General features: G+C 48.0%; 1 protein-coding gene across 1 annotated transcript; it reads left to right on the top strand.

The window, feature by feature from the left end:
• Window positions 1-18,863: 18,863 nt before the first annotated feature.
• LOC141094248 (uncharacterized) lies at window positions 18,864-53,542 on the top strand. Its single transcript, XM_073580066.1, has 7 exons — window positions 18,864-19,010; window positions 39,064-39,193; window positions 39,323-39,502; window positions 39,586-39,709; window positions 39,793-39,890; window positions 40,089-40,179; window positions 50,408-53,542. Exons 2-7 carry the CDS (start codon window positions 39,125-39,127, stop codon window positions 51,856-51,858), a joined length of 2,013 nt encoding a protein of 670 aa, XP_073436167.1. The 5' UTR covers window positions 18,864-19,010; window positions 39,064-39,124; the 3' UTR covers window positions 51,859-53,542.
• The last annotated feature ends 18,547 nt before the right edge of the window (window positions 53,543-72,089 follow it).

Genomic DNA, 72,089 nt, shown 5'->3' with positions numbered 1-72,089 from the left:
CCATTTTGGAAACTAGACCCCCCAAGGAACTTATCTAGATGTGTGGTGAGAACTTTGAACCCCCAAGGGTTTCACAGAAGTTTATAACATACAGCCGTACAATTAAAAAATCATATTTTTTCCACAAAAATGATCTTTTCACCCTCAATTCTTATTTTTCCAAGGGTAACAGGACCCTAAAAGATATTGTGCAATTTGTCCTGAGTGTGCTGATACCCCACATGTGGGGGTAAACCACTATTTGGGCGCATGGCAGAGCTCGGAAGGGAAGCAGCGCCATTTGACGTTTTGGCTGGAATTGAGATCGGACAGCATGTCGCGTTTGGAAAGCCCCTGATGTACCAAAACAGTATAAACCCCCCACAAATGACACCATTTTGGAAACTAGACCCCCCAAGGAACTTATCTAGATGTGTGGTGAGAACTTTGAACCCCCCAGTGCTTCACAGAAGTTTATAACGCCCGGGCGTGAAAATAAAAAAATCATATTTTTTCCGCAAACATGATCAATTAGTCTCCAATTTTCTTATTTTCCCAAAGGTACAAGGAGAAATTGTACCCCAAAAGTTGTTGTCCAATTTGTCCTGAGTACGCTGATACGTCATATGTGGGAGAAAACTACTGTATGGGCACACGTTGGGGCTCGGAAGGGAAGTAGTGACGTTTTGGAATGCAGACTTTGATGGATTGGTCTGCGGGTGTCATGTGCGTTTGAAGAGCCCCTGATGTACCTAAACTATTGAAACTCCCCACAAGTGACCCCATTTTGGAAACTAGACCCCCACAGAACTTATCTAGATATGTGGTGAGCACTTTGAACCCCCAAGTGCTTCACAGAAGTTTATAACGCCTGGGTGTGAAAATAAAAAAATCATTGTTTTCCACAAAAATGATAATTTTGCCCCCAATTTTTTATTTTCTTAAGGGTAACAGGAGAAATTGGACCCCAAAAGTTGTTTTGCAATTTGTCCTGAGTATGCTGATACCCTATATGTGGGGGTAAAACACTGTTTGGACGCATGGCAGAGCTTGGAAGGGAAGGAGCACTATTTGACTTTTTCAACGCAGAATTGGCTGGAATTGAGATCAGACGCCATGTTGCATTTACTCAGGACACGCGCACTGGCTCAGTGAGCAAGTTCAGTGCGGTGTTTCTGACATTATAACTGGCCTGCTATTTTTTTTTCTTTCCTCACTTCTGCAGCATGGACCCAATGTGTGCTTTATCTGAGCAGGTGAAATGCTTGACTCAGTCACTGCAGAAACTTAGTTTGGAACACCAAGCTCTGGCCCAGTCCCAACGGCGGGTTGAGGACTCAGTTCAGGTGGTACTTTCCGCAGGCTTCCAGCAGGTGGGGAATAGAGATGTCATTTTAGTCCCACCTGAATCCCCGGTTAAATTGCCAGATACGTTTTCTGGTAACAAAGATGAATTCAGAGCATTTAAGGAGGGCTGTAAGCTCTTTTTCTCTTTGCGACCCCGCTCCTCTGGGGATGAGAAACAGAGGGTGGGGGTGGTTATGTCCCTGCTTAGGGGGTCCCCACAAGCCTGGGCATTTTCTCTTTCCTCTTCTGCCCCTGAGAGAATGTCTGTGGATGTGTTTTTTGAAGCCTTAAGACTTATTTATGATGAGCCTGATAGAGTGCGTTTGGCTGGGGACAAGGTGATGAGTGTCTGTCAGGGGGAGCACTCGGCCGAATGGTTCTGTACTGAATTCAGACGTTGGGCTGCCGAGATTTCCTGGAGTGATGCTGCCCTTTGGGGGCTGTTCCGTAGAGGCCTGTGTGAACTTCTGAAGGATGCTTTGGCACTCCATCCTCCGCCTGATTCCCTGGAGGATGCCATGACCCAAGCGGTTCGCATGGATCGCAGACTGCGGGCTAGAGGCGTTATGCAATGGGAAACACCATTATTCTTCAGTGGAGATGAGACCCAAACTCTTCCTGTGGCTATGGAGGTGAGCGCTGTCACCTGTGAGGAAAAGGAAAGAAGATGCCGCAGGGAGAAGCAGTTGTGCTTCTATTGTGGAGAATCTGGACACTGGAAGAAGGACTGCCCCTCCTGTCCGTCATCCTCCAAGATGGCGGGAAACGACTAGGTCTGGGTAGTAGTCGAGGAGGCTACCCAGACCTTCAGGTACAATTTTCCTCTTGTGCAAAAATTGTGCTGCAGGTAGAACTGGAACTTGGTAATGGTCCGGTTCAGACTACTGCTTTTGTTGACTGTGGTTCTGCTGTGAACCTGATTGATACCAAAGTTATGACTCTTAATAAGATAAGGACATTCAGGCTTCAGGATCCTGTTAAACTTGTGACAATTGACTTGTCTCCTCTTACCCAGGACGGTATCTGTTGCAGGTCTGAACTTTTTTCTCTAAAAGTGGGTTCCACTCATGTGGAAAAACTAAGTTGTCTTGTGCTAGATAACGTGCCTGCAGGACTGGTACTGGGGATGCCTTGGCTTCAATGCCATAATCCTACCATTGATTGGGTTACAGAGGAGATCACTCAGTGGGGATGTAAGGATAAATGTGGTAACCTGGGACATCTTCTTAACGCTGTTAAATCCGTATCTGTGTCGTCTGTCGGTCTGGAAGGTATTCCGGAGTACCTGAAGGATTTCGAAGACGTTTTTTCCGAAAATGAGGTTGAGGCGCTGCCACCATATAGAACCTACGATTGTGCCATTGACTTAGTACCCGGAGCCAAGTTACCTAAGGCTCGATTGTTCAATTTGTCTGGGCCTGAGCGCCAAGCCATGAAGGAGTATATAGCTGAGAGTCTTCGCAAAGGGCATATCAGGCCTTCTGTGTCACCTGTGGCAGCAGGATTCTTCTTTGTGAAGATGAAAGATGGTGGTTTGCGACCGTGCCTCGACTTTCGGGAACTGAACAAGATAACGGTTAGGAACACTTACCCGCTTCCCCTCATCCCAGACTTATGTAACCAGTTAGTTGGGGCCCAATGGTTCTCCAAGTTAGATCTGCGGGGGGCCTACAATCTGATAAGGGTTCGGGAAGGGAACGAGTGGAAAACTGCATTCCTCACATCAGAAGGACTCTTTGAGAACCTGGCAATGCCGTTTGGGTTAACTAATGCACCCGCTATTTTCCAGAATTTCATCAATGTTGTGTTTTCTGACCTGATAGGCCGTTTTGTTATTATTTATTTGGATGACATTTTGGTGTATTCCCCGGACAGCCAGTCTCACTTGCAACATCTACAGACAGTTCTCCAGAGACTCAGGGAGAACCGATTGTTCGCTAAATTGGAAAAATGTTCGTTTTTTGTACAGGAACTGTCTTTTTTGGGGTTGATTGTGTCCTGTGAGGGGTTTCGTATGGATCCTAAGAAGGTGCTGGCGATCGCTGACTGGGTTCAGCCTCAAGATCTCAAGGGGCTCCAGCGCTTCTTAGGATTTGCGAACTATTATCGAAGATTCGTTAAAGGTTTCTCACAAGTGGTTAAACCACTTACGGATCTTACCCAGAAGGGCGCTGATGTAAAAAATTGGTCTGTACTTGCTAAGGAGTCCTTCTCAGCGATTAAGAAATGTTTCATGTCTGCCCCGGTGTTGGTACAACCAGACCCATCCAAACCATTCATTGTGGAGGTGGATGCTTCTGAAGTGGGGGTGGGGGCTGTGCTGTCCCAGGGTCCGGCCACCCTTACCAATCTCAAACCCTGTGCCTTCTTCTCCAAGAAGTTCTCTTTAGCCGAGAAAAACTATGATGTAGGCAATAGAGAACTTCTTGCGGTCAAGCTGGCGTTTGAGGAATGGAGGCACTTTTTGGAAGGGGTGGCTCACCCTATCACGGTTGTCACGAATCACAAAAATTTGGCATACCTTGAATCTGCTAAGAGGCTTACTCCTAGACAAGCCCGTTGGTAACTTTTTTTTCACGATTTCAGTTCTCCATTACTTTTCTACCGGGGTCCAAAAATGTTAAAGCGGATGCCCTGTCCAGAAGTTTTGACCCAGTGTCTCCCCCTGAGCCGCCATCCTCCATTCTTCCCCCAGGGGTGGTAGTGGCGGGGGTCTCAACTGAGTTGGAACAAGAATTTCTAAGGGCTCAGGCCCTAGCTCGGGCAACCAGGCCAGGGGATAAACTGTTTGTTCCAGATTCATTGCAGCCTAGACTTCTGCATGAGTTTCATGAGTCTAGGCTGAGTGCTCATCCAAGTATCACGGCCACTAGAGAGGCAGTAGCCAGGGGTTTTTGGTGATCTTCATTAAGGTCCGATGTCAAGGAATTTGTTTCTGCTTGTGGCGTGTGTGCCCGTTCCAAAAGCTCGCATAACCGGCCGGCTGGGGAACTCATACCTTTATCGGTTCCTGATAGGCCATGGACTCATCTTTCCATGGATTTTATTACCGGCTTTCCACCTTCCAGGGGCAATACCGTGATCTGGGTGGTGGTGGATAGGTTTTCTAAACAGGCCCATTTCATTCCCTTGGCAGCATTACCCTCAGCAGAAACATTATCGAGGTTGTTTGTGCAGCATGTGGTCCGATTGCATGGGGTACCCCTGAATGTTGTGCCTGACAGAGGTGTGCAGTTTGTGGCCAAATTTTGGAGGGCGTTCTGTATGAAATTGGGCATCTCAACCTCCTTCTCGTCTGCATATCACCCGGAGAGTAATGGTCAGACAGGACACACCAATCAATCCCTGGAACAAATTCTGAGGTGTCTGACCTCTGCCAGACAGGAGGATTGGTGTGATGCATTACCATTGGCGGAATTCGCTTTTAACAACCGGGTGAGTCAGTCCACCAACATGTCCCCATTCCTGACTAACTATGGGTTTAATCCGCATTTTGGGGAGTTTTCACGGGTGGATTCCGGTTGTCCAGGGGTAGAGGGGTCCGTTCAACGGTTAAAAAACCTCTGGGCTGAAGTCCAGCGTAATATCTCTCGGGCCCAGGGGAGGTACAAATATTTTGCTGACAAAAAGAGAGCCTCGGGAGACATGTTTCAGGTGGGAGAGAAGGTTTGGCTTTCCACACGTAACATCAACTTAAAGGTACCATCAGCTAAGTTGGGACCAAAGTTCATTGGTCCGTACGAGATTATGGAGATAGTCAACCCAGAGGCATATAGGTTGCGTCTCCCCGCCTCCTTAGAAATATCCAATGTGTTCCATAAATCTCTGTTGAAATCCGTAGGGTCTGTCAAAGAGGACTCTGAGCCTGTTGTTCCTCCAGTGCTGGTGAAGGGTCAATTGGAGTATGAGGTCAGATATATTGTGGACTCTCGGCGGGTGCGCCGCTCTTTGTAGTACCTGGTCCACTGGAAGGGATATGGACCAGAGGAGCTCTCATGGGTCCCTGCTCGCTCTGTACATGCAGATCGCCTCATTCAGGCTTTCCATGCCAAGTACCCGGGGAAGCCTGGGGGTCCAGAGGCCCCCCGTTGAGAAGGGGGTACTGTCATGATCCCAGTGCAGGTTTTTGAGCTGCACGTCAGGGGTTAATGTCTGGAGCTCAATGCAGGTTTTGACCTGCACACCTGAGGTTAATGATTGTGGCCTCTTTGTGGTTCTGGGAGAGCTTCTTAAACCCCTGGGAAGCTCCAATCCCTGCCAGTTATACTTTTGCCTTTGGCCGAGTGTGCTGACCTCTGTGTGCCTGTTCCTGTTCGTTGTTATAGCTTGTTTATATGGTTCTGACCCGGTTCTGTTTCCCATTGTGAGTTTGCCTGTTGATTCTGTACTGTGGATTCTCTCTGTGGATGACTCATTGCCTGTGATCTGACTACTCTCTGCTCGCCCCTCTTGTACCTTGCAGCTATCTCTGTGTATGACTCATTGGCTACGTCCTGACTATCCTCACTGTCTATGCCCCTTGGTAACTTTGTCTCGCAGTTACCCTGCTAGGAGTTCTCTTGCAGCTTCTAGCTCTCTGGTGTTTAGGCCATGCCCCTAGCAGTCACGTGCTTCAGGTCCTGCGGCTCTGAAGTACGCATCTACTTGGCTGCTGCCCGCTCCACAGGTATCTTTGAGCACAGTTCGCTTTACTCAGTACACGCGCACTGGCTCAGTGAGCAAGTTCAGTGCGGTGTTTCTGACAGATATACTATATCTACAGCATTTCCCTGATCCACCCAATCCGTGATTCCGTCATAGAAAGAAATTAAGTTAGTCTGACATGACTTATTAGTTACAAACCCATGCTGACTCTGTTTAATCACTTCATTCTTATCCAGGTACTGACATACATGTTGTTTAATAATTTGTTCAAAGATCTTTCCTGGTATAGAAGTCAGACTCACCAGCCTATAGTTGCCTAGGTCCACCTTCTTCCCCTTTTTGAAGATAGGAACAACATTTGCTCTTCTCCAGTCTTCTGGGACTTCTCCTGTTCTCCAAGAATTTTCAAAGATTATGGAGAGGGTTTCAAAAATTTCTTCTGCTATCTCCTTCAGTACTCTGGGGTGTAATTCATCTGGATCTGGAGACTTGAATTCATTTAGGTTAGCTAAGTGTTTCCTCACTATCTTTCTGTTTATAGATATCCTGGATTTTTCTATTCCCTTAATAGGACAGTGAAGAACAGTTGATGTTACATTTCCTTTCTGAGAGAAAACAGATGCAAAATAGGAATTTAAAAGTTCAGCCTTCTCAACATCCTGTCTTACCATTTCGTCATTTTCATCCTGTAAATATCCTATAGCATCTTTGAGTTTTCTTTTACTTTTGACATATCCCCAAAATCCTTTATTATTGCTTTTGACATCTCTTGCAAGCCTCAATTCATTGTCAGCTTTAGTAATCTGATTTGTGCCCTGCAGGTTCTGCAGACAGCATTATATTCTTCTTTAGATATGCCTTCCTCTTTCCATTTTATAAACATTTCTTTCTTCCTTTTTAGCATGTGCTTAAGTTCTGTGTTCATCCATCCTGGTTTCCTTAAATGCTTCCTATTCTTCCTTCTTTTCGGAATTGTTTTAATATTCTAATAGTGTCCTCATTATCTTCCTGGGTAAATGGCGATGTTAGTGTCTCTACATTCTCTTGGGTTAATTTAGGTAGGTTAATATTTGATAGGAAATTTTCTATGTCCACGTTTTTAGGTTGAGGAAGTGAAGTTTGGAGTTTCAAGTTGTGTAGTTCGAGGTAAAATTCCACGAATGTGTTCACTATATCCTGTGGGTGGGTTAGAGGGGTTCCTTTGGGTGATAAAATTTTATTAATTGTTATTCTGCCTTGCTTGTTTGATTTGGCTCATCATAAAACGTGTTGGCTTATTAAGCGATGAGTACTGTTTGAATTTTAGGTTTTTGATGACCGAATCGTAAGAGGAGAAAAGGATTGTTTTGAGTACCTGTCTTAGTTTTAGTAATTCTATTTGGATTTTTTCAGATGGGTGAGTGCAGGAGAGCAGTTCGTTTTCTTTATCTCTGATTTTAGTTTGGATGGCTTTAATTTTTGATCTATTTTCTTTTTTTTTGCTGGATGAAGTTTGAATGATAACTCCCCTGATGACCCCTTTGTGGGCGCACCACAGGGTAAGTGGGTCAATGTTTTTGTTATCATTTTCTTTGAAATAGTTTTCCAATGCGGACTTTATTTTGTCTCGTGGATGGGGTTACGTAATATATTTGGATTACATTTCCATAGTGGGGCATTGTTTGTGGGAGGGCCTAGAAGAATGTTGGCACTAAGCGGTGAATGGTCTGATATAGTCCTTTTTTTAATTGATAGTTTTTGAAATTTCGATAGGGTGAATACATCAGTTAATATCAGATCTATCCTAGAGGCCATTTGGTGGGGGTCGGAGTAGTGGGTATATTCAAATGATGTGGAGTTAATACAACGGAATACATCGAACAGTTCGTTCTGGTGAAGACACCGATTCAAAGTGTTTGATCACGACCTGTTAGGTGAGGTTGAATCCATGATATTATCTGGGAAAATGTTGAAGTCCCCCAACCATATCAAATCTCCTTTTCTGGTTGTAGCTACTTTCTTTTTTAATTTGTTTAGAAATCTAATCTGTTATGAATGGATCACCGAGGAGGATAGCAGGCCAGGCTAAGCCACAGAAAACCAGAGAGGTTGGTAACTAAGCGGATGCAGACCCCTGATCCTGTCTACACAACTAGCAGTAGCCGTGGAGCGTACCTACGATGATCCTAGACGCCTCGGCACAGCCGGAGAGCTAACTAAGCCTAAAGTAAGAAAGGGGAAATCTAAACTGCCCCGGAGCAGACCCCAATGGAATAGATAGCCCCCAAACAAGAGACAAGATGAAAACACAAACGCAGGCAGAAAAATAGACTGAGCATATGATGGGGCCCACACTGACTAGACAGGACAGGTAAGGAAAGACACAGTCTGCAATCACGCAAAAAATCCTGCAAAAAAGTCCAACACGTCTGATGCACAAAAACACAGAAGTCACACGACTTCGCCCCCACTAATCAGCACTCTGGTATATTCTGAAAGCAAAGTAAAAAATACCAATATAAAAGGGGACAAAACAAACTGGCACAAGCAGTAACATATGGGCGATGATTCAGCACAGCCCCAGCCAGAGCTAGCTGACCCACACAAAGCAGACAGAGATAAACAAAACCAGATCAAATGCAAACAGAATAGCAAATGAACCACTTGCTGAACATGCAGGGAAAGAGCAGGAGACATCAGACCTCAGGAGGCACAAGAAGAAAATACTGAAAAAGATAAATTTCAGCTCACCTCTTGTAAGTTCGTAAGAACTATTGAAAAGCTCAGAGCGCGGACACGTCTCTGCCAGGACGTATAATGACTCCAAGAGAAGAAAGAAAGGTCCAGCTCCAGAAATTTCAAATCCAGAATTTTTATTGTATCATGTTTAAAATACATTCATGGCTGCTAGTGATTGTGACATCGGCGGCCGTGCCCGCCGATGCCCCTTCAGCGGCGGTGCCCGCCGCAGCTCCTCCTCACCTGCGTCCTCCTGTCCACTCGCACTTCCGCTCTGCTCCCCGCGCTGCTGCGGGTAACCGCGCCGGTCTTAGGCCGCGCACGCGCGTTCTCCCTCTCTCTTCTGCTAGTAGGGGGCGTCGCTGAGGGGAGGGTCTGTAGGGCGTACTTCCGGCCTCTGGTTATATCAGGCGTCCGCTCTATTCTGAGGGCGCCTGGTGATTGTGTGACCTCTTGCACCCATCGGCCCTTACCTTCTAGTGTACCCTGCCTATCCTTTGCTGTTCTCCCTGTGTGCTCTTTGGCCTGCTCCACTTCCGTCAGTCTGTCTCTGTCCCGTGGTCCCCCTCTGAACCCCTTCCTGTGGAATCCTGGCCAGTATTTTCCGTTATCCTTGCTCTGCCTGTCTATCCATCGAGTCGTCCCTCCTGGCACCGGCTGTCGCGGTTCTGCCCCCTGCGGCCCTGCCCCTAACGATCCCTGTACAGGGGTCGGTCTTCACCAGGTACGCTCGGCCCAGGGGCTCCGGATCCACGACCCAGAGGGTCCACTCTTGGACGTATTAGCCTAGAGTTGTCACAGTATCACCAGGCCATGGATCCCGCCGGTGCCGCAGCCGCCACACAAAAGGAATTACTTTTCCTTCGTGAAAACCAGACCCGGATAATGTCCTTTATGAAGTCTATGGACACCCGGCTATCCGCCCTGCAGACCTCTGACCCCGGGCACGCTCCCCTCCTAGTCAGTCTCCAGCAGGAGCTCGCGCAGCAGCGCGACGCTCAATCCCACATCTTAGGTTACATGGCATCCGTGGATGATCGATTGCTTGCTCTGCAATCCTCTGCTGCCGCAGCAACTTCCCCCTCTGACGTGGTCTCCACCCCGGCTCCCCGTCTGGGTAAACCCCCCAGGTACAGCGGAGACCCTAAGTTATGCCGGGGTTTTCTAAATCAATGCAGGCTACATTTTGAGCTTGCCCCCTTCAGTATCCTACTGACCGCGCCAAGGTGGCGTTCATTGTGTCCCATCTCGAGGGTGAGGCCCTGTCCTGGGTGAACCCCCTGTGGGAGAGGGATGACCCCGTAGTGTTAAATATTCTGACCTTCTTGGAAACCTTTCGCAAGGTATTCGATGAACCGGGTCGCTTAGCATCCTCCACGGAGGCCCTTTTTAACCTCCGCCAGGGTTCCCTCACAGTGGGGCAATACGCCATCCGCTTCCGGACCCTCTCTTCAGAGTTGGGGTGGAACAATGAGGCTCTTGTGGGAGCCTTTTGGAGAGGCCTCTCCAGTAAGATCAAGGATGAGCTTGCCGGGCGAGACACCCCCACCACTCTGGAGGACCTTATTTCTCTGGCCACTCGTATTGATCTACGCTTTCAGGAGCGCGCTCGAGAGGCGGTCGGAGAGAGAAGGTCCTTTAGGCTGTACCAGGCTCCTGTCCCTCGTTTCTCTGCATCTCCTGTTAGTACCGCTCCTGAGCCAATGCAGATTGATCGTGTCAGACTGTCCGAGCAACGGCGCAGGGAGAGGATGACCAAGGGACTCTGCCTGTACTGCGGAGGTGCCAACCATTTTGTGCGTTCTTGCCCGGAGAAGCCAGAGAGGTCGGGAAATGCCTCCACCTAGGTCAGGTAAGAGAGGACCCCCTAGGTGATCAAAATTCCTCTCTCCCCCTTACCCTTTCAGCTTTGATAATTACAGGTCGGGAGCGTGGATCTGTGGAGGCGTATGTGGACTCGGGTGCTGCTGGTAACTTTATCCGCCAGGAGGAGGTTGATAAACTCCGGATCCCAGTGATTGTATTAAGGAACCCTCGTGCTATTTCCTCCGTTGATGGTAAACCTTTACCTGGACTCATCACCACAGTTACCGTCGAAGTGGACCTTCAAATCGGAGCACTCCACCTCGAGAGGATAGCCTTTTATGTCCTGCCACAACTAGCCCATGCTGTTCTTCTAGGTCTTCCCTGGCTCAGACGGCACGAGCCGGTGATTGACTGGCGCTCTGGGGAAGTTCTCCGTTGGGGGCACTCCTGCCAGGAGCACTGCCTACGGGCTCTCACTCGTCCCCGTCCATGCTCGAAGCCTGCCGACCTTCCGGGCCTACCCGCACCCTATCACATGCTTGCCGATGTGTTCAGCAAAAAGGAAGCGGACTCCTTACCACCTCATCGCTCCTTTGACTGCCCTATTGACCTGGTCCCCGGAGCCAACCCTCCCAGAGGGAGAACTTATCCTCTATCCCCAGCAGAGACCACGGCTATGACGGAATACATACAGGAGAATCTGGCCAAGGGGTTCATCCGGAAATCCTCGTCTCCTGCGGGCGCAGGTTTTTTCTTCGTCCGGAAGAAAGATGGGTCCCTGCGACCCTGTATTGATTACCGGGGCCTGAACAACATCACTGTTAAAAACCGGTACCCGCTCCCGCTGATTCCTGAACTCTTCGACCGGCTGAGGGGGGCCAGAATCTTCACGAAGTTGGATCTGCGGGGAGCTTACAACTTAATCCGAATCCGAGCGGGGGACGAGTGGAAGACGGCCTTCAATACTCGGGACGGCCATTATGAATACTTGGTCATGCCGTTCGGTCTCTGCAATGCTCCGGCGGTGTTTCAGGAATTCGTAAATGAGGTGTTCCGGGACCTACTCTATTCCTGCGTGGTGGTTTACTTGGATGATATCCTCGTTTTCTCGGCCGATCTCTCCTCCCATCGGAGAAGTGTACGCATGGTCCTGCAGCGCCTTCGAGAAAATCGTCTTTACGCCAAGATTGAGAAGTGCCTCTTCGAGCAAACAGCGTTACCTTTCTTGGGATATATCATCACGGATTCCGGCCTTAAGATGGATCCGGAGAAGCTGTCCGCGGTACTCCAGTGGCCTCGTCCAGTTGGCATAAAGGCCATCCAGCGTTTCCTCGGCTTCGCTAACTATTACCGACAGTTTGTACCCCACTTTTCTACAGTCACCAAGCCCATCACGGTCCTAACCCGTAAGGGGACGAAGTCTAACGTCTGGTCTTCCGAAGCCGAGGACGCCTTTCTGGCCCTGAAACGCTCGTTTGCCTCTGCTCCGATCCTACACCGCCCAGTGGCTAGTAGACCCTTCATCCTGGAAGTTGATGCCTCCTCCACTGGAGCTGGGGCGGTTCTGTCCCAACAGGCTCCATCCGGACGTTTAGTCCCCTGCGGGTTCTTCTCCAAATCCTTTTCTCCTGCGGAGTGCAACTACTCCATTGGGGACCGGGAATTGTTGGCCATTAAGATGGCGCTGGAGGAATGGCGATATCTGCTCGAAGGGGCAGTGCATCCCTTTACTATCTTTACGGACCACAAGAACTTGGCCTACCTGCAATCTGCCCAGAGACTCAATTCCAGACAAGCCAGGTGGGCCTTGTACTTTTCCCGTTTTGAGTTTAAGCTCCACTTCCGGCCCGGCAGTAAGAACATTAAAGCTGATGCGCTTTCCAGGTCTTTGCAGCCACCTGAAAAGGAGGAGGATCCATCATATATCATCGAGCCGGCTAAAGTTATTTCCGTGGCCCCTGTGAGATTCTCTACCCTTCCGCCGGGCAAGACCTTCGTTCCTTCAAACAAACGTCTGGAAGTGCTGCGCTGGGGACATTCCTCCAAGGTTGCTGGGCACGTTGGGATTAAGAAGACTCTTTTGCTTCTCTCCCGGTATTACTGGTGGCCCTCTCTCCACCAGGATGCAAAGGACTTTGTAGCCTCTTGCAGGACCTGTGCTCAGAACAAGGTTCCTAGGACTCTGCCCTCCGGTCTCCTTCATCCGTTGCCTGTGCCAGAGGCCCCTTGGCAGCAAATCGCCATGGATTTCGTGACTGATCTGCCTCGCTCTGCTGGATGTAATACCATCTTAGTCGTCGCAGACCGCTTCTCCAAGATGGCCCACTTTATTCCCTTGTTCGGACTGCCATCTGCTCCAAAGTTGGCCGAGATCTTTATCCACCAGGTTTTCAGGCTGCATGGTCTTCCTCTACGAATCGTAACCGATCGAGGGGTCCAGTTTACCTCCCGATTCTGGAGGGCCCTCTGTCGGCTCCTGGGCACGTCTCTCGACTTCTCTTCAGCGTATCATCCTCAAACCAACGGCCAAGTGGAACGGATTAACCAAATTTTGACCACCTACTTACGCCACTTTTCTAACGCTCATCAGGATAATTGGGTCTCACTCCTACCTTGGGCGGAATTCGCTCATAATAATCATCCCAGCGAATCAACGTCCAAGACGCCGTTCTTTGTGGTAACTGGGCTAAATCCTGGGGTTCCGTTGCCTTTTTCCGCATCATCTGGAGTCCCTGCAGCAGATACTCTCGCCAAGGAATTTTCGCAAATTTGGAAGGAGACCAGGGAGGCGCTCGAGGTAGCCAGCGTCCGAATTAAGAAACACGCAGACAAGAGACGAAGGGATCTACCCCCGTACCATCCCGGGGACAAAGTCTGGCTTTCTACCAAACATATCCGCCTGAAAGTCCCTGCTTACAAATTAAGTCCTCGATACATCGGTCCTTTTGAAGTACTTGGGCGCATTAACGAAGTAGCCTACAAATTGAGGTTGCCGGCATCGCTCCGGGTCCCTAACGCCTTCCATATCTCGCTCCTTAAACCTGTGGTTTTGAACCGGTTCCAACCAACCTCCATGTCCCCTCCCTCGCCAATTTCTTCTAACGATGTCTTTGAAGTAAAGGACATTTTGGCTATGAAAAGGGTCAAGGGTAAAACTCTTTTTCTTATCGACTGGAAGGGTTTTGGTCCAGAGGAGAGGTCCTGGGAGCCCCGAGAGAATGTCGATGCCCCCCTTATCATGAAAAGATTTCTGACCAACCTCAGAAGGGGAGGACATAGGGGGGGGGTACTGTGACATCGGCGGCCGTGCCCGCCGATGCCCCTTCAGCGGCGGTGCCCGCCGCAGCTCCTCCTCACCTGCGTCCTCCTGTCCACTCGCACTTCCGCTCTGCTCCCCGCGCTGCTGCGGGTAACCGCGCCGGTCTTAGGCCGCGCACGCGCGTTCTCCCTCTCTCTTCTGCTAGTAGGGGGCGTCGCTGAGGGGAGGGTCTGTAGGGCGTACTTCCGGCCTCTGGTTATATCAGGCGTCCGCTCTATTCTGAGGGCGCCTGGTGATTGTGTGACCTCTTGCACCCATCGGCCCTTACCTTCTAGTGTACCCTGCCTATCCTTTGCTGTTCTCCCTGTGTGCTCTTTGGCCTGCTCCACTTCCGTCAGTCTGTCTCTGTCCCGTGGTCCCCCTCTGAACCCCTTCCTGTGGAATCCTGGCCAGTATTTTCCGTTATCCTTGCTCTGCCTGTCTATCCATCGAGTCGTCCCTCCTGGCACCGGCTGTCGCGGTTCTGCCCCCTGCGGCCCTGCCCCTAACGATCCCTGTACAGGGGTCGGTCTTCACCAGGTACGCTCGGCCCAGGGGCTCCGGATCCACGACCCAGAGGGTCCACTCTTGGACGTATTAGCCTAGAGTTGTCACAGTGATCAAGTAACGGCAACAAAGTTCACCGCATGGGGATATTCTCCAGGTCTCTGTACATGTTTCGAGCACAAATGCTCTTAGACTCAGAGTAGCCAAGAAGAAAATCACCAGCAGGGATAGAGGGAGTCAGCTGTATTAAATCCCAATCAGAAACCCCAGATCTCCAATTGTCTTCCTCATTATCAGGTGGCAAGCCTCTGTCAATCAGATCAGCTCCACTACCTCCAGTAACCACCAGAGGGAGCCCAGAAAGAGAACTCTCAATCTGACCAGCTCCACCATCTTCAGTAATCACCAGAGAGAGAATTCACAACACTAATCTGGCCATTATTTGGGGCATAGGTGTTGACGATTGTGCAGGTTTGGTTATTAATGACACAGATCAGGATGTGAAATCTCCCTTTTTCATCTTTATGCTCCTCAATAAATTCAAATGAGAGGCTATTTTTAATAATTGTGATGACCCCCGCCTTTTTCTTATTATTATCTGATTTAAAAATGTGTGGGAATTGTTTGTGGGAGAGTACCGGGTGGTTATCTTTTTAAAATTTGGACTCCTGTATGCATATGATGTCTGCTTGAGATTGAGACATTTCTTTCCATATTGTGAACCTCTTTTTTTGGACTGTTTAGTCCTCTGACATTGTAGGATATTATTTTTGTGCTCATGACTATTTGTATGGTGGCGGAAGAAATGTGCACTTCTAAAGCTCAACGGTAGCGTGAACCTGTTTATTAAACACAATAGAACTATTAAGCTCTAAGAGCCGGTTACCTATTAATTTTAACTAAGAAACCAGTAGTACAAATAAACGACTATAGAATACAAATATCAATTATCAAATGTCCTCTGAAAGAAGGGTGGCTCACAACTTGCGAGTACTTCTTCTTCCTCTAACTTGGGGGAAAGTTCGTGCACATGAGGCCTGAGTGAAACCTCCTATACCGTGTCATAACAGATGACAGATGTAAGCCCTTGAGTGAAGATAAGTAATGTATGAGGTATTCCTCTTGTCAGTGGTTAGGATATGATGAAGGGGCTTTTTTGTTGGCCCCTAGTGATTCAATCAAGTCATGTCCCTCCTCTGGGGTGAATATGGGTATTGTTTTCCCCCTGAAGGTGATCAAAAGCTTCAAAGGGAAGCCCCACCTGTAGGCGATGCCTTTGTCCCTGAGCAATGTAATGATCTCCTTGAATGCTTTCCTACTGTCTAAAGTTTCCTTGGAATGATCCGCATATACCTTTAGATTATTGTAAGGCTCTGGAAACCATTTCAAGTCTTTCAGGTAGTGTAGTACCTTTTCTTTGGTATTATAGAAATGAATTTGCATGATCGTGTCTCTCGGCACCTCTGTCGGGATGCGAGTAGGTCTAGGCAGTCTGTGTACTACAAAAAAAAGAAGTCTGAACTGAGAAAATAAATTAATGTGTATTCACGATGTAAGTGCAAATTAACACATCACCGTTAACCAGAGAAAACAAAAAGCAAAAAACACTAATAAAAAGTAAAAATAAACTGCAAATAATGCATAAAGGTAATAATAATAATAAGGGTATTTAGTAAACATAGTTTTGACCAAAATAATGTACAAGCCATCCCGCCACGTCACGGCAACCCTTGTGGGTCAGTCCCTACTCTAGTATTTAAAACCTTTTCACTTGCCAAGTGACTTGAATGTGAACAAGGATCGAGCGGCTGAACCACTAGTAACAGCTTAGGCCAGACTGGATGACTTTCCCAGCTCAGAAAGAGGGCGGTCACACCCATATATGCACTGAATGCACAATGAATTATTATTACCTTTATGCATTATTTGCAGTTTATTTTTTTACTTTTTATTTGTGTTTTTTGCTTTTTGTTTAGTCTGTGTACTCTATCTATAATCAGCTCTGCATCTGTGAGGGTGGGGATTGCTTTCTTAAAAATTTTTTCACATGTTCTGGCAGGCTGTTTGACGTGATCTCGTCTGGTATGCCTTTGATTTTTAGGTTATTTCTGCAGTTCCTGTCCTCTAGTCCAGCCATTTTTAATTTGAGTCTGCCCAGGCAATAAGTCGCCACATTCTTCTTTTCTTGCACTGGCCCACTGCTATGATACACTGTGGCTGTGGGTAACATGGGTTGCAGCCCTTAAATGTTACGGGACTGCCAAGCTGTCCAGGTCTATAGCCCATGTGGACAACTCTCCTCTTACTACATGGCAGCCCCTCCTACAATTAACCCTCTATATCCAACCTATCAACTGTACCTATCAGGCCCACTAGTATGCCCCCATCTAGTGGCCGTCAACAGAACTACACGTACCCGTGTCTATAGGAACTATATACTAAAAGTGGCCTCCTCTAATGTTCCCAAAAGGGTGCACTAAGGCTGGTTTCACATTCGCGTTAAAACAACGCTGCGCCCTGCGTCGTTAAGCCCCGCCCTGAGCCGGCTCCCTGCCCGCCCCATCCGGGATCACCGCCTACTTTCGCATTTGCACGCATGCGATCGGCGCACCCTATCTTTAGCATAGGGTGCGCAGATCATGCGCTGCCAGTGTGAAAGTAGCGTGCTGCGCACTTTTGACGGTGCGCCGTGCGCGCCGAAATGCAGCATGTTGCATTTCGGCGCGCACGGCGCACCGTCAAAAGTGCGCAGCACGCTACTTTCACACTGGCAGCGCATGATCTGCGCACCCTATGCTAAAGATAGGGTGCGCCGATCGCATGCGTGCAAATGCGAAAGTAGGCGGTGATCCCGGATGGGGCGGGCAGGGAGCCGGCTCAGGGCGGGGCTTAACGACGCAGGGCGCAGCGTTGTTTTAACGCGAATGTGAAACCAGCCTAACTTACCCTAACTGTACATGCACAACAGACACATTATATTATGCAATTATACAGGAATACAAGGCAATATATTACAGCTCTCTACAGAATGGTAACACATACACGTGGCAATACCATTAACGATGAGCAATAATACATATTTTATATGTAGCAGTACCGCAGACAATTATCAAAGACATATTTGTAAGCATTAACAACCGGAAGGCAATCAAAGGGAAGCAAGAAAGATGTTATATCTCACCCCCTTACATGTATACACACGGCTACGCTCCCCACACCTCGTACACACACGGCTCCGCTACATACACCTCATACACACACGGCTCCGCTACATACACCTCTTACTCACACGGCTCCGCTCCGTACACCTCATACACACACGGCTCCGCTCCGTACACCTCGTACACACGCGGCTCCGCTCCGTACACCTCGTACACACGCGGCTCCGCTCCGTACACCTCGTACACACGCGGCTCCGCTTAGTACACCTCGTACTCACACGGCTCCGCTCCGTACACCTCATACACACACGGCTCCGCTCCGTACACCTCGTACACACGCGGCTCCGCTCCGTACACCTCGTACACACACGGCTCCGCTACATACACCTCGTACACACACGGCTCCGCTCCGTACACCTCGTACACACACGGCTCCGCTCCGTACACCTTGTACACACACGGCTCCGCTCCGTACACCTCGTACACACGCGGCTCCGCTCCATAAACCTCGTACACACACTGCTCCGCTCCGTACACCTCGTACACACACTGCTCCGCTCTGTACACCTCGTACACACGTGGCTCTGCTACATCCACACTGTAAACCCCTCCTGACCCCACACATAAACTTCTCCTCATCCAGCACCATGACAACCAGCACAGCAGAGTCCTGCATACACTGAGGCCCCTGATCATGTGACCCCTGACTCCTCCCCTCCTCTGACCTCATCACAGGTCCTGTGCACACAGAGCAGCCATATATGTGGAGTGCGGCTCTGTGGGTGGAGGTCGGTGCTGGAGGCTCCATTATTCTCTATGTGGAGTGCGGCTCTGCGGGTGGAGGTCGGTGCCGGAGGCGCCATTATTCTCTATGTGGAGTGCGACTCTGCGGGTGGAGGTAGGTGCTGGAGGCTCCATTATTCTCTATGTGGAGTGCGGCTCTGCGGGTGGAGGTCGGTGCTGGAGGCTCCATTATTCTCTATGTGGAGTGCGGCTCTGCGGGTGGAGGTTGGTGCCGGAGGCTCCATTATTCTCTATGTGGAGTGCGACTCTGCGGGTGGAGGTCGGTGCTGGAGGCTCCATTATTCTCTATGTGAAGTGCGGCTCTGCGGGTGGAGGTCGGTGCCGGAGGCTCCATTATTCTCTATGTGGAGTGCGGCTCTGCGGGTGGAGGTCGGTGCTGGAGGCTCCATTATTCTCTATGTGGAGTGCGGCTCTGCGGGTGGAGGTCGGTGCCGGAGGTGCCATTATTCTCTATGTGGAGTGCGGGTGGAGGTCTGTGCTGGAGGCTCCATTATTCTCTATGTGGAGTGCGACTCTGCGGGTGGAGGTCGGTGCTGGAGGCTCCATTATTCTCTATGTGGAGTGCGGCTCTGTGGGTGGAGGTCGGTGCTGGAGGCTCCATTATTCTCTATGTGGAGTGCGGCTCTGTGGGTGGAGGTCGGTGCTGGAGGCTCCATTATTCTCTATGTGGAGTGCGGCTCTGCGGGTGGAGGTCGGTGCCGGAGGCGCCATTATTCTCTATGTGGAGTGCGACTCTGCGGGTGGAGGTAGGTGCTGGAGGCTCCATTATTCTCTATGTGGAGTGCGGCTCTGCGGGTGGAGGTCGGTGCTGGAGGCTCCATTATTCTCTATGTGGAGTGCGGCTCTGCGGGTGGAGGTTGGTGCCGGAGGCTCCATTATTCTCTATGTGGAGTGCGACTCTGCGGGTGGAGGTCGGTGCTGGAGGCTCCATTATTCTCTATGTGAAGTGCGGCTCTGCGGGTGGAGGTCGGTGCCGGAGGCTCCATTATTCTCTATGTGGAGTGCGGCTCTGCGGGTGGAGGTCGGTGCTGGAGGCTCCATTATTCTCTATGTGGAGTGCGGCTCTGCGGGTGGAGGTCGGTGCCGGAGGTGCCATTATTCTCTATGTGGAGTGCGGGTGGAGGTCTGTGCTGGAGGCTCCATTATTCTCTATGTGGAGTGCGACTCTGCGGGTGGAGGTCGGTGTTGGAGGCTCCATTATTCTCTATGTGGAGTGTGGCTCTGCGGGTGGAGGTCGGTGCCGGAGGCTCCATTATTCTCTATGTGGAGTGCGGCTCTGCGGGTGGAGGTTGGTGCCGGAGGCTCCATTATTCTCTATGTGGAGTGCGACTCTGCGGGTGGAGGTCGGTGCTGGAGGCTCCATTATTCTCTATGTGAAGTGCGGCTCTGCGGGTGGAGGTCGGCGCCGGAGGCTCCATTATTCTCTATGTGGAGTGCGGCTCTGCGGGTGGAGGTCGGTGCTGGAGGCTCCATTATTCTCTATGTGGAGTGCGGCTCTGCGGGTGGAGGTCGGTGCCGGAGGTGCCATTATTCTCTATGTGGAGTGCGGGTGGAGGTCTGTGCTGGAGGCTCCATTATTCTCTATGTGGAGTGCGACTCTGCGGGTGGAGGTCTGTGCCGGAGGCTCCATTATTCTCTATGTGGAGTGCGGGTGTAGGTCGGTGCTGGAGGCTCCATTATTCTCTATGTGGAGTGCGACTCTGCGGGTGGAGGTCTGGCTGGAGGCTCCATTATTCTCTATGTGGAGTGTGGCTCTGCGGGTGGAGGTCTGTGCTGGAGGCTCCATTATTCTCTATGTGGAGTGCGGCTCTGCGGGTGGAGGTCGGTGCTGAAGGCTCCATTATTCTCTATGTGGAGTGCGGCTCTGCGGGTGGAGGTCGGTGCTGGAGGCTCCATTATTCTCTATGTGGAGTGCGGCTCTGCGGGTGGAGGTCGGTGCTGGAGGCTCCATTATTCTCTATGTGGAGTGTGGCTCTGTGGGTGGAGGTCGGTGCCGGAGGCTTCATTATTCTCTATGTGGAGTGCGGCTCTGCGGGTGGAGGTCTGTGCTGGAGGCTCCATTATTCTCTATGTGGAGTGCGGGTGGAGGTCTGTGCCGGAGGCTCCATTATTCTCTATGTGGAGTGCGACTCTGCGGGTGGAGGTCTGTGCTGGAGGCTCCATTATTCTCTATGTGGAGTGCGACTCTGCGGGTGGAGGTCTGTGCCGGAGGCTCCATTATTCTCTATGTGGAGTGCGGTTGTAGGTCTGTGCTGGAGGCTCCATTATTCTCTATGTGGAGTGCGGCTCTGCGGGTGGAGGTCGGTGCTGAAGGCTCCATTATTCTCTATGTGGAGTGCGGCTCTGCGGGTGGAGGTTGGTGCCGGAGGCTCCATTATTCTCTATGTGGAGTGCGACTCTGCGGGTGGAGGTCGGTGCTGGAGGCTCCATTATTCTCTATGTGAAGTGCGGCTCTGCGGGTGGAGGTCGGCGCCGGAGGCTCCATTATTCTCTATGTGGAGTGCGGCTCTGCGGGTGGAGGTCGGTGCTGGAGGCTCCATTATTCTCTATGTGGAGTGCGGCTCTGCGGGTGGAGGTCGGTGCCGGAGGTGCCATTATTCTCTATGTGGAGTGCGGGTGGAGGTCTGTGCTGGAGGCTCCATTATTCTCTATGTGGAGTGCGACTCTGCGGGTGGAGGTCTGTGCTGGAGGCTCCATTATTCTCTATGTGGAGTGCGACTCTGCGGGTGGAGGTCTGTGCCGGAGGCTCCATTATTCTCTATGTGGAGTGCGGGTGTAGGTCGGTGCTGGAGGCTCCATTATTCTCTATGTGGAGTGTGGCTCTGCGGGTGGAGGTCTGTGCTGGAGGCTCCATTATTCTCTATGTGGAGTGCGGCTCTGCGGGTGGAGGTCGGTGCTGAAGGCTCCATTATTCTCTATGTGGAGTGCGGCTCTGCGGGTGGAGGTCGGTGCTGGAGGCGCCATTATTCTCTATGTGGAGTGCGGCTCTGCGGGTGGAGGTCGGTGCTGGAGGCTCCATTACTCTCTATGTGGAGTGCGGCTCTGCGGGTGGAGGTCGGTGCTGGAGGCTCCATTATTCTCTATGTGGAGTGTGGCTCTGTGGGTGGAGGTCGGTGCCGGAGGCTTCATTATTCTCTATGTGGAGTGCGGCTCTGCGGGTGGAGGTCTGTGCTGGAGGCTCCATTATTCTCTATGTGGAGTGCGGGTGGAGGTCTGTGCCGGAGGCTCCATTATTCTCTATGTGGAGTGCGGGTGGAGGTCTGTGCTGGAGGCTCCATTATTCTCTATGTGGAGTGCGACTCTGCGGGTGGAGGTCTGTGCTGGAGGCTCCATTATTCTCTATGTGGAGTGCGACTCTGCGGGTGGAGGTCTGTGCCGGAGGCTCCATTATTCTCTATGTGGAGTGCGGTTGTAGGTCGGTGCTGGAGGCTCCATTATTCTCTATGTGGAGTGCGACTCTGCGGGTGGAGGTCTGTGCTGGAGGCTCCATTATTCTCTATGTGGAGTGTGGCTCTGCGGGTGGAGGTCTGTGCTGGAGGCTCCATTATTCTCTATGTGGAGTGCGGCTCTGCGGGTGGAGGTCTGGCTGGAGGCTCCATTATTCTCTATGTGGAGTGCGGCTCTGCGGGTGGAGGTCGGTGCTGAAGGCTCCATTATTCTCTATGTGGAGTGCGGCTCTGCGGGTGGAGGTCGGTGCTGGAGGCGCCATTATTCTCTATGTGGAGTGCGGCTCTGCGGGTGGAGGTCGGTGCTGGAGGCTCCATTATTCTCTATGTGGAGTGTGGCTCTGTGGGTGGAGGTCGGTGCCGGAGGCTTCATTATTCTCTATGTGGAGTGCGGCTCTGCGGGTGGAGGTCTGTGCTGGAGGCTCCATTATTCTCTATGTGGAGTGCGACTCTGCGGGTGGAGGTCTGTGCCGGAGGCTCCATTATTCTCTATGTGGAGTGCGGGTGGAGGTCTGTGCTGGAGGCTCCATTATTCTCTATGTGGAGTGCGACTCTGCGGGTGGAGGTCTGTGCTGGAGGCTCCATTATTCTCTATGTGGAGTGCGACTCTGCGGGTGGAGGTCTGTGCCGGAGGCTCCATTATTCTCTATGTGGAGTGCGGTTGTAGGTCGGTGCTGGAGGCTCCATTATTCTCTATGTGGAGTGCGACTCTGCGGGTGGAGGTCTGTGCTGGAGGCTCCATTATTCTCTATGTGGAGTGTGGCTCTGCGGGTGGAGGTCTGTGCTGGAGGCTCCATTATTCTCTATGTGGAGTGCGGCTCTGCGGGTGGAGGTCGGTGCTGAAGGCTCCATTATTCTCTATGTGGAGTGCGGCTCTGCGGGTGGAGGTCGGTGCTGGAGGCTCCATTATTCTCTATGTGGAGTGCGGCTCTGCGGGTGGAGGTCGGTGCCGGAGGCTCCATTATTCTCTATGTGGAGTGCGGCTCTGCGGGTGGAGGTAGGTGCCAGAGGCTCCATTATTCTCTATGTGGAGTGCGGCTCTGCGGGTGGAGGTCGGTGCCGAGGCTCCATTATTCTCTATGTGGAGTGCGGCTCTGCAGGTGGAGGTAGAGAATAATGGAGCATCCAGCACCTATGTGGAGTGTGGCTCTGTGGGTGGAGGTCGGTGCCGGAGGCTCCATTATTCTCTGTGGAGTGTGGGTGGAGGTCGGTGCTGGAGGCTCCATTATTCTCTAATGTGGAGTGTGGCTCTGCGGGTGGAGGTAGGTGCCAGAGGCTCCATTATTCTCTATGTGGAGTGTGGCTCTGCGGGTGGAGGTCGGTGCCGGAGGCTCCATTATTCTCTATGTGGAGTGCGGCTCTGCAGGTGGAGGTAGAGAATAATGGAGCATCCAGCACCTATGTGGAGTGTGGCTCTGTGGGTGGAGGTCGGTGCCGGAGGCTCCATTATTCTCTGTGGAGTGTGGGTGGAGGTCGGTGCTGGAGGCTCCATTATTCTCTAATGTGGAGTGCGGCTCTGCGGGTGGAGGTAGGTGCTGGAGGCTCCATTATTCTCTATGTGGAGTGTGGCTCTGCGGGTGGAGGTAGGTGCTGGAGGCCCCATTATTCTCTATGTGGAGTGTGGCTCTTTGGGTGGAGGTCGGTGCTGGAGGCCCCATTATTCTCTATGTGGAGTGCGGCTCTGCGGGTGGAGGTCGGTGCTGGAGGCTCCATTATTCTCTATGTGGAGTGCGGCTCTGCGGGTGGAGGTCGGTGCTGGAGGCTCCATTATTCTCTATGTGGAGTGTGGCTCTGTGGGTGGAGGTAGGTGCCAGAGGCTCCATTATTCTCTATGTGGAGTGCGGCTCTGCGGGTGGAGGTCGGTGCCGAGGCTCCATTATTCTCTATGTGGAGTGCGGCTCTGCAGGTGGAGGTAGAGAATAATGGAGCATCCAGCACCTATGTGGAGTGTGGCTCTGTGGGTGGAGGTCGGTGCCAGAGGCTCCATTATTCTCTGTGGAGTGTGGGTGGAGGTCGGTGCTGGAGGCTCCATTATTCTCTAATGTGGAGTGTGGCTCTGCGGGTGGAGGTAGGTGCCAGAGGCTCCATTATTCTCTATGTGGAGTGTGGCTCTGCGGGTGGAGGTCGGTGCCGGAGGCTCCATTATTCTCTATGTGGAGTGCGGCTCTGCAGGTGGAGGTAGAGAATAATGGAGCATCCAGCACCTATGTGGAGTGTGGCTCTGTGGGTGGAGGTCGGTGCCGGAGGCTCCATTATTCTCTGTGGAGTGTGGGTGGAGGTCGGTGCTGGAGGCTCCATTATTCTCTAATGTGGAGTGCGGCTCTGCGGGTGGAGGTAGGTGCTGGAGGCCCCATTATTCTCTATGTGGAGTGCGGCTCTGCGGGTGGAGGTCGGTGCTGGAGGCTCCATTATTCTCTATGTGGAGTGCGGCTCTGCGGGTGGAGGTCGGTGCTGGAGGCTCCATTATTCTCTATGTGGAGTGTGGCTCTGTGGGTGGAGGTCAGTGCCAGAGGCTCCATTATTCTCTATGTGGATGTGGTAACAGCAGGTACGCAGGGTGCAGTGACGAGACGAGAGACAGATATGACTTTAAACGCTAACTTTTATAGATAAATGCTGTTAGGGCTATTGTTACGCAACCAACACAATAACAGTAGTTGTCCTTGCAGGGAGCCTAAACACATAAACAAGGATTTGGAGAACATGTCTAATCAGGCAAAGACCGGTCACTATAGGGCCGTGGAATGGCCGACTACGGGTCCTTAGTCACTATGTTTCACTTATCCGTCCTGACGTCCCTCGGCTTTCTCTTTCATGGTGTGTCGGCGTCATAGCCAATGGGCCCAGCCACTGATGATCTGGCGTAGTCTTTGGGCGTTCCAAATCCCAGGAGGAGCAGGGGCACAACAGGCCCGCGGAGAGTTACTTTGCGGGATGTCCCCAAGCGGAGGCAGCGGGATAATGGCTGGGAGTGGGAGAGTGGAGGTCGTAACTCCCTGAAAGGCACTGGCGGCGGCGGTGATAAGTGGCGGTTGATAGGCCACAGGCGCAGTCTGCAGCCGCACTGGATTATCCGCGGCGGGCACAGGCCCAGTCTTTAACACGGACTGGAGCGGGGCGGTGGCAGCTGCGGGCGGCAAAGGAGGAGTCACCGCCGTGGTCGGGAGTGTGGGCGGAGGTAGGTGCTAGAGGATAATGGAGCCTCCATCAGAATTCGCCGTCGTTTTCTTCTCTAATTTGTTCTTCCTCTAAATAAGGAATCAGACAGACGCTCCGGAGGAGGCCATGTATCACAGCAGTTGTTCCCCATTAGAGATGAGGGGAACCTTTCAAGGTTCAGTTCGTCTAACGTCCCGATGATCGCCAAACTGTTTGACAAACATCCCCGAACCCCATTGAATTCAGTGAGAGGCAAAACCAAACACATAGACAACACCTTCAGGGGCCAAAAAGCTTCCCACACAGCACAAATTAGGGGCGGACACCAGGAAAAGTGTCACCAATGACCCAAAGTACAGATAGTATAATTGTGCAGCATGGATGCCTGGAGCAGAGCTTGGAGCAGCATCTCTATCTGAAACCCTGATCAGGAACAGGTGGATGAGTGACAGGTGAAGGCCTGGTGCTCTGAGAGCTCTGCCAAATTCAGGCAGCACACATGAAGGAGACCCAACTTGGAGTCTCCACATTTCCCAAAATTGTCACACATGCCCAAAGTGACATCAATTTCCCCATAGTAGGAATAGTAATAGTTGTGCAGCATTTTGGCAATTTCTGTTACTGGATGGGCTACTCCACTCCCTTTCTTTGGCAGCCGCTCAGCGGTATTATTTGTTATAGCGCCATTTATGTGTAAAATGGTGTACATAAGAAAAACGAGTACAATAATCTTAAACAATACAAGTCACCGACTGATACAGAAGGAGAGAGGACCTTCCCCGTGAGGGATCACAGTCTACAAGGGCTGAGTGAGGATATAATTGGTGAGGCTAGAGCTGCTTGTACAGCGGTATGGTGGAGAGATGGTTACTGCAGGTTGTAGGCTTGTTGGAAGAGGTGGATCTTCAGGTTCCTTCTGAAGGTTTCTACAGTAGGCTAGAGCATGATATGTTGGGGTAGAGACTTCCAGAGTGGGGGGGGGTGCGCAGGAGAAATCTTGTATGCAAGAGGGAAGAGGAGATGGGATGGGAGTCGAGAAGGAGATCTTATGAGGATCGGAGGTTGCCTGCAGGTAAGTACTGGGAGATGAGGTCACAGATGTATGGAGGCCACAGATTTTGAATGGCTTTGTATGCCATTGTTAAGGTTTTGAACTGGAGTCTCTGGGTATTGGGGAGCTAGTGTAGGGATTGACAGAGGGTAGAGGCCAGGGAATAGTGGGGGGTTAGGTGGATTAGTCAGGCAGCAGAGTTTATGATGGATTGTAGGGTTACAAGACTGTTAGAAGGGAGGCCGCAAAGCAGGAACCTGCAGTAGTCGAGTGTTATGAATGGGTCACCGAAGAGGAAAAAACCTAAACATGCTAAGCCCAGAAAAACCAGAGAGGTTGGTAACTATGCAGATTGCAGATCCCTGATCCTACCACACAACTAGCAGCAGCCGTGGAGAGTACCTACGATGAACCTAGATGCCTCGTCTCGGCCGGAAGACTAAATAAGCCTAAAGCAAGAAAAGGGGAAAACTGCCCCAGAGCAGACCCCCAAAGGCATAGACAGCCCCCACACATGTATTCATGGTGAAACAAGATGAAAACACAGGCAGGAAAATAGGCTGAGCAAATGATGGGGCCCAGACTAACTAGAAAGTGTCAGAGACACCGCACTACACTTGCTCATAGGGCCAGTGCGCATGTCCTGAGTACAGAAGCAGTGCTAAGAGTTACCTGGGGAGCAGGGCAGCAGAGGTGACAATGCGTGCTACAAGCTAATAGTGTCAGGGTCCAGTCAGCGCTGGAAAGTAAAGAGGCACTGGACATGCGGACACTGAAAATGAGTAAGCTTGCACGGGACCTATGGTCATGTGACTGCAAGGGGGCGTTGCTTAGCTTCCTGCTTTCAGATATGACAGTACAACTCAGAGTCAGGCAAAACGGAGGTCACAACAGTACGGGCAAACGGAGTACAGGAGGGACAAACAGACGGGAAGTCAGACAAAGCCAAAGGTCATACACAGGATAACAGTACAGTACCAGGGATGAGACAGAGCGGATAATCAGGGCCAAGCAGAGATCAAAACCAAACAGACATAGAAGGTACCAGGCAGAATCCAAAGCAATATCCAGAGAACAGACCGAGTCATACACAGAGAATCACGTAACCAGAACACAGCACAAACACACTCAGGGGTCACCACACAATGCCAAGGGCATGAGTATAACTGACAGGGATGGGAGCGTCCTGAAGCTATAAGAAGCCTCCCCAGAACCAGGGAGAGGCCACAATCATAGCCCCAGGTGTGCAGGTAAGCCTGCATCAGGATCACAACCTTTAACCCCAGAAATGCCAGTCATCAGCACTGGTTCCAAAAATTAACCCCACGTGTGCAAGTCAAACCTGCACTGAGATCATGACAGAAAGGAGAGGAAAGGAAAGACACTGTCTGCAATCTGCCCAAAACCCTACAAAATAATGTCCAACACTTCTGATAACAAAATTAACCCTGAAGTCACTAGACTTCTCCCACTATATCAGTACTCTGAAATATTCTGAGACAGAGCAAAAAGTGGCCAATCTAATAAGGGACAAAAAGCAAATTGGCAAATACAGATAAATAAGAGTGGAAATTCAGCACGGCCCCCAGCCAGGGCTGGCTGACCACACAAAAAACTGAAAAGACCAACAAAATCAAGTGTGAACATTAGCAGAGAAACTTAGCTTGAGCTGACTGGAACAGAGCTGAGAACCAAGACCTGACAAGCAGAAGGAATCACCAGCACCAGAGTAGGGCGTCGGCTGTCTTAAATCCAATCTGAGATTCCTGAGGTCCAATCATCATCCTCATTATCAGGTGGCAGATCTCTACTGATTAAATCAGCCTTACTACCTCCTGTTACCACCAGAGGGAGCCTGGAAGGAGAACTCACAACTGGTAGACCAGAAAATGAATTCACAACAGTTGAGACAGAAGATGAGGAATGCATGGACTAGGGTTTTTGCAGATTCTTGAATAAGGAATGTACAGTACAGATCCAGGAAATATTTTTGAGTTGTAGTCTGCAGGAAGTGGAAATGGCATGGATATTTATTTTGAAGGAGAGATCGGAGTCCAGGGTTACCTTGAGGCACAGAGCTTGCGGGACGCAGTCATCTACACCTTGTAGATGAGGGCCAGAAAGAGCATGTGCTCCAGTGGATGGCAAGCGCTGCATCCAGTGGTCTCTCCTCCTTTTCCTCCACCTTGACATCACACACAGTCCAGTCCTCAGAGTTGGCACCCCTATCACCCTTGTTTTTCCCCTGTGTTACAACTCTCCAGTCACCCAACTGACTGGAAGAAACCACAGATGTGTGAGTGATGCTACCACGAGAAGCACTGCATCCTCAGCCACAACTCTGATTGTGGCCAGCAAAGTTGGCAGGTGTACAGTTCGCATGGGTGGAAAGGGTTGCCTAGCCTTGTCCTTTATTGAGACCGAACTAAGGTAAGCCAACTTTGTAAAAAAAAAAAAAAAAAAAATTAGTAGAGGTAAATATTGCAATGTTGACTACTGCATGCATGATCCAGCACATGAGCGATCAACATGCATTAGTCTGGTTAACTCACTGCGCTAAAATGTGGTCTAGTGTGTCTCACCACCCACTGTCCGCCCCCATCAACCTCATCTGCTGCTGCTTCTTCCTCCTTCACTGTGGTAAGTGTTCTCACACAAGTCTCCGGCCTCAGAACCTCTACTTGCTTACTCACTACAGTTGCGGTGAGTGACAGCCCATCAGCTGTTACAAAATTGGAGATACCTGCTGCTTTTGACAGATCTCCGACACCAAACACATCACATCTTTCTCAATCCACCATAACATCTTCGTCTGCACCTCATTCACAGTAGTTTGTCGTGTTCTTCATACTCCACCCTCCCTCCACACTGCAGCCAGCCCTTGGCCCTGCAGTTGTGGTCATGTAAAAGATTGTTTCCTCCTACACAAGGCATAGCTAACAGCTTGAACTTCTCCATCTCCAATCCGTTTGCCATGGAAATGCTGCTTTTCCGCCTGGTGTATGCAGTCACTTTCCGAAACCTGATGGCCATCGCAGTCACACAGTGCCAGTTGCCCAGTTGCCATTATTTATGTAAAAAGCTGTTCCTCCTCTACACCAGCATGTTGCAGACAACATAAGTTTTTCCTTGAAAAAAATCCATGTCTTCCAGTCTGCATTTTACTACGGACACCTTGACAAGCAACCTAGGCCAGGGCTCATTACATTTTGTTTATTAGGTATTGGGTGGCTGTGGGGAAGGGGCTGCTCTTTAAGTCTTGGAATCCCCAAGGCCTGCAGGGCTCTTTGGGATGGAGAAGTAAACCACTACACAGCAGAGGATGGAGAACTAAACTACTAGACAATCGGGGTTGGAAAAGTAAACTACTAAACACCTAGAGTTGGAGAACTAAACCATTACACTAGGGGATGGAGAAATCTGTCAGGCAGTGTTTAAAATAATATGCCATGGACATCACAGTCACACAGCTATAAATAAACCACTACACCATAAGGGATTGTGAACTAAACCACTAGATGCCAAGGTGTCAATAAACACCAAGTCTTCGAATAACCAAGTGTAAGGGCCCCGTTACACATAGCGATGCTCCAGCGATCCCGACAACGATACAACCTGGTAAGGATTGCTGGTATGTCTCTACATGGTCGTTAGCAAGCTGTCAAACAGGCAGATCTACTCAACAAAGCAGCAACGATACAGCGATCCATTGGGTCCTTGCTACACAGCAGCTATTCTGACGACTCGGACCTCGATAAGCGTGCTTCAGCATTGCCTTTTCCACGCCCCTCTGCTCCAATTGGTGGCCACTACTGCGCTATCACTACGCGGTTTGCTTAGCGTCCCTGTCTGAGTCGCTATTGCGCTATTTATTCGTGGATCAGCAGTCCCTAACACGGGGACACGCGATTATTATAACTTTACACTGTTAAATGTTATGATTGCATATAATTGATAGCTGACCTATAAAAAGAAACGCTACAAAGATCCTAATTTGAGGCCACCAATCGGAGCTGAGGGGGCATTGAAAAGACAAAGCAAAATCACGCCTGTGTTCTGAGTCGCCAACGAGGTCGCTCGTCATTGTTATGGCGTCAAACACAGCGATGGATACTGGCCAGCGGGACACCAACGATCAAAAAATGGCCTAGGACATTGGAGCACGATCAGCGATATTGCAGTGGGGGGCCGGTCGCCGCTATGTGTCACACGTAGCGAGGTCGCTGTTGCGTCACAAAACCTGTGACGTTTCAGCGATCTCGCTAATGATCTCGCTATGTGTGAAGTACCCTTAAGGCACTGGTAGCACCGTACACAGTGAAGAGGCAGTAACCCATGAAATCCAAACACAAAAGTCTATTTAACGTATTATCTTCACAAATAATTGTCCAATCCACACAAGTGCATATAATTAGTATCCATTTCACCATTTCTTGTTCCCCCTTACATCGCAACCTTTTTCCCTCTCATCTTGGCTGTACCCTTCCCCTTTTTTAGCTAGCTGTTTCATAACCCTGGGCCCAGACCTGTAAGTCACCTGTCACTTATTTAATAATCAGTATTTATTGGCTGATATAGTGTGGCTAGACCACAGAATTAGCACAAAAGATTAATATGTTGAAATGTGGACTGGTTCCTGCATCAGAGTATTACCCCAAACGATTTTGATTAGTAAATGTGACCTCTGGAGTCCTGACTGCAACACAGTTGTAGCCCAAATGATTTTGAGTAGGAAATGTCGACTACTGCATGCACCACACTATTAGCACAAACTACAGGCTAGGCCATTTATATGGATACACCTGGGTGGGCCATGTATATGGATACACCTAAATTAAATGGGAATTAACCCACTGGACCACATAGGGGGACCCTGGCCTACCCAGACTAGGGAAGGGTAGCGACCGTGGTCTGTGGCAGCTGAGCCTGTGGGCAAGGTGGCGACATGCAGGACTAGATGACACCGCACAACTTCAGGTATAAAGAACATAAAGTTTACCAAGACAAAGTCACAGAACATAAGACATAACAATGCCAAGCTCCCGATTCCACACATCAAAGAAGGGTACACTTCCCAGGTTAGCAGACGATGGCAGGAGTTCAACAAGGGATGATGCAGTCGAGGGTCATTTGGCACGGGCATGCCAGGAGAACCTCTGAGGCCTCTGGTGTAGTGCAGGCACAGCAGGAGAACATCAGACACCTCCCTCAGATACAGGTAGGTCCATATATATTTGGCAGAGACAACATTTTCCTAATTTTGGTTCTAGACATTACCACAATGAATTTTAAACAAAACCATTCAGATGCAGTTGAAGTTCAGATTTTCAGCTTTCATTTCATTGTATCCACATTAAAACTGGATGAAGGGTTTAGGAGTCTCAGCTCCTTAACATGTGCCACCCTGTTTTTAAAGGGACCAAAAGTAATTGGACAATTGACTCCAAGGCTATTTCATGGACAGGTGTGGGCAATCCCTTCATTATGTCATTCTCAATAAAGCAGATACAAGGCTTGGAGTTGATTTGAGGTGTGGTGCTTGAATTTGGAAGGTTTTGCTGTTAAGGAAACATGCGATCAAAGGAGCTCTCCATGCAGGTGAAACAAGCCATCCTTAAGCTGCAAAAACAGAAAAAACCCATCCGAGAAATTTCTACAACATTAGGAGTGACAAAATCTACAGTTTGGTACATCCTGAGAAAGAAAGAAAGCACTGGTGAACTCATCAATGCAAAAAGACCTGGGCGCCCACGGAAGACAACAGTGGTGGATGATCGCAGAATAGTCTCCATGGTGAAGAGAAACCCCTTCACAACAGCCAACCAAGTGTCCAACACTCTCCAGGAGGTAGGCGTATCAATATCCAAATCTACCATAAATAGAAGACTGCATGAAAGTAAATACAGAGTGTTCACTGCACGGTGCAAGCCACGCATAAGCATCAAGAATAAAAAAGGCTAGACTGGACTTTGCTAAAAAAAATCTAAAAAAGCCAGCACAGTTCTGGAAGAACATTCTTTGGACAGATGAAACCAAGATCAACCTCTGCCAGAATGATGGAAAGAGAAAAGTATGGTGAAGGCGTGGTACAGCTCATGATCCAAAGCATACCACATCATCTGTAAAACACGGCGGAGGCAGTGTGACGGCTTGGGCATGCATGGCTGCCAGTGGCACTGGGTCACTAGTGTTTACTGATGATGTGACACAGGACAGAAGCTGCCGAATGAATTCTGAGGTATTCAGAGCCATACTGTGTGCTCAGATCCAGCCAAATGCAGCCAAACTGGTTGTCTTTTCATACTACAGATGGACAATGACCCAAAACATAAAGCCAAAGCAACCCAGGAGTTTATTAAAGCAAAGAAGTGGAATATTCTTGAATGGCCAAGTCAGTCACCTGATCTCCACCCAATTGAGCATGCATTTCACTTGTTAAAGACTAAACTTCAGACATAAAGGCCCACAAACAAACAGCAACTGAAAACCACTGCAGTGAAGGCCTGGCAGAGCATCAAAAAGGAGGAAACACAGCGTCTGGTGATGTCCATAAGCTCAAGACTTCAGGAAGTCATTGCCAACAAAGGGTTTTCAACCAAGTACTAGAAATGAACATTTGATTTACAATTATTTAATATGTCCAATTACTTTTGGTCACTTTAAAAACAGGGTGGCACATGTTAAGGAGCTGGAACTCCTAAACCCTTCATCCATTTTTAATGTGGATACCCTCAAATGAAAGCTGAAAGTCTGACCTTCAACTGCATCTGAATAGTTTTGCTTAAAATTCATTGTGGTAATGTCTAGAACCAAAATTAGAAAAATGTTGTCTCTGTCCAAATATATATGGACCTAACTGTAGATGTAATCACAGAGAGGACCCCGGGGAACCGGCTGGACATCGGGACACAGGCAAAACACGGACAGCACATGTCCAGGAACATGAGCATGGCAGCTCGGGACTGACTCTGAAACATGGGCTGGACGACAGGCTGGACATCAGGACACAGGCAGGACTTCGGCAGAACATTGGACATCGATCGTCAGGCTCCGGACCTCGGACATGACCTCCAGGCACCAGACAGCGAACACGACCTAGAAAGGAACTCAAGCGGTATGGTGCAAACATTGCAGGATTGGACCGGAGCTAGCACCGCATAACAAGCTTAGCACAGTGTAGTAGACGTTCAGCAGAAACACCGGACTCCAGCTTCAAAAGACAAACACAGGTGTAGTGTCGGTGGTGGGGTGCCGAGCTGGGGGGGTGGTCCTACTTTTATACCGCGCAGAGATGACAACAGAGACACGATGGAGGCAGATTCTGGGTGCAACAGGTCCAAGTTTATTTCTTCACTTGCCGTCCGACTGACGGCACACCTCGCGGCCCTCCGTTTCCAGAGCCGCTTCTCACACCGTACACTGGAGACGTGTCTGCACACACCGTCCCCTCCTTTACTGTCGACGCTCCTGACAGTTCCGTCACTGTGGCCGCCTTAGGCCCATTAACCAACAGCGCTTCTACTGCTCAGTCGTCGTGTCACATACGGTGTCTTACACCCAGAGCCTTGTCTCTGCTGCGGTCCTTTCCTGTCAGGACCACCCCCCTGACGTCCTCTCTCCTCAGTCCCCCTGGTCTGGATTCTCCTCAGAGTGCACAGACTGTCGTTGTCCTCCTGTCACCTGAGCTCCCCCTGGGGACTGGAACTTTCTGGAACCCTCCCTCAGTATTTATAACTCCCCCGGTTCCTTGAAACTGTCACTCTAACTGTCACCACGCCCCCCATGACCAACGGTTTCTAAAGCCCTAAGCTGCTGTAGAGTCCTTTGCTCACACTCCACCCTGCCATCTAATGGTCATCCCAAGGTACTGCACGTCCACTACACTTTCCTAGTTGTTTCCCCACTGTAATCACTGACTCCTACCTACACTGTGCAAACCTATCTTTCTTCACTCTGACTAGTCCGTCCGTCCGGTCACCTTCCCTACACTCCCCCTTCCTTTGTCCATTGTCGTCCTCGACAATCGTCATCCCTGCCTTCATCGTTCTGAATCTACACCTACATTCTGTTTTCGGACCAGAAGTTGAGCCAAACCCACTATCTGCGGGGGCCGAACCATACTGGGAGCACTATGCTCTGAGCAGCCTACTGCTACTCACCAGCGCGCACGCCACATGACAACGTCTTTCAAATTGGGCAAGGTACACCCGTATTCTCTCTACGGCGTGTATCTTTCCCCTACTCTCCCCTACTGTTACCTTTCACTATCCGGTACGCCATGATCGAGGCCACTCACCTACCAGATCATTGCCGGCGCCCGCCTTTCCTTCTTCAGGGGTGTCCGTGGTGTTGGGGACCTGACCTAGGACGGCTGTCTTTCTCACGTCTTCCAACTCATTTTCCTTCTTTCAATTACATGTCATGGTCGGCGTCCCGGTCTCCCAGACCTCCTCAACTCTTAGATCCCTACCGGATCTCACACTTTCCTTTGGTCCCGCAGACCTTCCCTTACCCGGACCTGTTGCATTTTACTTTGCATATTATACATCATACAACTTTATAATAGCACAAGTACCCCATTTTTTTATAATTTTTTTTTCCGTTTTCTTTTGCTCATTTTAAAACCAACATATAACAACATAACATTGCATGTCTTCTTTCTCCCCCCTTCCTTGGACATGGACACTCCCTCTCTTCTAAGTATCCCCGCTCTGTCAGTCTAACAAGTAAACACAAACTATCCTGTAAGAGGAACATAGAAAAACAGACATAAAAATCACAGATAAACATTTCTTTTTTTTTTAAAAGCTGACCGCGAACTGTCCTTTTGACCTGCACAACGGTGCAACGAACTCCTGACAGTTCAATCCTCCTTTCGGTGGTCAGTAGTATGGGACCCCACAACCGTGGAGCTCCCAGGATGCAAGAAGTGTCCCTTTCTGCAAGATAGTATAAACGAGCCGTCCCGGGGGTCGTGCAGCCGCCATGCCAGCCTCTCCCCTCTCATGGAGCAGGCTCCAGACTTCCTGCCCCCTGGCCCTCTTCTTCTCTATAACTCCTGCGACCCAAACAGAGGGTCCGGCATGAGCCCTGGAGTCCGGTGGGCGGGACTTAACCGAGGAAGGACGTGGATCAGAGGCGGCCGATGATTTTTGCGGCTCAACAGCCGCTGGGGCCAGGTGGCAAATGGGGACAACCGGGTCCTTGGAGGCTGGAATCACAAGGCCCACTAAGTCGGCCGCAGTCGACTTCAGCAGCGGCATAACCGCGGCCTCAGGACAGGCCGCATCCACTACTTCCAATGGAGCCGGAGTAACGGCCGGTTCCAACGACGCAGCTGCTATCAGCAGGGGGAACGCAGCAGCGTCTTCTTTGGATGACTTCCGCACTGGCGGCTCCAGGCGGGGTACCTCAGGGACTTGAGCAGGGGCCTCGCACAACTCTGCATACACCACTGGGCCCGATGTACCCAGGCCTTCCGGTGCGCAGGGGGCAGCGTGCTGCGGCGGAATGATGAGGGCCGCTGGCGGAGGCACTGGTGGTGCCGGGGGTACTCTCACCTTCCCCGGCGCTGCGGCCTCCATCACATCAATACGCGGCTTCACCCGCAGCCTCCGTCCCTCGCTCCACTGTCCCGCGGGTCTTTCCCCCAAACTCGGGGGCTCCGCTGAGAAGTCCTCTGCTGGTATTGGTGGCGGCCGTTCTCGCTGACTCCGCTCAGGCTCCGCTCCCCAGCTCAGCATCCCGCTGCTCTCCCGTGGCTCTGAGGGCGACTTCTGGCACAGCTCCATCCCCTGCCGCCACTGCCACTCTAGGCGGCCGATGCCCCGACACCTGCAGAGTCTCATACCGTCCGTTGGGCAGCACTCGAATGGCATCAGACAGCCGCAGCCAAGTTTTTCTTCTGTGCCACTCCCTCTGTGAGGTGAGGTGTCGGCAGGCCTCTCCACCCTCCTGTCAGGGTCCAATATATGGAAGCGTCGATCTCCAGGCACATACTGCTTCCCATTTGTATTCCACAGGTAGGTCATTTGTAATCCACAGGTAATTGTAATCCAAACAGAGTAGTCCAAGTCCTTTTCCAGTCTTTGAGGTAGGCCTGCCGCAGAAGATGATGTATTAGCGGCGTCTATCCTGCCGACTACGCCAAATGTAGTGTCGGTGGTGGGGTGCCGAGCTGGGGGGGTGGTCCTACTTTTATACCGCGCAGAGATGACAACAGAGACACGATGGAGGCAGATTCTGGGTGCAACAGGTCCAAGTTTATTTCTTCACTTGCCGTCCGACTGACGGCACACCTCGCGGCCCTCCGTTTCCAGAGCCGCTTCTCACACCGTACACTGGAGACGTGTCTGCACACACCGTCCCCTCCTATACTGTCGACGCTCCTGACAGTTCCGTCACTGTGGCCGCCTTAGGCCCATTAACCAACAGCGCTTCTACTGCTCAGTCGTCGTGTCACATACGGTGTCTTACACCCAGAGCCTTGTCTCTGCTGCGGTCCTTTCCTGTCAGGACCACCCCCCTGACGTCCTCTCTCCTCAGTCCCCCTGGTCTGGATTCTCCTCAGAGTGCACAGACTGTCGTTGTCCTCCTGTCACCTGAGCTCCCCCTGGGGACTGGAACTTTCTGGAACCCTCCCTCAGTATTTATAACTCCCCCGGTTCCTTGAAACTGTCACTCTAACTGTCACCACGCCCCCCATGACCAACGGTTTCTAAAGCCCTAAGCTGCTGTAGAGTCCTTTGCTCACACTCCACCCTGCCATCTAATGGTCATCCCAAGGTACTGCACGTCCACTACACTTTCCTAGTTGTTTCCCCACTGTAATCACTGACTCCTACCTACACTGTGCAAACCTATCTTTCTTCACTCTGACTAGTCCGTCCGTCCGTCAGGTCACCTTCCCTACACAGGTTTATTCACAGAACTCATGTTACAGGAAATTCAGTCACTGGGTACGTGGTTTGAGCCAAAGAACGACTTCAGGAACATCACACAACAGGAATCAGAGCAAGGGGCTTTGGTACCAACAAAGAGACAGGACAGGTCCAGGGACAAAGACATCAGCTTTCCCAGAACTGATAACAGACAGACCAGGAGCAGCATGGAGGACCAAACACACATGGCTAGGTTCAGGAACCTAATTAGAAGCTCTGGCAGTGACCAGCAGGGAAGAGGAACTTTAAATAGGAGCTGCCCCTCAGCAATAGGCTCGGGACAGCAATTCAAGCTCACACACTACACTTAATAAAAGCAGGGAAGGTTTGGCCATGCTCACCCCAAGCAAAGAGAAACCAGTACAGCATAGCCAGCACAGGAACTGAGGCTTAAGGCACCTGGCAGCGGCTGCAAGCCTGGACACGTGAAAAGTCATGCACCAGCTGCAAAGGACCTCGCAACCCACGGATAGCTTCCGCAGCGGCAGCCAGGGACCGCACATGTGGATGGTCATGCAGCGGAGCAAATATTCTACAACACATGCAAGGCTACGCAGCAGAGCAGGGAACTGAGCAGCATCCATTCAGGTAACAGACAACAGTATCCCTGCTGATTAGAGGGAAAGGAGCAATGGGTAAGAGCACAGACATGCAGAGTAACTCCACGAAAACCAGGCACAAACACACCGGCTTTACAACTTGCAGCAGCAGGAGTGGCCTCTCTGCACTGTTACACTGAGAAAATAGCACCAGCAAAGCATGTCTGCTTTTTATATGGAGAGGGACATGTAGCTTCACCAATGACAGAAGCCCTTATGTCATAACGTTGTTGATGGTTTTTGCGCCTTGATTGCCTGCTGAAATACACACTTCAAGTTCATTAAAAAAACATACAGACTGCCGGTACTCAGACCTCTCTCTATTCATCACCCCTTCCCCCTCATTAAACACGAACCCCCCTTAACCTAGACAAAGTCCTAATGTCACGACTCAGCTGTCCGGTGACCAGGGACAAGGCGCTTCTTCCCTGTCCCTAACACTAGGGGGTGCCCTAGCTCGCCCTATTCCCTGGGATACTTCTGAAGGTGAAGATGCGGGGACAGCTACCCTTGCCTTATCTCCTGAGTTAACCCTCTGTGTGTTCTCTTTCCCCACCCAGGGAAGAGGGGCGGTACTGTGGGCCGCAGTACACCAACCCAACAAACAAGGCTACACAAACAAGGGTAAACTGAAAACACCATGCATACAAATATTCACTCACATATAACAGAGGAATTCACAGGGGAGTGGAGGATGGGGGTAAAAAGCAAAGTAGAGGAGGGAAGAGAATTACCACACTTACAAACCACGCAACAGTCACATATAATTCCTTCTCATGTGAACACCTCTCCTCCTAAGCCATGAAACAAATGCTAGCTCTGACGTGGGTTTGAACCAGGACTCAGATTATATTGGGGATGGGAATGACTAACCGAGCACAGCTGATCGCTCAGAGTTTCCAACATGGTCGATTAACTCCTGTTCTGCCAAAAGAAGTGAACAACCTGAAAAAGAAGTGCTTTTCAGCGGAGGAGTAGGAGCAATCGGACGCTGCGGTCATCCGGCTACTTTCTGTTGCGGAAACCGTGTGACACCTAACAAGACATTATTGGAAACGTGATCATTTACCGAAGTGTGCTCGAACTCTGCTCGGGAACACTAATCTGAATGTGCTAGCTTCGTGTCGAATTTGAGATTGGCGAACATTTTCAGACAAATTCGCATGTCTCTACTCCCCGTATCGTACACTGCACATTGATACCTTCCTGAACAATCCTTTTTCTTTTTTTTGTGGACTCGTAACAATGAGTCCTGTGACCTCACTATAAGGCACCGTCTCTGATCCTCAAAACGGACGGGGTCCTGATATTCCATTTTTTTTTGCGTCTTTCCTGCTGTTTTCAGGTCACTTCTTGTAACTGTTTTGCAACTTTAGAAACCTGAAGGGGTTATTAGGAGTTGAAAAACTAAAAGTATCAGTGAGTTCATTTTTGTACATTATGTTCCAACCTTTGCTCTTTTTCGGATTGGTTCCAGGACGTGTCCACCTGAAAAGACACGGTGTGCACATATCCTTACACTATACCAGCATCACTGCTCCTGTGTTTTGTTTTCCCATGGTATTTTGTATGATTCTTCATCAGCTGATCTTCCTTCCATTTAGGATCCTGGCAGATACAATCGGTATAATTATCTTCTAGAAAATTTACTTTAAACTTTAACGAATGGCTACTGACAAGATGGAGAAGATATTACACCTCACCCTAGAGATCCTCTTCCGGCTTACTGGAGAGGTGAGAGATTCTGATGGCGTCACATTACATCATTCTTATCTATGGGAATTACAGATGGACAGAACTGGAGAGGTGAGGACTCTGGAAATGTCTGTAGTGAGATTTATTAATGTGTCTCTCCATAACCAGGATTACACAGTAGTGAAGAAGACCTCTAGTGATCGCTGTCAGGACCCTGTGTCTGAGGGATGGGGAAGACCCCTGAGCCCAATCACATGGCCTCAACCTCACCTCCTGATATGTGAGGACATCAATCACCAGAAGATCCTAGAACTGACCTATAAGATGATTGAGCTGCTGACTGGAAAGGTGACACTGCTGGGAATGCTGGGACATTATACAGTAACACTATAAAGGGATCGGGGGGATGACGGTATCATTGTATGTGTCAGGTTCCTATACGGTGTCAGGATGTCGCCGTCTATTTCTCCATGGAGGAGTGGGAGTATTTAGAAGGACACAAAGATGTGTATAAGGACGTCATGATGGAGGTTCCCCAGCCCCTCACATCACCAGGTAATAGACAGGACTAAATACACACGGCCTATAATTATCTGTATGTAAAGAATGAATTCAGTCCCTGTATGTGTTTCCTCCAGATCTATCCAGTAGGAGGACAACACCAGAGAGATGTCCCCGTCCTCTTCTTCCACAGGACTGTAACCAAGAAGATCCCAATGCTCCTCAGGATCATCAGGTAGATGGAGAGAAGGTGTCATGAGATCTCCCCTATGATGTGTAGACGACTGTGAAGGTCTTGTGCTCAGTCTTGTTTTATCCACCAGTATTATATGGTTTATACTTGTGTAATGAGAGCGGTGGAGATGGCAGGATTAGAGCAGATCATAGATGGGACTTCTCCATCTGTCGGTGACTTTTACAATATTTGTTTCAGGGTGAAGATCTGACCCATATTAATACTACAGAGACATATGTGAGGGGTGATGAGCGGTGTAAAGAGGAGATTCCTACATATGACTACCCAGGTGAGTAGTGACCACTAAATGCAGAGAAGTCACAGATTCTACTGTAATTACACATGTGGTCAAAATTGTTGGTTCCCCTCGTTTAATGAAAGAAAACCAGCAATGGTCACAGAAATAACTTGAATCTGACAAAAGTAATAAATAGAAAAATCTATGAAAATAAACAAATGAAAGTAAGACATTGCTCTTCAGCCATGCTTCCACAAAATTTTTAAAAAAAATAACTCATGAAATAGGCCTGGACAGAAATGATGGTACCCCTGAAAATAATGTGACAAAAGGGACATGTTAAATCGCGGAGTGTCCACTAATTAGCATCATGGGTGTCTACAATCTTGGAATCAGTGAGTGTGTCTGTATGGAGGGCTACAGCTACACACCATGTCACCAAACAGCACATAGAGTATCACACTCAACATGGACCAGAGGAAGCGAAGGAAAGATTTGTCTCAGGAGATTAGAAAGAACATTATAGACAAGCATGTTAAAGGTAAAGGCTAATAAGACCATCTCCAAGCAGCTTGAAATTCCTGTGACTACAGTTGCACATATTATTCAGAAATTTAAGATCCATGGGATTATAGCCAACCTCCCTGGACATGGCCACAGGAGGAAAATTGATAAATCAAAGAGACGCATAATACGAAAGATAAAAAAGAGCCCAGAAAAACTTCTAAAGAGATTAAAGGTGAACTTCAAGCTCAAGAAACATCAGTGTCAGATCACACCATCCGTCGTTGTATGAGCCAAAGTGGACTTCATGGAGGAGGACGCCATTGTTGAAAAATAAATCACAAAAAAGCAAGACTGAAATTTGCCAAACTACATGTTGACAAGCCACAAAGCTTCTAGGAGAATGTCCTATGGACAGATGAGACAAACATGGAACTTTTGGGCAATGCACATCAGCCCTATATTCACAGATGGAAAATGAAGCATATCAATAAAAGAACACTGTCCCTACTGTGAAACATGGAGGAGGCTCTGTTATGTTCTGGGGCTGCTTTGCTGCATATGGCACAGGGTGTCTTGAATCTGTGCAGGGTACGATGAAATCTCAAGACTATCAAGGGATTCTAGAGAGAAATGTACTGACCAGTGTCAGTCGCAGGTCATGAGTCTAAAAACAGAATAATGACCCAAAACACACAGCTAGAAACACCCAAAGAAGGCTAAGAGGAAAACATTGGACTATTCTGAAGTGGCCTTCTATGAGCCCTGACCTAAATCCTATGGAGCATCTTTGGAAAGAGCTGAAACATGCCGTCTGGAAAAGGCAACCTTCAAACACAAGACAACTGGAGCAGTTTGCTCTTCAGGAGTGGGCAAAAATGCCTGTCGAGAGGCGCAGAAGTCTCATTGACAGTTACAGGAATCGTTTGATTGCAGTGATTGCCTCAAAAGGTTGTGCAACAAAATATTTAGGGTACCATCATTTCTGTCCAGGCCTATTTCATGAGTTTTATTATTAATTCCGTGGAAGCATGGCTGAAAAGCAATGTCTGACTTTAATTTTTTCATTTTCTTCAATTTTTTTATTCTTTATTACTTTTGTCAGATTCAAGATATGTCTGTGACCATTGTGGGTTTTTCTCTCATTAACCCCTTCGCGACCCAGCTTGTTTTCACCTTTCTAACCCAGACAATTTTTCAATTCTGACCACTGTCCCTTTTTGAGGTAATGACTCTGGAACACTTCAACGTATCCCACTGATTCTGCGTTTGTTTTCTCGTGACATATTGTACTTTATGATGGCAGTAACCTTTTTTTGATATAACTTGCGTTTATTAGCGACAAAACGGAAATTTGGCGAAAATTTTTGAAATTTTTCAACTTTTAATTTTTATGCCCTTAAATCCGTCGTATCGCACAAAATAGTTAATAAATAACATTTCCCACATGTCGACTTTACATGAGCACAATTTTTGAAACTTTTTTTTTTTTGTTAGGAAGTTATAAGGGTTAAAGTTGACCAGCGATTTCTCATTTTTTCAACAAATTTTACAAATATATATATTTCATAATATAATTTTTTTTTTTTTTTTAAGAGACCACATCACATTTGAAGTGACGTTGAGGATTGTACATGACAGAAAATACCCCAAAATGACACCATTCTAAAAACTGCACCCCTCATGGTGCTCAAAACCACATTCAAGAAGTTTATTAACCCTTCAGGTACTTCGCAGGAATTTTTGGAATGTGGAACGAAAAAATAAACATTTACTTTTCTATCACAAAAATTTTCATTTAGACCTAATTTTTTTTTTTTTTTTTTTCCTTTTGCAAGGGTAGCAAGAGAAAATGGACCATACATTTTGTTGTGCAATTTCTCCTGAGCATGCTGATACCCTACATGTGGGGGTAATCTACTGTTTGGGTGCACGGCAGGGCTCGGAAGGGTTGGAGCGCCATTTGACTTTTTGAATGTAAAATTTGATGGATTAATTAACGGACGCCATGTCGCGTTTGAAGACCTCCTGATGTGCCTAAACAGGGAAACCAATGCCAATCAATGGGTGCAAGAAAAAAAATCACAATGCACTCAGACCATGCGAGTGCCGTCCAAATTTTACACACCCATGTCCTTTGAAAAAGCCGGCAATTCATCTGCCGCATACTGTAAAATCACAGCGTGACCCAATAGAATAGATAGATATAAAAAGATGTCAGTCACATATAGAATTAGTACAGTGTGTGCAGCTTACTCTACAAGTATTTTATTAGTTACTAAATTATTTTCTGAAATAACTAACATAGGGTCCACCGACAATTTACTAACCAGCAGGGGGAAAGCTGACAGCTGTGGGCAAATGTTTATAGCCTAGTAAGGGGGTAATACACATGGAACTTCCCAGGATATTAATATCAGTTCACAGCTGTATACTTGGCCTTTCCTGGTTATTAAAATGGGAGTCCCCTCAAAAAAAAATGACGTAAAGTCTCCCTATAATTAATAACCAGCAAAGGCTTGGCAGACAGGTTTGGGCTGGTATTAATAGCCTACAAAGGGACCATGGACATTGGCTCCATTCCAGACTAAAAACATCAGCTCTCAGCTGCCCCAGAAATGGAGCTTATCTAAGATGCACCAATTCTGGCACTTAGCCTCGCTCTTCCCATTTGCCCTGGTGTGGTGGCAAATGGGGTGATGGGGGGGATTGATGTCACCTTTTGTATTGTCAGGTGACATCAAGCCCAGAAATTAGTAATAGAGAGGCGTCAATAAGACACCCCCATTACTAACCCCATAGTCAATTTGAATTAGAATAAAACACACACACCAAGAATAAAGTCTTTAATTGAAAGAATGACACTTATTCCTTTAAATGAATCTAAAATAAACCATACTCACATCATTGCCCAGTCCACTGAAGGCAATGTCTCCTGTAGCATAATTAAAGTAATAAATAACAAAATTCCTCACCTGTCCGCCGAGAGGATAATAATCCATTTGCCCCATGACTGGTCTAGCTCTGCTACATCTACATGGCAGGCTACCATCCAGCAGAGGCACTGAGCTGTGTGTGTTTGCGCAGCTCAGTGTCTCGCGGTGAACTCTTTTCACCTCACTGATGTCACCACGAGTGTGAGGAAGTTCCCATGCTCACAATGATGGCAGAAAGGTCCTGTGACTTCACAACCAATGAATTCAGTTCAACTCACGTCAGCGCTATAGCTGTGGGAAGAGTTCTAACGGTGCTCGCACTGACGTTAGTGAGTTGAACTGAGTTCATTGGTTCTGAATTCCCTGGACCTTTCTGTTGGTGCAGTGAGCCTGAGAACTTTCTCACGCTCGCTGTGAGGTGAAAGGAGTTCACTGTGAGACATCTAACCAAGCATGCACAGCTCAGTTTCTCTGCTGGATAGAATGTTGTACAGTTGCATTATGCAACAATGCAGTCAGGATGTAGCAGAGCTAGATGCGACGCGGGATAAATGGATTATTATCTTCTTGAGGGTCAGGTGAGGAATATGGTTGTAATTTTAATTTTGTTACAGGGGACATTGGCTTGAGTGGACTGGGCAATGACATGAGTATGGTTTAATGTAGGTTTGTTAAAGGAGTTTGTGTCATTCTTTCAATTAAAGGACTTTATTCTCGGTGTGTTTTTACAAATACAAAGGTTTTTTATATACAATTTGACTATGGGGTTAGTAATGGGGACGTATTAGAGTATGTTTCCACGTGGGGTATTGGCAGCGCTTTGGACGCAGCTTCGCCCAAAGTGCTACCCCAGTTTGTACGTGCGGTGATTCCGCATATGTTCATTGAACAAGTACAGAGTCACCGCATCCTATACATAGGACGGGGCTATTTATCTTGCGGAGACTGTGCGTCTCCGCAAGAAAAAGATGTGCTGTGGTCTAGAAAGATGCGCCACATGTGCGTACATGCAGGTATGCCACCTGCGTGTTCGCACGCATAGTGGAGATGGAATTTCATAAAATCCCCTCCACTATGCTGTAACATCTGGCCGCTGCGGATTGGATGCTATGACTGTGCGCAGCGTCCAATCCACAGCATTTCTTGACTGTAGAAACATACCCTTACAAACACCTCTCCTTTACTAACCTCTGGGCTTGATGTCACCTGACAATACAAAGGTGCCATCAACCCCCCAACCATCAACCCATTTGCCACACTGTAATTCTACTGTATGCGGCCGATGAATTGCTGGCTTTTCATCAATATATATGTGTGTGCATTAAAGTATATTTCCTTGGAAAAACATGTGTAAATGACATGGAGAATTAGTCTATGTCACAGTTCATGATAAAATCATATTGCAATCGAATAGCAATGACATGGCATTCAGATGTCAATCTGATGCTAGGTGTGAAAAATCGGATTGTAATTGCATGAAAATTGCATGGCACGTTCATGACATTAGTCCTACTTTTCTGGACCGAAATCAGAACTTTTTTTTCACGGTAATGGGTACAAGCTCTTACCGCCTAATCCCCTGAAGCCATTGTCACCTGTAAACAAACAAAAATAAAAGACAACAGTATCTCTCACCTCTCCAAAGTTGAAAGAATCAAGTTACCAACGTTGTAATCCATCTGTCTGACATTTGCTCATAATAATAATAAACTTTATTTATATAGCGCCAAAATATTTTACAGCGCTTTACAATTCAACAGTTTATATACAACAGTCATAACAAAGTTAAGAATAATACAATAATTAATGCAATGTAGTTGACGACCCTCCCTGTGAGAGCTTACAATCTACAATGTGATGGGAGTGACACAAAGTACAGGGGCTTATTTAAAATGATAGTCCAGCCATCTTGAGGAATTGGGGGTGGATAAAGGTTGGATGTGCTAGTCACCAGCCAATATTTGTAGTGCTTTTGGGTGCGATGGAGTTTGATGGAGAGTTATGAGACAACCGCTCCTGCTGAAGAGCAAGGGAAAATGACTCCCTGCAGCCTATGAATTGTGATGACCTCGGTGAGATCAATGCAGTTCACCTTGAGAAATCAGGGTGCAATGAGTCATTCTACCTAGCTTTTCAATGTGAGTGGTCACCTCAGGTCATCGCTTTTGCTGATGAGCAAATGTTGCACAGATGGATTACGGCGGGGAACATTTTGGATTCTTTCAACTTTGGACAGGTGAGGGATATTGTTTTTTTTTCATTTGTTTTTTTACAGGGGACAATGGGTTCACTGGATTAGGTGTTAAGGTGAGTATAATGTGTTTTTATACTTAGACAGCGGGGGCCGAATACAATTCTCAACATTGTCCCCTGCTTTCGCTGATCATAGGCAGAGCAGGGTAAAATGATGTGAGCTGTCTCAAAAACCTGGAGCCGGGGATCAGCGCGAACAGTACCACTGATTCCCAGGCGCCGGTACATGTCACCCTGATGACGCACGGCTGTCATCCATGTGTCATTAGTGTACATGTGTGCGAGATGTTTTGTGGCCCGTTCTGCTGCTAAAAAAGTCATGTCAGTGTGGCTTGCCCAAAGACACACGGTCCGTGGAAACACACTAACAATGTACGCATATCCATTCACTTGAATCGGTCTACGTATTTAAGTGTCTCCGGTACGTTTGAAAACGGTCACCACATGTATTGGACACACAAACGTGTGAAGGAGGGGGGTACTCTCATTTCCAAGATCCTATCCCAAAATATAGTTGGTATAATAATAATAATAATAATAGCAAATACCTCCAATTAGAAATGTGGTATAGTTTTTCTGATTCTCTATGTTGCGGGCCTTATATGTAAAGAACTTTCGATATAGTCTTTTTTCACCTACATATTTTTGGGAATCATTGTCCCTGGAAGCCTTTTAAAAGCTCCATATATGGACTATTGCATTACTATTTATGCATATATTTCCTCATGAAGTTCTTTGTACCTAGTTTATAGGCCATTTTTTTTGCTTTAACCCCTTAAGCCCCAAGGGTGGTTTGTACGTTAGTGACCGGGCCATTTTTTACAATTCTGACCACTGTCCCTTTATGAGGTAATAACTCTGGAACGCTTCCATGGATCCCGGTGATTCTGACATTGTTTTCTCGTGACATATTGTACTTCATGTTAGTGGTTAAATTTCATTCAAATAACTTGCGTTTATTTGTGAAAAAAATGGAAATTTGGCAAAAATGTTGAAAATTTCGCAATTTTCCAACTTTGAATTTTTATGCCCTTAAATCACAGAGATACGGCACACAAAAAACTTGATAAGTAACATTTCCCACATGTTTACTTTACATCAGCACAATTTTGGAACCAAAATTTTTTTTTGTTAGGAAGTTATAAGGGTTAAAAATTGACCAGCGATTTCTCATTTTTGCAACACCATTTTATTTTTAGGACCACATCACATTTGAAGTCACTTTGAGGAGTCTATATGATAGAAAATACCCAAAAGTGACACCATTCTAAAAACTGCACCCCTTAAGGTGCTCAAAACCACATTCAAAAAGTTTATTAACCCTTTAGGTGCGTCACAGGAATTTTTTGAATATTTAAAAAAAAAAATGAACATTTAACTTTTTTTCACAAAAAAAATACTTCAAGTTCAATTTTTTTTATTTTACCAAGGGTAACAGGAGAAATTGGACTGCAAAATTTATTGTGCAATTTGTCCTGAGTACGCTGATACCTGATATGTGGGGGGGAACCACTGTTCCGGCGCATGGCTGAGCTCAGAAGGGAAGGAGCGCCGTCTGACTTTTTCAATGCAAAATTGGCTGGAATTCTGATCGGATGCCATGTCACGTTTGGAGAGCCCCTGATGTACCTAAACAGTGGAAACCCCCCACAAGTGACCCCATTTTGGAAACTAGACCCCCCAAGGAACTTATCTAGATATGTGGTTAGAACTTTGAACCCACAAGGGCTTCACAGAAGTTTATAACGTACAGCGGTACAATTAAAAAATCATATTTTTTCCACAAAAATGATCTTTTCACCCTCAATTCTTATTTTTCAAAGGGGAACAGGACCCTAAAAGTTATTGTGCAATTTGTCCTGAGTACTCTGATACCCCATATGTGGGGGTAGACCACTCTTTGGGTGCATGGCAGACCTCGGAAGGGAAGCGGCGCCATTTGACGTTTTTGGCTGGAACTGAGATCGGACACCATGTCGCGATTGGAAAACCCCTGATGTACCAAAACAGTGGAAACCCCCACAAATGACACCATTTTGGAAACTAGACCCCCCTTATCTAGATGTGTGGTGAGCACTTTGACCCCTCCAGTGCTTCACAGAAGTTTATAACGCCCGGGCCTGAAAATAATAAAATCGTATTTTTTCCACAAACATGATCTTTTAGTCACCATTTTTTTATTTTCCCAAGGGTAACAGGAGAAATTAGACCCCAAAAGTTGTTGTCCAATTTGTCCTGAGTACGCTGACACCCCATATGTGGGAGAAAACTACTGTATGGGCACACGTCGGGGCTCGAAAGGGAAGTAGTGACGTCTTGGAATGCAGACTTTGATGGAATGGTCTGCGGGTGTCATGTTGCCTTTGGAGAGCCCTTAATGTACCTAAACAGTGGAAACCCCCCACAAATGACCCCATTTTGGAAACTAGACCCCCTAAGGAACTTATCTAGATGTGTGGTGAGCACTTTGAACCCCCAAGTGCTTCACAGAAGTTTATAACACCCGGGCGTGAAAATAAAAAGATCATTTTTTCCACAAAAATATTTTTTCCCCCAATATTTTTATTTTCCTAAGGGTAACAGGAGAAATTGGACCCCAAAAGTTGTTTTGCAATTTGTCCTGAGTAGGCTGATACCCTACATGTGGGGGTAAAACACTGTTTGGGCGCATGGCAGAGCTTGGAAGGGAAGGAGCACCATATGACTTTTTCAACTCAGAATTGGCTGGAATTGAGATCAGATGCCATGTTGCATTTGGAGAGCCCCTGATGTGCCCAAACAGTAGAAACCCCCAATTCTAACTCCAACCCTAACCCCACACACCCCTAACCCTAATCTCAGCCCTAGCCCTAATGGGAAAATGGAAATAAATACATTTTCTTTTAATTTTATTATTTTTCCCTAACTAAGGGGGTGATAACGGGGGGTTTGATTTACTATTTATGGCGGTTTTTATGTTTGGCGGCTGTCACACGCTAAAAGACACTTTTTATTGTAAAAATAGTTTTTGCATCACCACATATTGAGAGCTATAATTTTTCCGTATTTTGACCCACTGAGTCATGTGAGGTCTTATTTTTTGCGGGACGAGTTGACGTTTTTATTGGTACCATTTTTGGGCACGTGATATCTTTTGATCGCTTTTTATTCCGATTTTTGGGACGCAGAATGAACAAAAACCAGCGTGAATTTCTTTTGGGGGGGTGCGTTTACACCATTCCATGTGCGATAAAATTGATAAAGCGGTTTTATTCTTCAGGTCAGTACGGTTACAGCGATACCTCATTTAGGTCGTTTTTTTATGTTTTGTCGGTTTTATGCAATGAAAACTATTTTATATAAAAAATTATTATTTTTGCATCGCTTTATTCCACGAGCTATAACTTTTTTATTGTTTCGCTGATGATGGTTTATGGTGTCTCGTTTTTTGTGGGACAAGATGATGTTTTCAGCGGTACCATGGATATTTATATGCGTCTTTTTGATCGCGCGTTATTGCACTTTATGTTCGGCGGTATGATAATAAAGCATTATTTTTTGCTTCTTTTTTTTATTTTTTAAGGGGTTCGCTAAAGGGGTTAACTATTGGGACAGTTTTATTGGGCAGGTCGTTACGGACGCGGCGATACCAAATATGTGTACTTTTATTATTTTATTTTTTTATTTCCAAAAAATGAATTTATTGGGGGAATATTTTTTTTTTTTCTAATTTATTTGGCGATTTTTTTTTTTTTTTTTTTTTTTTTTTTTTTTTTTTAAATTATTATTATTATTTTAACACTTTTTTTTTTTTACTTTATTACATTGTCCCAGGTGGGACAGCACTGTCCTGTGACAGACCGCTGATCTGTCACATCACAGATCACTGTGACAGATCAGCAGGCTTCCTCGTGCCTGCGCTTTGCAGGCACTGAGGAAGCCAGCTCCCTGTAGGCCCCCGAAGGTCCCCGTCGCCATCTTGGATTCGGGGGCCTGCAGGGAAGGAGCCCCCCGCAGCAGCGCTGCACATTGCGCTGCCGTGGGGGGCTCAGGGAAGCACGGAGGGAGCCCCCCTCCCTGCCGATGCTTCCCTTTAACCCCTGGTACACCGCGATCGTGTTTGATCGCGGTGTGCAAGGGGTTAACGTGTTGGGGGCGGTCCGTGACCGCCCCTGACACATTGTGCCGGATGTCAGCTATGATAATCAGCTGACACCCGGCCGCGATCAGCGGCGCTCACCACATGGGCGCCGCTGATCGCTATGATGTACTATCCCGTCCCTGGGAATTAAGTCCCAGGGCACATGAACGGGATAGTACGTCTCATGGCAGAAAGGGGTTAACTGCTCCTATAAATATTGCATTGCAGTTCAATGCTTTTTAATTGATTTATAATAAAACTTTATTGTTTTTATGGCACATGGTTTCTGTTTTCTTTCTCTTGTATGATTTATGAATTAATTGGAAATGCCACCTCTATTTAGGCAACATATGATATTGTGATATTCATTATACTTTGAGTTGTATAGAATTATGTATATAGAAATTATATAAAAATATAAAGCATTGATATTGAAAAATAATAAAATTAGTTTTATTTTTGGTAGATGACTGTGGTGTCAAACCAGATACCTATGAAAAGCATGCCATTATTCCAGCTATACCTCCAGCCCTTCAGAGCAAAAATCAATCATCGGAGCCTTTTCAATCAGTCACCTATTTGGATTCATCACAGACTGTTGAGCAAAATAAAAGCCGCAAAAGTGATGTTGAACATGAAATAATTCCCACAGAGAAGAAACCATTTACCTGTTCAGAATGTGGGAAATATTTTAAACATAAATCTCAATTGCTTAGACATGAGAGAATTCACACAGGAGAAAAGCCATTTTCATGTTCAGAATGTGGGAAATGTTTTAACCGTAAGTCAAATATGGTTACACATTACAGAATTCACACAGGGGAGAAGCCGTATTCATGTTCAGAATGTGGGAAATGTTTTACCAAGAAACCAGATCTTCTTAAACATCAAATAATTCACACAGGTGAGAAGCCATATTCATGTCTAGAATGTGGGAAATGTTTTAACCGTAAGTCAAGTTTGATTACACATAACAGAAGTCACACAGGGGAGAAACCTTTTTCATGTTCAGAATGTGGGAAATGTTTTACCAAGAAAATAGATCTTCTTAAACATCAGATAATTCACACAGGTGAGAAGCCATATTCATGTCCAGAATGTGGGAAATGTTTCAACCAGAAATCGAGTCTTCTCAATCATCAGAGAATTCACACAGGGGAGAAGCCATTTTCATGTTCAGAATGTGGGAAATGTTTTAACCGTAAGTCAAATTTGATTACACATTACAGAAGTCACACAGGGGAGAAGCCTTTTTCTTGTTCAGAATGTGGGAAATGTTTTACCAAGAAAATAGATCTTCTTAAACATCAAATAATTCACACAGGTGAGAAGCCATTATCATGTTCAGAATGTGGGAAATGTTTCAAACATAAATCTAACTTGCTTTCACATGAGAGAATTCACACAGGACAGAAGCCATTTTCATGTTCAGAATGTGGGAAACGTTTTAACCAGAAGTCAAATTTGATTACACATTACAGAAGTCACACAGGGGAGAAGCCATATTCATGTCCAGAATGTGGGATCGCTTTTAGCCAGAGATCATATCTTCTCAAACATCAAAGAATCCACACAGGAGAGAAGCCATATTCATGTCCAGAATGTGGGAAGTGTTTTAACCAGAAGTCAAAATTGCTTAGGCACTACAGAATTCACACAGGGGAAAAGCCATATCCATGTCCAGAATGTGGGAAACGTTTTATCCAGAAACCTGATCTTCTTAAACATCAAAGAATTCACACAGGAGAGAAGCCATATTCATGTCCAGAATGTGGGAAATGTTTTAGCCAGGGACCAGGTCTTATTACACATCAAAGAACTCACACAGGAGAGAAGCCATATTCATGTCCAGAATGTGGGAAATGTTATAGTTCGAGATCAAAGCTTGTTGCACATCAGAGAACTCATACAGGTTAGAAACCATTTTTATGTTCAGAATGTGGGAAATGTTATTCCTGGGAATCATATCTTTTTCTTCGCAAAACTCATGTAGAGTGTGAAGGAAATATATAATCAAGAATTGAAACTAATAAGGCAGTAGAGTTACATTTAGTTGACAAAAGGGGGAAACTGGATATACCAATATTGTAAACACAAAAGGGCTTTTGCTGGAGGTAGGTGTCAATCCTGGCACCTTAGCTCTTGAATTCTCAGCTTATAGAGGGGATAGCAAATGGTCTGTACTAGAAGGAATCCATATATACTCGAGTTTAAGCAGAGGTCCCTAGTTTTGCCACAAAAAAACTGGGAAAACTTATTTACTCGAATAAGCCTAGGGTGGGAAATACAGCAGCTACTGGTAAATTTCACAAATAAAAATAGATACCAATAAAAGTAAAATTAATTGAGACATCAGAAGGTTAAATGTTTTTGAATATCCATATTGAATCAGGAGCCCCATATAATGCTCCATAAAGTTCAATATGGGCCCCATAAGATGCTCCATACAAAAAATATGCCCCATAAAATGCTGCATAAATGGTTAATGATGGCTCCATAAGATGCTTCATAGAATAATTTGCCCCATATGCTGCTCTATAAAGGTTAATAATGGCCCCATAGGATGCTCCATAGAGTAATATGCCCCATATGCTGCTGCTGTGATAAAAAAGACATACTTCCCTCCTGTCGCTGGGGGCCAGGTGCCGGTGTTGCCACCATCTCAGGCCCCTGGCACTTGAGATATTCACCTGAACCCATTCCACCGCCGCGTGCTGCTCCATCTTCTGGGTCTCTGCACTGACTGTTCAGGCAGAGGGCACGCACTAAACATGTCATCGCGCCCTCTGACCTGGACATCACAACCAGAGGATGTGGAAGACAGTGCGGTGGTGGAACGGGGACAGGTGAATGTTGCATGGCTCCCCCCGTCATACTCGCCTCCTCCTGGCGCGTTCTCTTAACTTCCCTGCTTCTCTGATGGTCTCCGGCACTTGTTTCTGTGTTCAGTGGTCACATGGTACCACTCATTAAAGTAATGAATATGCGCTCCACGCCTATGGGAGTGGAGTCGCGTTCATATTCATTACTTTAATGAGCGGTACCACGTGACTGCTGAACGCAGGAAGAGCTGCCGGCACCGGAGACCATCTGAGAAGCAGGGAAGTGCAGAGATGTCACCAGGAGGGGGTGAGTATGATGTGACAGCCGCTGGCTCCTCCACCGACCCCCTGGAACAATGACTTGAGTATAAGCCGAAAGGGGCACTTTCAGCCTAAAAAAAGGGCTGAAAATCTCGGCTTATACTCGAGTATATACGGTATCGCCTATTGTCTGTGTAGGAAGAGATAAGTATTTGAAAGGGGACAACTTGGCTTATCCAGCCATTCATTGACAGATTTGTTTAATCCTTTCCCGATTTGCGCGGTGTATATATAAGGCGCTGCAGGAGCTGTTACCGCAAACTGCCATATAGATATGGCGCTGTGATCGGCTAGATCAGCGATCTGTCATTATACAGTTGATGTCCCATCCGGGGACAATGTAAAAGAGTTGAAGCGTATTGAGCGCGAAACGGCTGTTGTCTGTCTTCCAGCACATTGCTCCCATGCCTATGCCGATGCCTTGTGTATGTGAAATAAAGTGATTTGATTCACATGAACGGTGAGTGCCATCCTGCTTTTTCTCTTTCTCCACAACGAAATGTTCTGTTCTTTCAATATGGGATTGAGCACCCGTTCCAAGTGGGATTAAGGTGTTTTTTATTAATGTGAAAAATATATGTGCAGACATCCAGGGTATTTTTCCACACAACGGTGCCGGATATCTATTTTCTCAATTTGTGAAAACTATGGAAAAATTATAGTTCTCAAAATATGCTGATGCAGTTTTTGTAATAAAAAGCGTCTGTGCGTGACAGCAGCCAAACATAAAAAAACTATAAATCTGGTGTGACGACCTAGCATTCTTTCTATCTGAATTATCCACATGTCTATTTTCTGTAAGCCAGGAGGAATAGACTGTTATCTATATGTTGAGTTTTGCATTTATGCGTTTGTTCTTCAGTTGGTCAAGAACCATACACTGTTGTCATATTAGTCTTAAACGATGATTTTTGATCATTTTGAATAGCTAATGTTTGCCTCTTATATCAGCTCCTACAACTTGTCTATCTTTAAAATACAGCGATGTAGGGTAATTAAACACTGGATTTTTACTTAATCTGTTGAATGACCATTGTGTGAGTCCTGTGGCTTGTTGACTTGCAAAAGAAGATTAAAAACTCTGCAGTCAAACAATGCAAGGTAACATCACATCTTCCTCTTGACCACTGAATGCTGGCTTGAATGACAACAGTTGTGAGCTATAAAAGTGGAATTTTCCTCTAACAATATACATCCAGAGAGCCAAGACATCCAGAGATCCAAAGAGCCAGAGACTCTTTACAAGACCACAGCCAGGAACACTCTACAGGATGGCTTCCAGATCATGGCTCCATCAAGAGGGAAACAGATTTGACATTTTACAGGATGACAGTTTAGGGGACCACGGCCCCAGCTGAAAGAATAACCATCTACACCATTGACCACCACTGTGCCATAGATATGTTTGAGGTAGTGAGGATTTGGACCCACTGATCACCAGAGCCCCATAGATAAGTTTGGGAAAGCCAGGATTGGCACCCACCTGGCTTCATGGAGATGTTCAGAGAAACCTGGATCTGACCCTCTGGTCACCTGGCCTTGTATTTCACTGGACTGTTGGCTTCCCAGGCTTGTTGCTGCCTCCTCCTGTGCATTCCACAGGTGGGGTAGTCGGCTCTGGAAGCTCTGAAGTCACAGCTGCTCTTGTCCTTGCGAGTTAGCGACTCTAATTTTACACTATTGTGGGTATTTTTCTGGGACTGATCTATATATTATTTGCCTGTTTTGTGGTTGAATAATGTATTACCATACTTTTACCTTCATCCTGTGTTATCTGAATAGTATTATGACCATGGTCGATGGAGAGCGGGCGTTCAGTGGGATGACCCTTGGTCCATGCAGTTTCGGCTAGCGGTCAAGAGCATTCGCGGACCCCTGTGTCTCCACATCTAGTATAGCTGTAATCACACTTACCCGAAGAATAAAGTCACCTTATCACTTATTACATACGATGGACAGCATAAGAATAAATATAACCAATTTTTCACCTGCTGTTGATTTGTTCATTCTGCCTCCCAAAGATCGCAGTAAGGTTTGCCTCATTTATTTTGCCCTCTAAGCTGAGCGCTTACAGCAGGTTTTCCTTGTAAATCTCTGAAATACATGGTTCAGATGGAACCTCTGGTGGACGACTCACTGTGCAGTGGGTACAGAAAATATTCAGACCCCTTTAAATTTTTCATTCTTTGTTTTATTGCAGTTATTTTGTTAAATTCAAAAAAGTTCATTTTTGTTCTCAGTAATGTACACATCTTGACTTTAAAAAGCCAGAAATGTAGAATCATAGAATCGTAGAGTTGGAAGGGACCTCCTGGGCCATCTGGTCCAACCCCCTGCTCAAAGCAGGATTTGCTAAATCATCCCAGTTAGATGTCTGTCCAGCCTCTGTTTGAAGACTTCCATTGAAGGAGAACTCACCACTTCTCGTGGCAGCCTGTTCCACTCATTGATCACTCTAACTGTCAAAAAGTTTTTTCTAATATCTAATCTGTGTCTCCTCCCATTCAGCTTCATCCCATTGCTTATAGTCTTTCCTTGTGCAAATGAGAATAAAGTTGATCCTTCTACAATGTGACAGCCCTTTAGATATTTGTAGACAGCTATTAAGTCTCCTCTCAGTCTTCTCTTTTGCAAACTAAACATTCCCAAATCCTGCAACCTTTCCTCATAAGACAGGGTTTGCAGACCGGTCACCATTCTGGTCGCTCTTTTCTGAACTTGCTCCAGTTTGTTGATGTCTTTTTTAAAATGTGGTGCCCAAAATTGGACACAATATTCCAGATGAGGTCTGACCAAAGAGGAGTAGAGGGAAATAATTACTTCACGTGATCTAGACTGTATGCTTCTGTTAATACATCCTAGAATTGCATTTGCCTTTTTTGCTGCTGCATCACACTGTTGACTCATATTCAGTCTGTGATCTATTAGTATACCCAAGTCTTTTTCACATGTGCTGTCACTTAGCCCTATTCCTCCCATTCTATATATGCTTTTTTCATTTTTATTGCCCAGATGTAGTACTTTGCATTTCTCCCTGTTAAAAACCATTCTGTTAGTTGCTGCCCACTTCTCCAGTTTATTTAAATCTTTTTGAATCCTCTCTCTCTTCTCTAGTATTAGCTATCCCTCCTAGCTTTGTGTCATCAGCAAATTTAATCAGTTTACCCTCAATTCCTTCATCTAAATCGTTGATAAAGATGTTGAACAATACAGGGCCCAGGACAGAGCCCTGTGGTACCCCACTTGAGACATTCTTCCAACTGGATGTGCAGCCATTTACGACCACTCTTTGGGTCCGATCACTAAGCCAGTTATGAATCCACCTAACAGTTGCCTTGTCCATTCCATACTTAGTCATTTTTTCAATAAGGATTGTATGAGAGACTTTGTCAAATGCTTTGCTGAAGTCAAGATATACTATATCTACAGCATTTCCTTGATCCACCCAATCAGTAATACCATCATAGAAGGAAATTAAATTAGTCTGACATGACTTATTAGTTACAAACCCATGCTGACTCTGTTTAATCACTTCATTCTTATCCAGGTATTGACATACATGTTGTTTAATAATTTGTTCAAAGATCTTTCCTGGTATAGAAGTCAGACTCACCGGCCTATAGTTGCCTGGGTCCACCTTCTTCCCCTTTTTGAAGATAGGAACAACATTTGCTCTTCTCCAGTCTTCTGGCACTTCTCCTGTTCTCCAAGAATTTTCAAAGATTATGGAGAGGGGTTCAAAAATTTCTTCTGCTATCTCCTTCAGTACTCTGGGGTGTAATTCATCTGGACCTGGAGACTTGAATACATTTAGGTTAGCTAAGTGTTTCCTCACTATCTTTCTGTTTATAGATATCCTGGATTCTTCTATTCCCTTAATAGGACAGTGAATAACAGTTGATGTTACATTTCCTTTCTGAGAGAAAACAGATGCAAAATAGGAATTTAAAAGTTCAGCCTTCTCAACATCCTGTCTTACCATTTCATCATTTTCATCCTGTAAAAATCCTATAGCATCTTTGACTTTTCTTTTACTTTTGACATATCCCCAAAATCCTTTATTATTGCTTTTGACATCTCTTGCAAGCCTCAATTCATTTTCAGCTTTAGATAATCTGATTTGTGCCTTGCAGGTTCTGCAGACAGCATTATATTCTTCTTTAGATATGCCTCCTTCTTTCCATGTTATAAACATTTTTTGCTTCCTTTTTAGCATGTGCTTAAGTTCTGTGTTCATCCATCCTGGTTTCCTTAAATGCTTCCTATTCTTCCCTCTTTTCGGAATTGTTAACAACTGTGCTTTGAGAATTTCATTTTTCAAGATTTCCCATCCTTCCTGGACATTTTTGTCTTTAAGGATATCCAGCCATTGGATCCCTCCAATTCTCTTTCTGAATCCCTTAAAATCTGCCTTTCTGAAATCTAACCTTGACGTCTGAGTCTTCACAGGTCTTCCGCCTCTAGTTATCCAAAATTCTAAAATAGCATGGTCGCTACCTCCTAGGGTCCCAGCCACTTTTACCTCCTCAACCATTTCCTCCCTGTTTATAAGGATTAGATCCAAGGTAGCAGTTCCCCTTGTTTTCTCCTTTACCTTTTGGAAGATAAAGTTGTCAGCAAGAGAGGATAAGAATTTCCTTGACCTGTTAGTTTTGCCTGAGAGAGATTCCCAACAAATGTCTGGATAGTTGAAATCTCCCATGACAACTATGTCATATTTTTTGGAGAACTTGGCCATTTGATGCATAAAGAGTTCATCCATATCTTCAGCTTGCACAGGCGGCCTGTAGTAAATGCCTACAATGGTGTCCTTTCCATTGTTCTGTCCTTGTATTCTTACCCAAACAGTTTCCACAGAACTCCCAGTCTCTGAAGCTTCAATCTCTGTGCAGATATACGCATTTCTAACATACAATGCGACACCCCCTCCTCGTTTATCAAGTCTGTTTCTTGCAAATAAGTTGTATCCTTCTAGTCTTGTATTCCAATCATGTGTATTGTCCCACCAAGTTTCAGTGATTCCAATGACATCATATTTCTTTTCCTGTGTTAGTAGTTCCAATTCTCCTTGTTTGTTGCCCATGCTTTGTGCATTAGTATAGAAACATTTTAGTTTGTGATTGGTTTCTCTTTCTCCAATATTTTTTTTAATTAGATTCTTTCGTCTTTGTTCTTCCTTTCCACTTCTAATAGCAGAGTTCTCAGTAGCATTTGTCAGGTGTATGGCTTTTTCTGGTCTTTTGCTTCCCTTCCCATGTTGTTCTAGTTTAAAGCTCTCCTTACAAGTGTAGCAAGGCGACTTCCAAATACCTGCTTTCCAGTCTTCGTAAGGTGCACCCCATCTCTAGCAAGTAGTCCATCGTATAAGTAGTTCACTCCGTGATCCAGAAATCCAAATCGTTGCTGACGGCACCATCGACGTAGCCAGTTGTTCACCTGCAGAATCTTATTCCACCTCCTTGTTCCATGGCCATCCACTGGGAGGATGGAAGAGAAGACCACCTGCGCTCCCAGTTCTTTCACTTTCTTGCCTAAGTCTTCAAAGTCTCTGCAGATGGTTTCCAGGTCGTTTCTTGCGGTGTCATTTGTCCCCACATGTAGTAGCAGGAATGGGTAGTCATCTGTAGGTCTGAAGAGTCCTGATATCCTGTCAGACACATCTTTAATTTTTGCACCTGGAAGACAGCACATTTCTCTTGAAGTTATATCCGGTCTGCAGATAGCGGCCTCTGTTCCTCTCAACAGGGAATCCCCCATGACCACCACTCTCCGTTTCTTCTTCACAACATTTTTCTTTCTCCATCCAGGAGGACTCTGAAGGCGTACAAGGTTGCTGTTTGTTGGCAAAGTCTTATCCTGATGTATTTCTTCATCGTTTTCCTGCGTGAGAGCCTGGTACTGGTTTCTGAGCAGTATGGGTGCTGACTGCCTCCTGATCCTCCTGCTTCTCTGGGTCACATGTCTCCAATCCTCTGTTTCTTCAGGTGCACTTCGAATTTCTTCTCTTTCTGTAACATGAAGAGATAATTCTGCTCTGTCCAAGAACTCTTCACCTTCCTTAATGATCTTCAACGTAGCTAACCTCTCTTCGAGATTTTGCAACTTTTCCTCCAACAGGGTCACAAGCTTGCATTTGTGGCATGTGAAGTTTGGCTTTTCCACTGGTAAATCTGTGAACATGTAGCAAGAAATGCAGCTCACCAAATGGCTCCTGGCCTCTTCCATCTTGAGATTTCTTAAAAAGATGAAAGATGAGCCAAAATTCGATTTCCTCTTTTCAGCTGCAACGGCCAAAACCCAGTGATCGTTGAGCTCGCGGAGACTCTTCACTTATCCCAGAAGGCACTGGGAATATGCAAATGATCTCCTCAAGACTCTTCCCCTGGTTTCTCCGATTTCCTCTTTTCAGCTGCAACGGCCAAAACCCAGTGATCGTTGAGCTCGCGGAGACTCTTCACTTATCCCAGAAGGCACTGGGAATATGCAAATGATCTCCTCAAGACTCTTCCCCTGGTCTTCCCCTAACATTTAGAAATGTTAGCAAATTAAAAAAGAAAAACTTAAATGTCACATGGTCATAAGTATTCAGACCCTTTGCTCAGTATTGAGTAGAAGCACCCTTTTGAGCTAGTACAGCCATGAGTCTTCTTTGGAATAATGCAACAAGTTTTTCACACCTGGATTTGGGGATCCTCTGTTATTCTTCCTTGCAGATCCTCTCCAGGTGGATGATGATCGTTGGTGGATGGCCATTTTCTGGTCTCTCCAGAGATGCTCAATTGGGTTTAGGTTAAGCTCTGGCTGGGCCGGTCAAGAATGGTCAAAGAGTTGTTCTGAAGCCACTCCTTTGTTATTTTAGCTGTGTACTTATGGTCATTGTCTTGTTGGAAGATATTACGCGCCCCGATGCTCACCTGGGGTCCCCCTCCTCCCGGTGCGTCCCTCCTTCATCCTCGCGCCGTGCCCTGTCTGGCTTTGCAGGGTCACGGCGCGTCAGAGGCACGCACATGCGCACTCGCTCGTTTCTCACCGCGGGGCATCCTGGGAGCACGTGACCCGGTGGCTCCGCCCCCAACATGGCGGCGCCCACCGGGTATTTCTGTCTGGCGTCTTGAATGGTAAGACGCCTGTTCGTATTCCTCTGTGGCGCTTAGCGTTCCTGCGCAGCGTCGCTCCGACTCTCAGGTCCCCCCTCTCTCTGGTCTGCGCTCTGCTCTCCGCTCCATAGCCCCGACTGGACCCCCGCTCAGTTCCCTCTGCTGCCTCCATGCCTGTACCTCGCCTGGTCCTTCTCTGCTGCTGTCATCGGCGGTTCCTTAGCTAGGGTTCCGTCCTTACCCCTAGGTCAGTTCCCCCCTAACCTTTCTTCCTTCTTCCAGCGTTCCTGCTCTGGCTCCATCCTGATCGGTCCTGGTTCCCTACGTTCTGTTCCCTCCTGCTCCGGGTCTACTCTAGTCAGTGTCCTTTGGCCTTTCCCTCTGTACACTCCCTGGGTCGTCCCTTTGGTTCCGGCTGTCGTGGTCTCACCCCCCTTGGGCCTGCCCCTAACACTCCCTGTATAGGGGGTGGTCATCACCTGGGCCGCTCGCCCTCGGGGGCTCTGGAGCCACGACCCAGAGGGTCCACTCTCCGGTTCCTACTTAGAACCGTAACAGAACAAACAGGCCATGGACCCCGCTGGAGCCGCTGCGGCTCAAAAGGAGTTGCTGTTTTTGCGAGAGAATCAAACTCGTATCATGGCTTTCATGAAATCCATGGATTCTCGTCTTTCCGGGCTCCAGTCCTCTGACCCTGGGAATGCCTCCCAACTGGCTGGACTGCAGCAGGAACTGGCCCAGCAAAGAGATACCCAGACCCATATCCTCAGTTATATGGCCTCCATAGATGACCGCTTACTCTCCTTACAGTCGGCTGCTGCAGCCCCCATTCCAGCCCAGGCGCCTCACCCGCCACCCCGTTTAGCTAAGCCGCCCCGCTATAACGGGGATCCCAAGCTGTGCCGAGGTTTCCTGAATCAATGCCGCCTCCATTTCGAACTCCTGCCCCTGCAATATCCCACTGAGCGGGCTAAGGTGGCTTTTATTGTCTCCCATCTTGAGGGAGACGCTTTAGCGTGGGTTAACCCCCTCTGGGAACGTGATGATCCGGTAGTCTCCCAGCTAGGTACTTTCTTCGAGACGTTTCGTCGAGTGTTCGACGAGCCGGGTCGCCTGGCCTCTACTACGGAATCTTTATTTAACCTCCACCAAGGGTCCCAAACCGTGGGTCAGTATGCCATCCGATTCCGAACCTTATCTTCTGATTTGGGATGGAATAACGAGGCCTTGGTAGGGGCCTTTTAGCGAGGCCTCGCGGGTCGAATTAAGGATGAGTTAGCTGGGCGGGATACTCCCACTGCCTTAGAAGATCTCATCTCGCTAGCTACACGTATCGACCTTCGGTTCCAGGAACGTGCTCGCGAGAGGAGACTTCCCCGTGCTTCCCCAACTATCCGCGCTCTACCCTGTCTTCGACCCGGAATATCCGCTTCTGCTTCCATGCCTGAACGCATGCAAGTAGACCGCCTTAAGGTATCTGCACAACGCCGGGAGGAAAGACGCACTCACGGTCTCTGCTTCTACTGTGGTAGTGACTCCCATCTGGTCCGTACCTGCCCGGAACGTCCGGAAAACTCCTCCGCCTAGGTCAGGTAAGAGAGGCCTCCCTAGGTGTGTATGATACCTCTCTACCCCTCACTCTGTCTGTCTTATTGCACGTTGGTGGAAAACGTTTTTCTCTGGCAGCCTATGTGGATTCCGGCGCAGCGGGAAATTTTATTAGGCTCAAAGAGGTTCTTAAATTTTTGGTCCCGGTCAAGACCTTAGAAACTCCACGGATCCTTGCTTCTGTGGACGGTAAACCTCTCCAAGAGACCATTACCTTGGTCACCCATGAGGTAGAACTCCAGGTAGGGGCCCTACACAAGGAGAGGATCGCTTTTTATGTCCTAGCGAGCATCTCTCACCCTATCCTTCTAGGTCTTCCCTGGTTACGAGCCCACAGCCCTACCTTAGACTGGCATAAGGGTAATATCCTGCGCTGGGGGGAGTCCTGTGGGTCTGGGTGTCTGCTGCCGGTGCGTCCCGTGGGTGGTTCTCCTTCCCCCTCCTTACCCCCCGGGTTGCCCATTGCTTACAGCTCTTTTTCGGATGTTTTTGACAAGAGGGAGGCCGAGAACCTTCCGCCTCACCGACCCTATGATTGCCCCATCGAGCTCGTCCCTGGAGCCACCCCTCCACGGGGTAGGATTTATCCGCTCTCGCCGGCAGAGACGCAAGCCATGTCGGTATACGCTCAAGAGAACTTAGCCAAGGGTTTCATATGGAAGTCTTCCTCTCCTGCGGGCGCAGGCTTCTTTTTTGTCAAGAAGAAGGACGGGTCGCTCCGCCCGTGCATTGATTACAGAGGTCTGAACAGCATCACGATTAAGAACAAGTACCCGTTACCCCTCATCCCCGAACTCTTTGATCGCCTGAGAGGGGCGCAAATATTTACTAAACTTGATCTTCGAGGAGCCTATAACTTGGTCCGAATTCGCGCTGGGGATGAGTGGAAGACCGCATTCAACACCCGTGACGGTCACTATGAATACCTGGTGATGCCGTTTGGCCTCTGTAACGCACCAGCGGTATTCCAGGAGCTCGTTAACGATATTTTTCGGGATCTCCTTTACTCCTGTGTCGTGGTTTATCTTGACGACATTCTTGTCTTCTCTCCAGATCTCTCCACCCATCGACGAGATGTACGGCAAGTGTTGCAGCGTCTAAGGGAGAACCACCTATTTGCCAAGTTGGAGAAATGCGCCTTCGAACAACCGTCCCTGCTGTTCCTTGGGTATATCGTTTCGAAGTCTGGATTGAGGATGGATCCCGAGAAAGTGTCCACGATCCTGGCCTGGCCCCGTCCCCTTGGTCTCAAAGCCATTCAACGCTTTCTCGGCTTTGCTAACTATTATAAGCAATTCGTTCCTCATTTTTCCACCATAACCAAGCCCATCTCTGCTCTTGTGCGCAAAGGAGCCAATCCCCGCCTCTGGCCTCCCGAGGCAGAAGACGCCTTTCTAACTCTGAAGAGAGAATTCGCTACAGCGCCCGTTCTCCACCGTCCTGATGCCGAGAGACCCTTCATTCTCGAGGTCGACGCATCCTCCGTGGGAGCGGGGGCGGTTCTCCTGCAAAGAACCTCCTCTGGCCGGACTGTCACCTGTGGGTTCTTTTCTAAAGCCTTTTCTCCTCCCGAACGCAATTACTCCATTGGGGACAAGGAACTACTGGCAATCAAACTGGCTTTAGAGGAATGGCGTTACCTTCTCGAAGGAGCTGTCCATCCCTTTACGATATTTACCGACCACAAGAATTTGGCCTATGTTCAGTCTGCCCAAAGGCTCAATCCCCGGCAAGCCCGATGGTTCCTATTTTTTGGACGCTTTGATTTCGAGCTCCGCTTTCGTCCGGGTAATAAGAACATCAGAGCTGATGCCTTATCAAGATCATTTCTCCCGACCAATGAAGAGGAGAGCCCCGCTCACATCATCGATCCAGCAAAGATCGTCACCCTAGCCCCTCTAAGTTTGGTCAACCCACCACCAGGCAAGACCTTGGTATTGGACCATGACAGAGTAAGGGTTCTGCACTGGGGACACTCTTCTAAGATCGCCGGGCATGTCGGAGCCAAGAGGACTCTATCCCTCATCTCCCGCCATTATTGGTGGCCTTCACTCCGCCAGGATGTCCTGGAATTTACCGCTTCTTGCTTATCCTGCGCCCGGAATAAGATTCCACGACAGCTACCCTCTGGTCTCTTACATCCTTTGCCGGTTCCATCAGTTCCCTGGAGCCACATCTCCATGGATTTCGTCACGGATCTACCTCCATCTTCCGGCTGCTCTGTCATTTTGGTGGTGGTAGACCGTTTTTCCAAAATGGCTCATTTCATCCCGCTACCTGGTCTGCCTTCTGCGCCCGAGTTGGCGAAGATCTTCGTGCATCATGTTTTCCGACTTCATGGTTTTCCCCAGCACATCTTGTCTGACCGTGGTGTTCAATTCACCTCTCGTTTCTGGAGAGCTCTCTCTAGCTCAATGGGGGTAGTCCTGGACTTCTCCTCCGCCTATCATCCACAATCCAACGGCCAAGTGGAGCGGATCAATCAGGTGTTAACCACTTATCTTCGACATTTTTCTAATGCACACCAAAGTAACTGGGTCTCACTGCTACCCTGGGCGGAATTTGCTCACAACAATCACCCCAACGAGTCCTCTTCCAAGTCTCCCTTTTTTGTAGTTTTTGGGCAGCATCCGGGCATTCCTCTTCCCGTGTCCCCCACCTCGGGCGTGCCGGCGGCGGACTCCTTGTCCTCAGAATTCTCTAAAATTTGGGAGGAGACTAAAACGTCCCTTGAGAGAGCTAGCGATCGGATGAAAAGATACGCCGACAAGAGGCGCCTGGACACCCCTCCTTATCATCCAGGCGATAAGGTCTGGCTGTCCTCGCGCTTCCTCCGACTTAAAATCCCCTCTTATAAGTTAGGTCCACGTTACGTTGGCCCCTTTGAGGTTTTGACTCGCATCAATGATGTAACCTATAAACTAAAATTGCCTGCCTCCCTGCGGATCCCCAACACTTTCCATGTCTCGCTTCTCAAACCCACAGTGTTTAATCGCTTTCAGCCAGCCTCGTCCCACGCTCCGCAACCTAGCTCTGCTGGGGACGTCTTTGATGTCAGGGACATCCTGGCAAAGAAGACCGTCCGAGGTAGAACCTTCTTTCTGGTAGATTGGGAGGGATTCGGTCCTGAGGAGAGGTCATGGGAGCCCCGGGAGAACATCAATGCTCCTCATATCATGAGAAGGTTTCTATCCCGCCTGAAGAAGGAGGGGAGTAAGAGAGGGGGTACTATTACGCGCCCCGATGCTCACCTGGGGTCCCCCTCCTCCCGGAGCGTCCCTCCTTCATCCTCGCGCCGTGCCCTGTCTGGCTTTGCAGGGTCACGGCGCGTCAGAGGCACGCACATGCGCACTCGCTCGTTTCTCACCGCGGGGCATCCTGGGAGCACGTGACCCGGTGGCTTCGCCCCCAACATGGCGGCGCCCACCGGGTATTTCTGTCTGGCGTCTTGAATGGTAAGACGCCTGTTTGTCTTCCTCTGTGGCGCTTAGCGTTCCTGCGCAGCGTCGCTCCGACTCTCAGGTCCCCCCTCTCTCTGGTCTGCGCTCTGCTCTCTGCTCCATAGCCCCGACTGGATCCCCGCTCAGTTCCCTCTGCTGCCTCCGTGCCTGTACCTCGCCTGGTCCTTCTCTGCTGCTGTCATCGGCGGTTCCTTAGCTAGGGTTCCGTCCTTACCCCTAGGTCAGTTCCCCCTAACCTTTCTTCCTTCTTTCTTCCAGCGTTCCTGCTCTGGCTCCATCCTGATCGGTCCTGGTTCCCTACGTTCTGTTCCCTCCTGCTCCGGGTCTACTCTAGTCAGTGTCCTTTGGCCTTTCCCTCTGTACACTCCCTGGGTCGTCCCTTTGGTTCCGGCTGTCGTGGTCTCACCCCCCTTGGACCTGCCCCTAACACTCCCTGTATAGGGGGTGGTCATCACCTGGGCCGCTCGCCCTCGGGGGCTCTGGAGCCACGACCCAGAGGGTCCACTCTCCGGTTCCTACTTAGAACCGTAACAGAAGGTAAACCTTCAGCCAAGTCTGAGATCCAGAGCACTCTGGAAGAGGTTTTCATCCAGGATATCTCTGTACTTGGCCGCATTCATGTTTCCTTCAATTGCAACCAGTCATTCTGTCCCTGCAATTGAAAAGACCAGAGAATCTTATTTTTCATAGCCTGGGAGTCTCTGTGTTTTCTTTTTTTTTTTAGCAAACTCTATGCGGGATTTCATATGTCTTGCACTGAGGAGAGGCTTCCGTTGGGCCACCTTGCCATTAAGGCCCAACTGGTGTAGGTCTCCAGTGATAGTTGACTTTGAACTTTCTCCCTACTGCATCTGTGGAGCTCAGCCACCATGATCTTGAGGTTCTCTACCTCTCTCACCGAGGCTCTTCTTCCAGGATTTTTCAGTTTTGCTGGACTGCCAGGTCTAGGAAGACTTCTGGCGATCCCAAACTTCTTTCATTTAAGGATTATGGAGGCCACTGTGATCTTAATTTCTGCAGCACTCAAGGATCCTATTTGTAACCTTGGCCAGATCTGTGCCTTGTCACAATTCTGTCTGAGCTCCTTGGCCAGTTCCTTTGACCTCATGATTCTCATTTGGGCTGACATATGCTGTGAGGTCTTATATAGACAGGTGTGTGCCTTTACAAATCAAGTCCTATCAGTTTAAGTAAACACAGCTGGACACCAATGAAGGAATAGAACCATCTCAAGGAGGATCACAAGGGAACGGACAGCATGTGAATTAAATATGAGTGTCTGAGCAAAGGGTCTGAATACTTATGACCATGTGATATTTCAGTTTTTCTTTTATAATTTGCAACTTTATTTTCAGTTAAGATGTGGTGCAGAGTGCACATTAATGAGAAAAAAAATGAACTTTTTTGAATTTACCAAATGGCTGCAATGAAACAGAGTGAAAAATTTAAAGGGGTCTGAATACTTTCTGTACCCACTGCAATGAGGCAGATGGAGTCACTGTGGATGCCTTGTGGCTTACTATGATCTTGCGATGTCTATCTTTTTAGGGGTGCATAATAGTCCAGTCAACCACAGTTTTGTGCACCTCTGAAAAGAAGGACATCGCCAGACGGAGTCCAGAGTAACTCTGCTGCCGCATTATAATGAATAACTTGGAGGTCTCACCTGAATCCTGTCACTCAGCTTTTTAGATGTAAGCGCTCAGCGTAGAGCTCCAGATAAATGTCATCTCAAATGTTATGGAAAATGTTTCCTACAAAAGCTTCAAATCAATCCACAAAAAAAAGCAAGTCCCCACTCAGGTCCATCACCTGTCAATGGAAATATAGGTGGCTTCCACGATACTGGTAGCACAAAGGCTCTGGAAAAGCCCTATGCCTCCTCGCCCACCAAAAGAACGTCAGCAAATTCTGCGCCCCCAAATCCAAATATCCCCTCCTTTCTGATCACCACAGTGTGTCTAAACCACATTTAACATCCACATGTTTGGCATTCCTGCAGCGATGACAGCCAACCTACTTTACAGTTGAGTGTTGTGAGGCAGTGACCAGTGTCACAGGTAGGGGTCGTTGTGTATTCTCCCCAGGAGGCGTATGGAGGCCATGAGAGTGCATTGCAGTCACAGGTGGAGTTGTGATTGCAATGCAGACTAAAAATAAATGTTAGTCTTGGGCATGCGAGTGTCCAGGGCAGAGTTGGGAAAACCTGCTCTGGGGTTTTTGTATTTGAAACAGACAGCAGGATGGTAGTCATGCAGTCTGTTTCATTCCAGGCCCAGGTTTTTCATGTTGCTGAAGGCCACACATCCCAGGTAAAATCCCTGCAGTATAGGGTTTAGGTGTATCAGGGCAAGAGTCAGTTGGTGCTTGTTAGTGTGTAGAACAGTCGGCTTTGCAGAGCTCCACCTGTGTGAGGCAGTATAGGCCAACGGAGCCAAATGGCCAAGGTAGCTGAATTGTCTGGCACACACAGCCTACTCAGCGATGCAGTCGTCCAAAGCAACAGGTCTCGGAGGTGAACTGTCTTGTGCCCGGCGGTGAACCAGAGGTAGACTGTCCTGTGCCCAAAGGAGGTGGATTAGCGTGTTTAATGGCTGCAAACTGGAGGGTATGGTTCCTGGCTACGATCTGGAGGATACTGGGTACTATGTAGTGCTTGTGTGAATTGGACATGTAATGCTGTGAAGTAATGCATTAAAGATACTTTTGTGTTGGAGCTTTGTTGGGTCACTGCCTCATCACTGCACAGCATGCTACCGCGGTGTAGGGGAGGTGGACTGACATACGGACCTGTCTGCAGTGGGAAGGTAAAGGCATAGTGTGCTTTAGGTGGACTGTTGCATTTATAGATGGGAGACAGCTGAAATAGTGGAGATGGGTGCAATACTACAGTTTGGCCACAAGATGGTAGTAGAGAGAGTTGTGAGAAATAGACTTAACATCAGCTTATGACTACGAAACCGCACAGTCATGGGGGCGGGGTTACAGGAACTCTGCGAGGAATCCTCAAGGAGGGGGATAAAAATCAGGTAGAGAGTTCTAGAAGGGGTCAGTCAGTCCAGGGAGAGGAGCTGAGGAGAAGAGTAGACCTGAGGAAGAGAAGTACAGTGGTGAAGCTCCAGTAGGGACTGACATGAGACAGTCGGGGGGGTGGCCCTGACAAGAGAAGCCGCAGACTGAGAGAGCCTGGGGGTACCACAAGATGGATGGACTCTGGCAGGCGAAGCGCTGTAGTGGTAGGCCTAGGGCAGCTGCAGTGAAAGAGCCGCGAGGGCCGTCATACAGAAGTAAGGAGGAAGCGAAGGTACCCGGGCCTGTGTGCGGAGAGTGTCTAGCTGCTGCTGTATGTTGCTGCGGTCATCAAGAGGACGGGCAATAAAGAGGACCTGTTGGACGCACTTCAGTCTCCGTCTCAGTCTGTTCGCGGCGGTAAGAGGACCACCCCCCAGCCGGTCACCTACCTACATTGGCACTAGATATGTTGGAGAATGTGGACAGTGTGAACTGACGCATACCCAAAAGTGTGCTGCATATCCGTGAGCAAGTCGGCATTGCTACAGCTCAAGCCTGCTGGACAAAATGGAGGAGCTTTTGAAATGGCTAATCCTCACTCAGCAGCAGCAGGCAATGCAGTTCCAGCGGCAGCAGCAAGAGGCGCTGCAGCTAAGAGACCAACAGCAGCAACAGGAGCTACAGATACAGTGGCAGCAGCAAGAAGTGCTGCGGTTGCAGAGGCAGCAACTGGAGCATCAGCGGTGTATAGAGGAGACCCCAAAAGTAAGGGGCAATCATAGGGTGTACCAGTGGTCCTTTGCAGAGTTTTGTCCCATCAGGTCTCAGGCGATTGACTTATTGCACTTGGTGGAGAAATGGCTCCAGCCTGATACTTTGACCCCGGCCCAGATGGTAGAGAGAGTGGTGGTCGAATGACTGGTGAGGGCTCTGCCGGCTGCCCAGCAGCGTTGGGTGGGGCAAGGCAACCTGAGCACTCTGGACCAGCTGGTAGGATTGATTGAGCGCTATACAGCCACTCAAGACTTTGTGCTGGAGCATGGGAAAAGTCCAAAAAAACACTGTTGGGGCTAACCAGGACCAAGCCCATGATGAGGGGGTAACCCAAAGTGAGGGTGACAAAACTCACATTTTCCCTAAGGGTATGTGCACACGCTGCGGATTCGCAGCGGATTTAGCCCTGCAGATCCGCAGCAGATTCTGCTGCGTTTACAGTACCATTCAAGTCTACCTATTTTCAAAAACGCTGTGCTCATGCGGATTTTTCCACAGGTTCAAATCCACAGCATGTCAATACTTTTTGCGGATCTGCAACGTTTTTACACCTGCTCCACTATAGGAAAACGCAGAGGAAATCCGCACAAAATCTGCACTAAATCCGCAGGTAAAATGCAGGTCATTTGACCTGTGGATTTAGCCAAATCCGCGCAGAAAAATCCGCAGCGTAATCCGCAGCATGTGCACATACCCTAAAGCTCCTCCAAGGTCTAGTCATGCTGCAGTTCTTAAGTGTTGGTGGTGTCAACGGCCTGAACATGTGACTGTCAACTGCCCTCTGTCATCTAAACCAATGGACTGCGGGTGTACTCGCTGTGTGTCTATGTATGTCCAGCCAGTCTGTACTGCCACTACGGGCACTGATAGTGGCGAACCACAGCTGTGCCCAGTATTCATCAATGGGTGCCAATTGGATGCTCTCCTGGACTCGGGGAGCATAGTGACTTTGGTCCATGGGTCCCTTGTTGCCTGGGACAACCCCAAATGATGGAAAGTGGAGGTGATGGGTATCCATGGGGAAATCCGGGAGTACCCAACCACAGAGGTTAACTTTTCCACACCACGTGGGGACATTAAACATGTGGTGGCAGTGGTAAAAACCATTCAATTTGGGACTGTGTTGGGAAGAGACTTGCCACTGTTCTGGTCCCTGTGGGAGACCAGGGTTAACCCTCCCATGGTAAATTGGCAAATATTCCGGGTTCAGAACCCAAACATCCCGAGTCAGGGATACCTGCCATAGGGGTGACCAATCTAGGGACAGAGTGTTACGCCGATAGGTTCCCCCTAGAGGTTGTGGCAGGAGAAGTTGTGGAGACCCCATTGAACCCCCGAGCTGGAAATGTCCCCTGGTAAGTTTGGGACAGCTCAGTTCCAGGGTTCCATGCAGAGATGCAGGAATAAAAAGAACTTTGGGAAATAAAGTTGAGACCCCCCCCAAAACTAGCCCAAATCTAAGGTTAATCAGGAAAGTGGGCATGTCAACTGCAACAGAGGATGGGGCGGTGGGTGGTCCTGTTAAGAAGTATGGAGGAGAAATGCAAAGAGGAGGAATTAGTGTCAACCAATTGTTCCGGTCCCTACTTTGGTTTCTCAGTATCATCTCGGTCGGGGATGTAATGGTCATGCGGATGCCCTGTCACCCGCCCATGTTGGATGACAAGTGTTCAACCCCACAGGATTGAACAGAGAGGGGTATATACGAGGCAGTGACCGGTGTCACAGGTAGGGGTCGCTGTGTGTTCTCCCCAGGATGCACACAGAGGCGTATGGAGGTCATGGGGGTGCATTACAGTCACATACGTAGTTGTGATTACATTGGTGAGGCAGTGACTGATGTCAGAGGTAGGGGTCACTGTGTACTAACCCTAGGATGCGCACAGAGGCGTATGGAGGCCATGAGAGTGCAATGCAGTCACAGGCATAGCTGTGATTTCAATGAAGATTAAAAATAAGTGTTAGTCTTGGGCATGCTAGTGTCCAGGGCAGAGTTGGGAAAACTTGCTCTGGAGTTCTTGTATTTTGAAACAGACTGCAGGATGGTGCAGTCATGCAGGATGGTGAAGTCATGCAGTCTGTTTCATTCCAGGCCCAGGTTTTCCATGTGGCTGAAGGCCATGGATCCCAGTTAAAATGCCTGCAGTAAAGGGTTTGGGTGTGTCAGGGCCAGAGTCAGTTGGTGCTTGCTAGTGTGCAGAACAGTCGGCGTTGCAGAGCTCCACCTGTGTGAGGCAACACAAGCCAGGGGAGCCAAATGGCTAAGGCAGCTGATAGCCTGGCACTCACAGCATACAAAGCGGTGCAGTCATCCACGGCAAATGGTCTTGGAGGTGGACTGTCTTGGGTCTGGCGGTGAATCGGAGGTAGACTTTCCTGTGCCCGAAGGAGGTTGACTAGCGTGTTTAACGGCTGCAAACTGGAGGATATAGTTCCTGACTGCGATTTGGAGGATACTGGGTACTATGTAGTGCTGTGAAGTGGACATTAATGTTATGCACTTGTGTGAACTGGATATTAATGCTATGCACTTATATGAATTGGACATTTTATGCTGTGAAGTAACACATTAAAGAGACATTTGTGTTGGAACTTGGCTGTGTCACTGCCTCAACACTGCACAGCGTGCTACCTTGACACTACAGTGTCTACAAAAGCATGAGCTAGGTACTGCCACATTCTGGTGACTGCAACGTACTGGGCACTACAATGTACGGGCACCACAATGGCAGTTTTCAATTTTCACTAAGCAACATCCACTGCTGTCTGTTTCTGGAAAATACCCATGGAGTCAAAATTGTCACTTTACCTGTAGATACATTTCAAAAAGGGTATAATTTCCAAAATGGGATTACCGTACTTTCTTCTAGCTGTCATGGTTTGAACAGGGTTCTTGCCCTGCACTCACAGGGTTAAGTGTTCGTGGCCTCTTTCTGGATCTGGGAGGAGTATTTATACTCACTTTTTACCAGGGTTCTCTGTCAGCTATACTGTTGTTCTGGTGTGTCTGACCCCTGGTGTGCGTGTATTCTGCGTTGCTTGTTTGCTTCCCG

Source organism: Dendrobates tinctorius, unplaced genomic scaffold (assembly GCF_039654945.1).
Source record: "Dendrobates tinctorius isolate UK_male_01 unplaced genomic scaffold, ASM3965494v1 ptg000063l, whole genome shotgun sequence".
Classification (NCBI taxonomy): domain Eukaryota; kingdom Metazoa; phylum Chordata; class Amphibia; order Anura; family Dendrobatidae; genus Dendrobates; species Dendrobates tinctorius.
The sequence above is the reverse complement of the archived record's forward strand: the minus strand, read 5'-3'. Positions and strand labels throughout refer to the sequence as shown.

Excerpts from the sequence above, each read along its gene's own strand:
- LOC141094248 (XM_073580066.1), top strand. The coding sequence starts at position 39,125 with ATGGCTACTGACAAGATGGAGAAGATATTACACCTCACCCTAGAGATC. Across the intron at positions 39,194-39,322 it reads TCTTCCGGCTTACTGGAGAG|GATTACACAGTAGTGAAGAA; the intron begins GTGAGAGATTCT and ends CTCCATAACCAG. Across the intron at positions 39,503-39,585 it reads TTGAGCTGCTGACTGGAAAG|GTTCCTATACGGTGTCAGGA; the intron begins GTGACACTGCTG and ends TGTATGTGTCAG.